The sequence below is a fragment of the Bos javanicus genome, chromosome 8 (genome assembly GCF_032452875.1).
Source record: "Bos javanicus breed banteng chromosome 8, ARS-OSU_banteng_1.0, whole genome shotgun sequence".
In the NCBI taxonomy this organism is placed as follows: domain Eukaryota; kingdom Metazoa; phylum Chordata; class Mammalia; order Artiodactyla; family Bovidae; genus Bos; species Bos javanicus.
In genome coordinates, this window is record NC_083875.1 from 90,213,682 (window position 1) to 90,285,770 (window position 72,089).

The 72,089-nt window shown below is 45.7% G+C and overlaps 1 protein-coding gene across 3 annotated transcripts; it reads right to left on the reverse strand.

Moving 5' to 3' along the window:
* Positions 1-35,951: 35,951 nt before the first annotated feature.
* Positions 35,952-43,742, reverse strand: NXNL2 (nucleoredoxin like 2). 3 transcript variants are annotated; one of them, XM_061426330.1, is made up of 3 exons: positions 43,659-43,742; positions 42,892-43,244; positions 35,952-36,822 (listed from the first exon to the last, which is right to left on the reverse strand). In XM_061426330.1, the coding sequence occupies exons 1-3, from the start codon at positions 43,740-43,742 to the stop codon at positions 36,654-36,656; spliced, it is 606 nt and encodes a 201-aa protein (XP_061282314.1). In that variant the 3' UTR covers positions 35,952-36,653. The 3 variants fall into 3 exon arrangements, with proteins under 3 accessions (XP_061282314.1, XP_061282316.1, XP_061282315.1); XM_061426332.1 differs by lacking the exon at positions 43,659-43,742 and adding an exon at positions 43,349-43,531 and having other exon boundaries at positions 42,892-43,227; XM_061426331.1 differs by lacking the exon at positions 43,659-43,742 and adding an exon at positions 43,349-43,530.
* Between the last annotated feature and the right edge of the window lie 28,347 nt (positions 43,743-72,089).

The window sequence follows — 72,089 nt, forward strand, 5'->3', positions numbered from 1 at the left end:
CGCAGCATCTCAGTTCCTCTCCAAACACCCAAGTGCTGCGTCATGCCCACCATTAAACACGTCAGCCGGGCATGGGGGGACTCCAGGCCTCTGACGGCCCTGCTCCTTGCTTTCCGGAAGCCAGGTTTTTGGAGGGTTGATGGGACAGCTTCACATTATAAGAGCACACACCTCTATTTGTTTGACCTGTTTACTAACTGACACTGGCATTCCCTGCTCTACAGAACTGCTCAGGCTAGCAGCTGAGTCCTGGGAGGGACTATCTTGGGAAACACTGAGCTGCTGACCTTTCCCACGGTTTCAGGGCCTCACTTGTATTTTTACCAACTCCAGATCATGGTCCTGACCCCCCTGGGGTTAGAACTCCTTCCTAAATCAACAAAATCACTTTGAAACATACCCCCAAATGCCAGTACCATCATCGCCATTTCCTGCTTAGTTAAGTCACAGTCAATTTTTAAATAGTATTACGAGACTCTGGGCAGTAACCTTCTCTTCAAGCATCAGCCACATTACGGTGGAGAGTTGCTCCTGCTGGCAGGGGACGCTGGCCCCAAGGTGCATGAATGAGGCACAGAGGGCAGCCAGTGTGAGGAAGCAGTTTCCTCCGGAAAGCCTAAACTTTATTTTACATAAAAGTATATAAATTTTATATGCAACGTGTAATTTTGAAATCACTAAGAATATAGCTGCATCATTTTATAGGTGATTCTTATGAAGACATATTAAGTAAAAAGGAAGAATCCAGAAGCTAAAATCCCATGGGCACAGAAGAGACTTGGTCCACAGATGCTGGTTCACACACAACAGGAACATCATGGCCTCATCCTCTGCCTGCAATCAAGGAAGCTATTTTGCTATTAATGTTAAGACGTATCCTAAGTTCAGAATCATGAAAGAATCAACAAAATCCTCTTGTAGGAACCCATGAAGTTGATATGGAGCCCTCCCTTGGCCCACTGTGTGTACCAGCCCTTGGAGATCTCTGAGAGTTGGCAGTCAGAACTGCCCATGGAGCCCAAAGGTTTAGTAGAGAATTACTTTCTTTATTGAAACCTTTCACATAGCTGGTAATCAGCGTGCCCGGACCTATTGTTCATGGTAGATTTGTTCTATGTGTGTCCTGACTGGGACAGCCTGGGTGAGACAGTGGGGGCACAAACTTGCCAGAAGTGAAGTGGACATGCACTGAATCCATGGTGTGTGTGTGTGTGTGTGTGTGTGTGTGTGTGTGTTCTGGGGCAACACGACCTAAGTCCACAGCAAGAGACCCATGTTCCTAGGGTTGTTACCAAACCAAACTTGCATCTGCCACTGACACAAAGGTTGTGGTTAAGGAAAGTACAGTGTTTATTTCAAGGCACCAAGCAAGGAGAACAGGTAGCAAATGCCAAATAAACAAACCAAAGTACCCAACAGAAACAGAACTGGGAGCCCTTGGAGCCAATGTATTGCTTAAGTTATGGTTGTGACTTAAGCAGACTTATGACTGCTCTGTCTTTGTTCCTGCATTCCTTTGCTTCTCTAATCATCAACTGCTAGGGCTTGCTTTCTTTCTCCACTCATAGATGGCCTAAGAGGTCACAGTATATTCCCATGGTCTTTTTCCTAATCATCAGTAAGCAAAGGGCTCTGGGAGGGTTCTGTCACTGGGAACCTCATTGGACGGTTTAGATAAGACGTTTTCCTAGGTCTGCTTGGTTTCAGGGTGACATCCCCTTGCCTATAGGCTGGTCACCTTCCCACCAGCCACCAGGGCAATAGAAAAGTCCCTTCAGAGTCCCTTCACAAATACCTTCTAACATGAGGGAAATTTCTGGAGTGGTGGAGATGTTCCATAACTCAATGGTGTTTGAGTTATACAGGTATAGGCATAGGCCTTTGTCAAAACTCATAGGATGGTGTAGACTTGTGAAGGAGAAAAAGAGACAACTGTCAAGTAGATGTATATTTGATGAAGTGCTAGTGTAGAATGGATGTCTGCAACTTTCTTTGAAATACTTCAAAATATGTGGTAGATCACCACAATCCCACTCGTAGGTATAGACCTAAAACAAAGGAAAGCAGGGACTTGAACAGACATTTGCCCACCCATCTTCATATCAGCATTATTTATAATAGTCAGAAGGTGGAAGCAACCAAAATGATCGTTAGCAGAGGAATGGATAACCAAATGTGGCATATACTTGCAATGGAATATTACATCACCTTAAAAAGGAAGAAAACCATATCACACGCTAGCAACATGGATGAACTCTGAGGACATCATTCTGAGTGAACTCAGCCAGTCACAAAAAGAATATGAGAGACTCATATGAAGGACCTTGAGTAGTCAAATCATAGACACAGAAAGTAACACAGTGCTTAGTAGGGGGAGAGGGGATGGAGAGTTCGTGTTTAATGGGAACAGAGTTTCTGACTGGGAAAATGAAAAAGTTCTGGAGATGGAGAATGGTAATGGTTGCATGGCAATATGAATGTACTTAATGCCACTAAATTTTACACTTGAAAATGGTTAATGTGGTAAGTTTTATATTATGTATTGTTGTTGCTGTTGTTGTCTTGTTGTTAAGTCATGCCTGACTCTTTTGCGACCCCATGGACTGTAACCTGCCAGGCGCCTCTGTCCATTGGATTTCCCAGGCAAGAACACTGGAGTAGGTTGTCATTTCCTTCTCCAGGGGGTCTTCCTGACACAGGGATCAAACCTGCATTTCTTGCATTGGCAGGCGGATTCTTTACCACTGAGCCACCAGGGAAGCCCCTATTATTATGTGTATTTTGTCACAACCTAAAACTTTAAACATCCAAATAAAGTATAGAGCTTATTTAATTAAAAGTACGAGGTAGCTCAATATAAGATGGATGGCTAGATATGCAAAACAAAAACAAAAGAAGTTCAGTGTTTTTGTAGAATCCAGTGGTAGGTGTGTGTCCTTCAATATCTCCTAGAGTTTGCTCAAACGCTTGCCCATTGAGTCACTGATGCCATCCAACCATCTCATCCTCTGTCAACTCCTTCTCTTTCCCATCAGGGTCTTTTCTAGTGAGTTGGCTCTTCGCATCAGCTGGCCAACGTATTGGAGCTTCAGCTTCAGCATCAGTCCTTCCAATGAATATTCAGGATTGATTTCCTTTAGGATTGACTGATTTGATCTTCTTGCAGGTCAAGGGACTCTCAAGAGTCTTCTCCAACACCACAGTCAAAAGCATCAATTCTTTGGCGCTCAACCTTCTTTGTGGTCCAACTCTCGCAAGTCCTGCACCAGGTCTTATTTGTGGCATGAAGAATCTTTAGTTGCATGTGGGATCTAGTTCCCCAACCAGGGATCGAGCCCAGAGCACAGAGTCTTAGTCACTGGACTACCAAGGAAGTCCCAAAGGGGACAGAGGGGGCTCATTTGACCATCATTCCCAAGGACACTATAGCAGTAATTTGAGGCAGGGCCTTCTTTCCTACACTTCACCAAGACCTATCACTTTATAGAAAGGGCCATAGACTATCATCACACTTAGCACCATTTCCCATCCTTTAACCATAACAAACACTAATAATGGAACCCAGAACTGCATCCAACCATGTCTCAGGGTCATTTTAGCACAGAGCTGTAAGCAATCACTAGTGATCAATCCGGGCTAGCCTCCAAAAATAGAAACTATGACTGTCCACTCTAGCACTCTTGCCTGGAAAATTCCATGGACAGAGGAGCCTGGTAGGCTGCAATCCATGGGGTCGCTAGGAGTTGGACACGACTGAGAGACTTCCCTTTCACTTTTCACTTTCATGCACTGGAGAAGGAAATGGCAACCCACTCCAGTGTTCTTGCCTGGAGGATCCCAGAGATGGCAGAGCCTGGTTGGCTGCCGTTTGTGGGGTCGCACAGAGTCGGACACGACTGAAGCGACTTAGTATATCATGCTATGCTATACTAAGTTCTAAGGTCCAGACACTGGGTTCCAGAAGAGACAGGAAGCCAGTAAAACATGCTCTAAGTGGTAAAGGGGCCAAGCAAGTTTCCACCAATGCTGAAGCAAGGGGCCATCTCTGGGCAGTGGGGTTAGAGACACAGAAGGTAGCTTTTGGAGCAAAGAAAGGAGAAAATGAATGTTTACTTTTCAGGTATACCTAACATTTTGGGAAGCAACCACATCTGGTTGGCAGCTTTTCAGCAAAGAACTTGCCTTCATCCCTAAGCTGTTGCAGAAGTAAAGGAATGAGGTCCTAAAGAAAACATATCTGGGACAGAGCAGACATGACCTAAACAGTGAAGGGCTCTCACTCTCCACAACTCATCATATTTGGTCATGAGCTCAGGGAACCCCAACAAACATGAATCAGGTCAGCTACCACACTGAAAGAGCTTGGTGCCCCAAAGCTATCCAAGCAACGGAGGCTGCAGCAGAAGGCTCTGAAGTCAGATGCTTTTGCTGTGTGACCCACAGAAGTCACTTAACCTCTCTGAGCTTTAGTGTCCTGTCTATGAAATGACGAGTATGTGTCACATGGCTGTTATGAAAGTTACATGAGTGACGATTGGAAATGCCAATTAAGTACCTGGTATACAGTGGTGCTTAATAATGTTGGGTGATGTGTTGGTTGGTTAGTTGCAATGGAAGTAGATTTGTATTAGTAACCACAAGAAGCCTGTCATTATAATCCTCCTCCCCTGTAACCTAAGTGGCAAGTGAGGTACGGAACAGGTCTTTCTTCCTGCATCTCTTTGTGTGAAGCCACTGAGATCTCCCCCACTACTGGCTTCGGCACCACGCTGGGCCCAGGAGGCTCCTCTTCACTCCCAGAATCTGTCCCTCTTCAGAATGGCAAGGTCCCTTTTTGGAGGGGCATGTGATTCAAGTGCCCCAAAGCTATCCAAGCTCCTCTAAAGAAGTCAGCATGGCTGGATAAGGCATGAGGTCTTGCCCAACCAGGTCACACACTTTTATTTCACCCTCAGGTGAGTGTGTAAAGACACCTGAGAATTTCTACTTTAAAAACATCCTACAAATAGATAGCTGCTGGGAAGTTGCTATATAACAGGAAGCCAAGCCTAGTGCTCTCTGATGACCTGGGGTGGGGAGGGGAAGGAGGCTCAAGAGATAAGGGATATAAGTATAATTATGGCTGATTTGTGTTGTTGTATGGCAGAAGGCAATGACACCCCACTCCAGTACTCTTGCCTGGAAAATCCCATGGACGGAGGAGCCTGGTAGGCTGCAGTCCATGGGGTCGCTAAGAGTTGGACACGACTGAATGACTTTACTTTCACTTGTCACTTTCATGCATTGGAGAAGGAAATGGCAACCCACTCCAGTGTTCTTGCCTGGAGAATCCCAGGGACGGGGGAGCCCTGGTGAGCTGCCATCTACGGGGTCGTCGGACACAACTGAAGCGACTTAGCAGCAGTAGTAGCAGCAGCATGGCAGAAACCAACATAGCATTGTAAAGCAATTATCCTCCAAATAAAACTAAATTTTAAAAAAATTTTAAATAAATAAATAAAAGCATCCTGCATTTTCCACTAAAACCAGAACTGTTTCTCATCTTTGAAAGCAGAGGTCACCCTCACCGGCTTGCCCCAGGCTGCAGGTCTTCACAATGCAGATGGTGTCTCCACCTGTCCCCCGTTACCACCTTTCTCCTTTCTCCACTGTCCCCCATTCCCACACGCCCCCTTCTATCCCCTGGAGGTGCCATTAAGGAAGGAACAGCCCAGAAATCTGGGATCCACACAGGAAAATTATCGCAGACACGTTACTCCTGTTGACATGGAGAACTGACCTCTCAGGAGCAGCTCCCACTGTTGGCGACCCGCAAGGAGGCACTTAGTGAGACATCTAGTCTCCTTGTGGCTACAGACACTCAATGTGCCCACCTCCTTGGGTCACCTGCAACGCCTGCTTGGCAGGGACCAAAACAAAGCATGACCCGGGAACACTGGAGACCTGTGCCCCTACGTTCACCCAGGACGTGGAGACCAGGGCTGGTTGCCTGCATCTGTGAGCTTGGAGTCCCTGTTTCCTCCCAAGAAGCCTCAGGGAGAGGTCTGTCTGTCTTGGATACACACAGGAGACACAAGAAATAATGTTTGGGGAAAATCATCTTACAACTTCTTTTAGTGACAGAAGAGACTGTTCTCTGCCTGGGTTTTAAATGTATTTGTGAAGTATATTTCTGAAGGTGGCTTGTGTTTCATGGGTCACAGCATGGATTTTTTAAATTCAAAATTAAAACTAATTTGATGCCATTATACAAACCAAATGTTACTCTCCCTCTGTCTCTCCCTCCAGCACTGGACTGGGACCTGACACCTGCCTGGCAGCCAGGCTCAATCACTGGGCAGGAAGGACCCGCTCAGGAGTGCCTCCTCACACCCCACCCTTCTGCGCCACTCTGATCTCCTTGCTTGGCTCCGGGCTCCCCTCTTCACCACAGATCCACAGAGAGTGTGCACACTCCTCACCCAGATGCACCCGCATGCCCTGGTCCCTCCATGCACTAAGTCACCGTGTGCTGTGACCCAGCAGGCTGCGCCCCACCCTGGTCAGCTTGCTAGCAAAACTGAGAACAGAAACACGAGCTGCTGCAATTCTTCAGGTCTGTTCAGAAATGGACACGTCATTCCAATTGAAAAAGGAAAATCACAAAGAGTGGGTAGCAACATTCTCTTAACAAAAATAGCAGAAAAAAAGCTGCTAAGAAAATAACAAAATACTGTTTTTTATAAAAGGCAAAGATGTGCTGTATGTCATGATAGGCCGGAATCATCTAGGCAGAGCCCTTCGGCACTGTGAAGACTGACCATTCTGAAGATCACGCACTGGCTCCGTATTGAAGCAGTCAGGCGACTGGTTGCATAAAGAGGGTGGAACCAGGAACGTCTATGAATCTGTAAGCTTAGAATTAAGGCTCACATAGAACAGCCTCCATATTACACTGTATGGTGAGGTTCTTATGTCATCTTATGTTGGTAAAGATACTAATGTCTAAAAAATTCTGAAGAAAAATTATTTTCAACTTGGAATTATAAACTCAGCAAAACACCAGTCATAAGTAAAAATAGACTAAAGACATTTTCATTCATATAATGAATCTCAAAATTGATTTTTCTTTCACCTTCCTTAAGGAACTACTAGAGATAATCTCCGGCAAAATTAGGAAGAGAGGGAAGTAAAGAAACAACAGGTCCAACCCCAAGAGTTAGAGGAAGCTCCAGGTTGAAAAATATGCCATGGGCCTAGACAGCAAACAGTTCAGATTTAGTGGGTTATAGAAGTATTTGGAAGGTAAGACTCATGGGGGAAAAGGAGAACAAATGATAAAAAATTGTACCTTTGGGGACAATATAAAAATATGTGAGTAGGAAATTAAACAAGTAGAAAAAATGAAACAATTACAAACTTCAGGAGAAACAAAATTCTCACAAGAAAGGAAATATTCACCTGGAGCCTCAAAGAGCAATACATAGCTATACTAGTAACGTAAATATTGATTATTAATCCACCTCTCCTAGACGATGTCACAGAAGACATGGAAGAAAAATCTCTCATTGGAGAAAGCCCATTGACAACGCCTAAAATTTATCAAATCAAGAAATAACGAGGGACGTCCCTGCTGGTCCAGTGGTTAAGAATCTGCCTTCCAATACAGGGGATGTGGTTCAACCCCTGGTCGGGGAACTAAGAGCCCACAGGCCACTGGGCAACCAAGCCTGCACACTGTAACCTGAGCCTGTGATGTAGAGCCCGTGCACTATAGCGAATGATCTCAGATGCCACAAGGCACTTGTGTGCTGCAACTGAGACCCAAAGCAGCCAAATAAATGAAATGTAAAAGACAAAAAACTAAAAGAAATAATGGTATAAGTACCTTGTCTAGAAGCATGGAGGTGAGGGCCAGAAGCAACAGCTAAATAGAAGTCTAAAAGTGACTGACCTCTGAAGAATGGGGCTGGGGTACAGAGAAGGTGACCAATGGGTCTACTATTTTTATCTTGAGACTATCGGTTCTGTTTAATACTTTCAATCACAAGTATGTTTTACATTAATAAATATTTATTCATTTCAATAAATAAATATTCTTCGGAGAATGCAATGGCACCCCACTCCAGTACTCTTGCCTGGAAAATCCCATGGACGGAGAAGCCTGGTAGGCTGCAGTCCATGGGATTGCTAAGAGTCGGACACGACTGAGCGACTTCACTTTCACTTTTCACTTTCATGCATTGGAGAAGGAAATGGCAACCCACTCCAGTGTTCCTCCCTGGAGAATCCCAGGGACGGGGGAGCCTGGTGGGCTGCCGTCTATGGGGTCACACAGAGTCGGACACGACTGAAGCGACTTAGCAGTAGCAGCAATGATGACCAAGCTGAAATTTGTCTGTGAAAAGGCAGAAAGAGGAAGGGCCGCAATTAGGGATCAAGGCAATAAATTAGCTTTACAGAGGCCAGAGGGCAAGGACTCTGAGGACAAGTGAAGACAAACTCTTGGAGACAGGCACAAAACCCAGGTGGGAGGGAGGAGATGGGGGCTGATAAAGATACCCAGAAAGGTCTGTATCAAACTTGGTAATGATTCAAAATGAAATGTCTTGACTTTACTCCTTTATACTTTTCTAATCAATGTTGGGGAATATTTTTTCCTAGTATTCCTAGACATCTGATAGAGAGGAGAATTTGTAATGCGCTGCTGCTGCTGCAATTATGCACAGAACTGTGATATGTTCAAAGAAACTTCAAGCAACAAAAATCCAAGAAATGAAATTCCTAGCCATGAGAATAACATGACTACTGGAGAAAACTGTGCATGTAACCATTAAGTATTTTCTTGGATTCAAAGGGATGTTAATACAACTTCTCAGGGGGAAAAAAAAAACAACCTACCTAGGATAATTGCACAGAATTGACTAATTTTCCAAGACAATAACAGAGTTTTCTTCTTTGTCTAGGTTTTAAGTGATGTGTCTGCTCCAAAAACTTAAGGAACTAGTTTGTCAGTGAAAGTCTTTGTTGATATGTTAGGTTGTTTCTCTATTTCCGGCGTGCATACATTTGAGAAAGGACAGAGCTATGGAACACACACATGATAGAATGAAAAGTGAAAGGTGCTCAGTTGTGTCCGACTCTTTGCAACCCCAAGGACTATACAATCCATCGAATTCTCCAGAATACTGGAGTGGGTAGCCTTTCCCTTCTCCAGGGAATCTTCCCCTTCTCCAGGGGATCTTCCCAACCCAGGGATCCAACTGGGGTCTCCTGCATTGCAGGCGGATCCTTTACCAGCTGAGCTACCAAGGAAGCCCCATAAAATGAAGAGGGAATTGCTTTCTCATTATTTTGTTAATTTGGTGCTTAATGCCCTATAAGCAGTGATGTTTGTGTCTCACTTATGGGAAACGGCTTGCAAACATGGCTGATAATTTGTCTCCGTGTTCACACCCTAAGGCAGCCTCCTCCCACACTGACTTTGGGTAGAGCCACCAGTGGAAAGATACTGAATGTGATGCAAATGGACTTGACTGAGTTGCATCCTCTTGGCACCCCCGAATTCCCGTGGGAATGAACTCAACTGAGCCTGCTGGGGGATTAGCCGCCACAAGGAACAGAACCACAGTGCCCAGATGCCCGTCTGCCATCTGACCACAGATATGTGGGAGAGTCCAGCAGAGACCACTGAGTTGGCGCCAGAGTCTCTTAGACTTGTAAACAGTAGAAAATAACTGCTTGTTTTCTACCTGTAAATTTTGGGATGCTTCTTGTGCAGCAAAAGCTAACCGTGCAATTCCTCGCTTAAGCTGCTCCTCTAATGAGCAGTTCAATCTTCACCACCACCCCCCCACAAAAAAAACAGTCCGTTTCCTTTTAGAAAGATATAGCTACAGAGTCACAAAGAGCAAAATTCTCACAACTCAAATATTCTTCCAGAATCTAGGTGAGAGGATGACAGAACCAGCAAGTGAGAGCTCAAAGGGAGCTCTCGATTAACAGGAAAAGATGTCAGGGCCTCCCATACGGACATATCCCAAACACCACTGTCCTCCCCAGGTTCACGTTTGCCAACACCAACCACAACCGTTGTCATCTTGATCAGGGTTAGGAATCACCTTTAAATGACACCTTCTCAACTGTAAAGAAGACTCTTGAGAGTCCCTTGGATTGCAAGGAGAACAAACCAGTCCATCCTAAAGGAAATCAAATCAATCCCGAATACTCATTAGAGGTACTCATTGATGCTGAGGCTGAAGCTCCAGTACTTTGGCCAACTGATACGAAGAGCTGATGCATTGGAAAAGACCCTGATGCTGGGAAAGACTGAAAGTAGGAGGAGAAGGTGACGACAGAGAATGAGACGATTGGATGGCATCACCTACTCAATGGACATGAGTTTGAGCACACTCCAGGAGATAGTGAAGGACAGGAAAGCCTGGTGTGCTGCAGTCGATGGGGCCACAGAGAGTCAGACACCACCAAGTGAGGGAACAACAACTGAAGAGAAAGGCTTACGCGTCAGCAGGTGCTCTGTGCAGCGAAGTCCATTCAAAATACACTTTTATCAATTTGGAAACAAGGCATTCACAAATAAATGAGCTAGTAGAAGAGTTACCTCATTTAAAATCACCAACATTCACTATTAAGTTAAAAAGAATGAGTGACGCTATCGATTTGACCAAAAAGTTCCTGTTTTTTCCATAAAATGTACAGAAAACTCCAACAAAAGTTTTGGCCAAACCAGTGTTTGCTTGTATTGTCTTTGACTCCCCCTGACTTTGGAGCTCATCGATCAGGAGCCGAGCAGAAGCCGCATCCTGCCCAGGCCTCCCCCACTTCCTCGCTGCTCCAGTTGCCATCCTCCCCTCCCCACAGCGCTTGAAGACAGAAGGTTTTCCAGAAGGGATGGGCAGTGGCAGGCCTGGAAAACTAAACTGTCAGGTGGTGGAAGTCAGTGCATTTAAAGGCCAGTGTTGGACTTGTACGAATTACAAAGGTGCAGATAACCTCAACGAGGAAAGCCTGGCAGGCCCACCTTAACAGGTGATCCAAGCTGGCACCAGTGGTGTGACACCAACATCATGGGACTCACAACATGATGCACCGGGGAGGAGACTGTCATGTATGATATTCTCACCCAAAATGCATGACCTAAACTGAATTGTGAGAAAACATCGGACAAACCCAAATTGAGGAACATGTGACCAATCCCAGCCATTGATCTTCAAAAGTCTCAAGGTTGTGAAAGACAAAGAAAGGCAGAGGAACATTCCAGAGTAAAAGAGCCAAGGACACATGATGACTAAATATAACATGTGAGACCGGGCTGGGTGCTGGCCCAGAAAAAGACATTCGCAGAGCCATGGGTGATATCTGAATGAGGTTCATGGACTTGTTCACAGTCCTGCATAACGGCAGAGTCCCTGGTTTGACCATTGTCAGGGACTAATCTGTTCTCAGTTGCATCTGACTCCTTGCAGCTCCATTAACTATAGCTCCTCTGTCCATAGAATTTTCCAAGCAAGAACACTGGAGTGGGTTTCCGTTTCCTATGCTAGGGGATCTTCCTGACCCAGGGATTGAACCCATATCTCTTGCATCTCCTGCATTGGCAAGCAGACTCTTTACCACTGAGCCACCTGGGAAGCCCCACATTAACTCACGCAAAGATGCTAACACTAGGGGAACAGATGGAAATTCTCTGCTCTCATTAGGCAACTTTGAGTCCAAAGTCAATTCAAAATAATGTTTTTACAATTTTTTAATAAAATCTCTTCAAATTTTAATAAGAAGAAAGGAGAGAGGAGAAGGGGAGGGGAGGAGTAGCAGAAGGAGGAGGGGAGGAGGAAAAGGAGGAGAGAGAGCCATATTCAGCTGCCTTTCATCCGCTGATGCAAAGGGAAGGAAGACTCACTGACTCCCCAAGTCAGTGCTGAGTGTCCGAGTGCTGAGCTATGAAAAGGCAGCATCAGTGAAGGTGGTGATAGGAGGGGACAGAGACCACCCGTGTGTCCCCCAGCTTTGCCTTCTGACAGGGACAAATGTATCACATTTGCCTACTTGCCCAAATCTCGATGATCCGAACCCCCTTCTCCACATACATAGCAAGAAAGCCAGTCTTTGGTCCCCAGGCCCCCTCATCCCTTCCTCGGTTCCTGGGTGGGGATGTAGTGACTGTCCAGCCAAAGCAGACGGACTTCCCACCCACTGTCTGCTGGGCCCGGCTCTAAGTACACAGGCCCTCTGCCCTGCCCACCATAGTCCCGACAGTCTGGATGAAGCTCACCTCTCTGAAGTTGTCCCCTCAAAGCCCTGGACTCGTTAGGTTCCCTCCCCGGATTCCAGATTATAAAGCTGACCCTCTGATCTGCTCCTGGCTCTGTATGTGCCTCTCTGAGATGCAGGTGGCTGCCCATGCAGGGGCCACCAGGGGGCAGTGTGAACACATCACAGGCCAGCCCTGCCACATCCTCAGGTCACGCCTCCGTGTTTCACACAGGAAGCCAGCACACCCAGGAGAAGAAAAAGCACCGACCTGCTGGCCAGTGGTGGGCCTGCAGTTCAGTTCAGTTCAGTCGTGTCCATCTCTGCAACCCCACGGACTGCAGCACGCCAGGCCTCCCTGTCCATCACCAAGTCCCGGAGCTTACTCAAACTCATGTCCATTGAGTCGGGGATGCCATCCAGCCATCTCATCCTCTGTCGTCCCCTTCTCCTCTGGCCTTCAGTCTTTCCGGACTGCAGGTTATTTCTATTCTCTTCTGTCTTCTTTTGTATTTTCCACATTTTCTACCGTTAATAAATAACTTTCACAACCAAATCAATTTCAGGCTAGGTCAATAGAGGTTTCTTTTTTTATGCATCATCCATACCCACATGTTTCAAATTCACACATTTCCCCTACAAAGACCCTGAGTGGGGCCGTGGGCACTACAGACGTTCCCCCCTCAAGGGGAGCCACACACCTGAAGTGCTGTGCCAGGCTGTCCTGGGCCACCTGGATCCAGGAGCCCCTCCCTTGGTCAAGGTTGCTCTGTCCCCACATGCCCAGTTACCTTGTTGTAGATGAATCCCATTTCTTCTTATAAGTTAAAACACCTGCCCTTTGCATTCTTGAGGATTTTTCTGGGGACTATTCTACCCAACTTTCCTTCAGAGCAATCAGTGCCCAAATTCTCAGTTACTGAGTCTTCCCGATTTCCCACCTTCCACCTCAGCTGTGGCAAGGCTGAAGGCTGAGCCTCATGGGGACTGGTGACCATGCTGGGATGGCCTGAGGCTCTCAGCGGCCTCCTGTGCGGCAGCCAGCCCTGTACTCAGGGTCACCGGTCCCCTCAGGCCCTGTGTTCTCCTCAGAGGCCTCACACCCAGAGGCTTCCCCAACGTCCTTGTGGGGCATCTGTGCCCCTGTCCAGGAAGGCACCAAAAATACCCCCACACCAGCTGGCCTCGTGGGCTCTCAGGGCTGGGAAGGAGCAGGAGGTTGGTCCACCCCTTCTGGCCTGGAGCCCCTGTACCCCATAGTGCCCCCCAAGATCACCTGCATACCCCATCCTCACGCAGGAGATGACAGCTTCACCCCGGACACCAGGTGTGACCTCAGACCCACGTCACTGAGTGTACAACCAGCCCTCTCCTCACACACAGGCAGCAGCTGGGTCCCCCTGCACTTTCAAAGGCAAAACCGTCTCATTTCTCCTCTGAAATAACATGGTACTGATACAGAGACGGTGTTCAGGCTGACTCTTAAACTCTAACTTAGACCTTGAAGCTGCAGTAAGCCATGAAGTGTGAGGAAAAGCCATTAACGGGGAAATAAGCACAAAGGAAAAGAACCTTAGAGTCAGTTCTTCATCCTAATGCCAAGAATTGCTCAGAAATCCATGCAGTGTCTCACTTCTAGAGAGGGGATCCCGGTGACCCTGAGTACTGGGCTGACCGCTGCACAGGAGGCCGCTGTCTAGGACCCCGACAGGCACTCCCCGTTACCGGCGCAGCTGTCTACGTATTTCAACATGTTTCCGCACAACTGTCTCCTCCTCTCCTCCCCTCCCCACTTCCCCATCCTTCCCTCTTTCTGTCCCCCATTTGCCCTCCTTCACACCCCCCTCTGTGACCATCCTTCTCTCATACCTCCCTCTGTCTCTCCTGCCCCAGGCTCCTGGTCCCCAGGCTCCAGCCCGCCTTCCCGCCCTCCTGCCCACCACCCCCCACCCAGTAGCATCTCAGCTGCCTCTGGACGATCCAGTATGGGTCACACAGCCCCTACCTCAGCATCTGCCCATGAGGTCTTGGCCACAAGCCTAAATGCAGACTCATTTCAGGTGGGAAGCTGGAACACTGCCCACTGCCGTATGAGGGGACGGTTGACCCTTCTCTGCTGAAACTCTTTCCATGTGCCCAGGTCAAGAGGAAGCATTTCATGGAGACACTCTGGCAGGGTCATGACAGGATGGGGTCCTGAGGAGGCCCGCAACCCCAGACGCCTGCACCTAGGCAGCCTCAGAAATAGAGCAGAGGCCACCTTGCCTCCCACGGCCCAGGCTCTCCAAGTCGCCTACGGTCCCACAAAGAACAGAACTCTGCTTGTTTCTAATTTCTGGGGGATGCCCTCGCACCACGTAAGGAGCCATGAGTTGAACAGAATCCTCCTAGGGCACCTGGGTGGAGAAGGCAATGGCACCCCACTCCAGTACTCTTGCCTGGAAAATCCCGTGGATGGAGGAGCCTGGAAGGCTGCAGTCCATGGAGTCGCTGAGGGTCAGACACAACTGAGCGACTTCACTTTCACTTTTCACTTTCATGCATTGGAGAAGGAAATGGCAACCCACTCCAGTGTTCTTGCCTGGAGAATCCCAGGGACAGGGGAGCCTGGTGGGCTGCCATCTATGGGGTCGCACAGAGTCGGACACAACTGAAGCGACTTAGCAACAGCAGCAGCAGCAGGGCACCTGGGACTTCTCCACACACTCCAGCCCGCAGCCTCCAAAATGAGAAAGGAGGAGCCAGCGGCCGAAGCAGGTATGAAAGCTGAGACTCCAGGTGCGCCCCAGCCCACCCCTGGGACCCTCTCAGGAGGGCCCAGCAGGCCTGGATAAATCCCTGGCCGGGGGGATCGGGTGCTACCTAGTCCACGAGTGGGAGGGCTCGAGCTTCCCCCCTGCTTCCTTCCTCACTCCCTCACTTGAATCACGAGAATGAAAGGGGAACTTAACAGCAAATCTTTCGGTAATCTTTTTTAAGCTTCAAAATGTGGTTTAAAAAATCAATTAAGGAATTCTACAAGGAAAAAAAATGGTTTCAAGTAAGTCATCTGACATGAGCCAGGTGTGACCCAGAACACCAATAAAATCTCTGTCCTTGGGGTCTGTGCTCAAACTACTCAGCCCCTGTCAGGACCTCCACTCCAGTTTGCAGAACACCTGGGGCGTCTCACTCAACCTTTGCAGGAACTCTTTCAAGTCCAGCAAACACTGCCACCAGGCTGGCAGTTTCCCTCCATTCATATTAGCCAAAAAACTCTTCTTCTCAGGGACTCCACCTTGAATAACCAGTGGTATGGAGCAGCTGCTATGCTGATGTCAGTTCCTGGAGGTAGAAGTTCCCAGTGGAATTTAGAGATGATGAATCCAAATTCTGGGGAGTTGGCTCAGTGGATGTGTAAGGAAATGCAAAATAATATGAAAAGACCAAAAGATACAATCCCTTGGTTATTGTTCTATGTGAGAGCTAAAAATGAAAAGGCTAAGCTTAGCTTATGGCTGGGGAACCACAGCCTCTTGTCTCAGGGCCCTCAGTGGAGGATATGCTGGGGATTCAGACGCAGACCCAACTCAAATTACTGCATCTAGTCTCAGAGCAATATCCAAGGGAAAAAGGTGTGCCGAAATAGCACATGACAAGGAAGACTGATGGCCAAAGGAAGGGGCAAAGATGAGGGGAGAGCCACAGGACTCGTGCCATGGAATGGAAATCCTGAAACAGTTACGAAGAAATGGGGTGAATAAAACAGCTATTGATGGTCTAAATGAAGGTCTTCTGCAGCCCTCTTGGAGGGTGACTGGACCAATGAGAGCCCCTGCTGGTTCCCTAAACAAAGCTGCTTTATATACTCCAGTTTGGAGGAATTTGGAAAGATCCAAGCCAAAAATGGCAACAGGAAAAAATCATATCAGCTGTCATCTGTGGTGAACGTAAAGTTGCTCAGTTGTGTTTGACTCTTTGCGACCCCAAGGACTGTAGCCTGCCAGGCGCCTCTGTCCATGGGATTCTCCAAGCAAGAATACTGGAGTAGGTTGCCATGCCCTTCTCCAGAGAATCTTCCCAACCCAGGGATCAAACTCAGGTCTCCTGCATTGCAGGTGGGTTCTTACTGTTGGAACCACCAGGTTAACCTGTGGTGATGCTCCTGCAATTGAATTAAGAGAAAGAGTGACAAAAAGGCCAGACTCCCTTGCTTCAGTCTCCTGCTGGGTACTTTTTCCAGTCCAGCGTTTCTCATGATGTACTCTGCATATAAGTTAAAGAAGCAGGGTGACAATATACAGCCTTGACGAACTCCTTTTCCTATTTGGAACCAGTCTGTTGTTCCATGTCCAGTTCTAACTGTTGCTTCCTGACCTGCATACAAATTTCTCAAGAGGCAGGTCAGGTGGTCTGGTATTCCCATCTCTTTCAGAATTTTCCACAGTATATTGGGATCCACACAGTCAAAGGCTTTGGCATAGTCAATAAAGCAGAAATAGATGCTTTTCTGGAACTCTCTTGCTTTTTCCATGATCCAGTGGATGTTGGCAATTTGATCTCTGGTTCCTCTGCCTTTTCTAAAACCAGCTTGAACATCAGGAAGTTCACGGTTCACATATTGCCGAAGCCTGGCTTGGAGAATTTTGAGCATTACTTTACTAGCGTGTGAGATGAGTGCAATTGTGTGGTAGTTTGAGCATTCTTTGGCATTGCCTTTCTTTGGGATTAGAATGAAAACTGACCTTTTCCAGTCCTGTGGCCACTGCTGAGTTTTCCAAATTTGCTGGCGTATTGAGTGCAGCACTTTCACAGCATCATCTTTCAGGATTTGAAATAGCTCAACTGGAATTCTATCACCTCCACTAGCTTTGTTCATAGTGATGCTTCCTAAGGCCCACTTGACTTCACATTCCAGGATGTCTGGCTCTAGATCAGCGATCACACCATCGTGATTATCTGGGTCGTGAAGATCTTTTTTGTACAGTTTTTCTGTGTATTCTTGCCATCTCTTCTTAATATCTTGTGCTTCTGTTAGGTCCATACCATTTCTGTCCTTTATCGAGCTCATCTTTGCATGAAATGTTCCTTTGGTATCTCTGATTTTCTTGAAGAGATCCCTAGTCTTTTCCATTCTGTTGTTTTCCTATATTTCTTTGCATTGATCGCTGAAGAAGGTTTTCTTATCTCTTCTTGCTATTCTTTGGAACTCTGCATTCAGATGTTTATATCTTTCCTTTTCTCCTTTGCTTTTCACTTCTCTTCTTTTCACAGCTATTTGTAAGGCCTCCCCAGACAGCCATTTTGCTTTTTTGCATTTTTTTTCCATGGGAATGGTCTGGATCCCTGTCTCCTGTACAATGTCATGAACCTCATTCCATAAGTTCAAATACAAACCTGCTGCTGCTGCTGCTGCTAAGTCGCTTCAGTCGTGTTCGACTCTGTGTGACCCCACAGACGGCAGCCCACCAGGCTCCCCGTCCCTGGGATTCTCCAGGCAAGAACACTGGAGTGGGTTGCCATTTCCTCCTCCAGTCCATGAAAGTGAAAAGTGAAAGTGAAGTCGTTCAGTCGTGTCCGACTCTAGCGACGCCATGGACTGCAGCCTACCAGGCTCCTCCGTCCATGGGATTTTCCAGGCAAGAGTACTGGAGTGGGGTGCCATTGCCTTCTCCTCAAATACAATCAGGACAAGCCAAATGAAGAGATGCATAGCATGAAATCTGGGGGGGGGGTCCCCAACACAGAGCTTCTGTGGAACACTCTTCCTACATGTCAGGCTACACCACGTCCTAGCACATCGCATGTTCACCAACCAGGGGGCAGCAGGAAGCTTTGGTGTCCAGAGTTTTCATTGGAGTTTAATGACATCATCATTGAATGATGAATCATTGGTCAGCCAGGTGGTTGAAACCAATCTCCAGCCACTCCCCTCCCCCTGCCCTGGAGGGTGGGAAGTCTGGCTGATGGGGGCTCTAAGCCCCACCCTCTAATCATGTGGTTGGTGCTTCTGGATTGACCACCCCATTCTGATGGATTCTATGCATCCATCATGAGTCTCCTCAGTACATAAACTTATATGTGGTCCAAGGGCTCATTACCAATAAGACACTCCTATCATTCAGGAATTCCTAAGGGTTTAAAAGCTCCATGCCAGGATCCCAGGACAAAGACTAGATGTATCCTTTATTATACAACAGGTACTTACCCCTAAGGGCTTCCTTGGTGGCTCAGTGGTAAAGAACCCGCCGGCCAATGCAGGTTCGATCCGTGGGTTGGGAAGATCCCCTGGAGAAGGAAATGGCAACCTCTCCAGTATTCTTGCCTGGAAAATCCCGTGGACAGAAGAGACTGGGGTCACAAAAGAGTCAAACACGATTTAGTGACTAAACAACAATTTACCCCTAAACCCAATCAGAGGGTCTGCAGCCACAGAGGCTATCCAAGAAGGCTGCTGCCTCATGCTCAAAACCATTTCTCTGTGACTAGACGATCTGACTGAAGTCTGCAAGAAGATGTGTGTGGGTGGGGTGTGATCCTGAGGGAATCTGGCCTGCAGCTCCAGGCAGCAGTTTATCTGGTGTGATGTCCCCCACGTTCTCAGGGCTTCCCAGGTGGCACTAGTGGTAAAGAATCCACCTGACAATGCAGGAGATATGAGACCTGGGTTGATCCCTGGGTCGGGAAGATCCCCTGGAGAAGGGCACGGCAACCCACTCCAGTTTTCTTACCTGGAGAATCCCCATGGACAGAGGAGCCTGGTGGGCTACAGTCCATAGGGTCGCAAAGAGTCAGACAGAACTGAAGTAACCTAACACGCACATATGCCCTGCGTGCTCAAAGCCCTTGATGAATTTTCCAGGACAGGACTAAATGCACTGACCTGGGAGTTAGCCGCTGAGTTAACTTGACCCTTGCCTGGAAACAGCAACTCTGCCATGGCAACCACCACAACAGGTCCCACTCACCACACTCACATCCAGGTTACCCAGGCAGCCAACAGCCTCAAATGGTGTGAGGACAGAAGAGGGTTTCAACCAGCAAAGAAACGCTAGTTCCAAGTTCTGCCGGCTAGCTCAGCAGCTTCTACGATTTTCCCACCCGCAGGCCTCAGTGCTAGACTATACAAGAGGCCCTTTCCCACACACATCCAACTCTGAGCATTTAAAGGCATCAAGCCAGCACGGGGTTCCTCCAGTTAAACTTGACATTCTTTGAAGAATGAGAGAATCATAATGAATGAGTATTATTCATTTATTAACAAGTGAATAATAGCATTGGTCAAAATAATAGCAAACACTTACATAGTATTTATTCTTTACTGGATGCTGTTCTTCCAAGTCTGTGTGTGTTGTTCATCCATTTAATCCCCAATAGCCTGGAGAATCCCAGGGACGGGGGAGCCTGGTGGGCTGCCATCTATGGGGTCGCACAGAGTTGGACACAACTGAAGCAACTTAAAAGCAGCAGCAGCCTTATAAAAGAGGTGTGATAATACTGCAATTTTACAAGTGAGGAAGGTGAGGCCTGACAAAGTGAACAAAGACACCTAAGAGGTTCTGTCTCAATACAGATTTTAACCCTAGGCATCATACTCCCTGGGGCTTCCCAGATGGCGCTAGTGGTAAAGAACCCTCCTGCCAAGGCAGGAGACAAAAGATACTGGATTTGATCCCTGAGTAGGGAAGATCCCCAGGAGGAGGTCATGTCAACCCACTCCAGTATTCTTGCCTGGAGAATCCCATAGTCAGAGGAGCCTCTCGGGCTACAGTCTATAGGGTGGCAAAGAGTCTGACACGGCTGAAGTGACTTAGCATGCACACGACACTCTCTACTTGCCAAAAGAAAAGCACACTTTGAAAAGTATAAAAGGAGAGCAACTGAGTCACCGGTATGAAAAGCTGGCCCATGTACACTGTCTTGGAGAGTGGCACATTCACAGGCAGCATGCTGCTGGGCAGGGCAAGACGCAGGAGCACAAAATGAGCAGATTTATATGTGAATATCTCTGCAAATAGCCTCAATAAAATATTAACAAATTTAATTCAAAATGCTCATTAAAATAATAATAAACCACAGCCAAGTAGGATTTACCCCTCAGGAATGCAAGGATAATTCAAATTAGGACATCAATTCACACAACTGACAACATTAGTAAGTCAAAGAAGAAAAACCACATAATTATCTGCAGAGAAGCTAAAATGATATTTTAGAAAACTCAGCATCCATTCCTGATTAAATTTTAAAAACACTTAACAATAAGTGAGTATTTTCTTATTATGATTTAAAAGCATATTTTAAACCAAAAATAAGTACCAATCTTTATAATGAAATACCGGAAATATTCTCATTATGTAAATATTGGTTTAAGGTGAGAGAGGAACACAAGAGCTGAAAACAGTGAAGAAGGAAAAGCTGAAACCACCACCATGAAAACTGACACCACCACGTGCTGGGGAAATCCAGACACAACCTCAGTTCAGTTCAGTTTAGTTCAGTCGCTCAGTCATGTCTGACTCTTTGCGATCCCATGGACTGCAGCACACCAGGCCTCCCTGTCCATCACCAACTCCCGGAATCCACCCAACCCATGTCCTTCGAGTCGGTGATGCCATCCAATCATCTCATCCTCTGTTGTCCCCTTCTCCTCCCGCCTTCAATCTTTCCCAGCATCAGGGTCTTTTCCAATGAGTCAACTCTTTGCGTCAGATGGCCAAAGTATTGGAGTTTCAGCTTCAGCATCAACCCTTCCAATGAACACCCAGGAATGATCTCCTTTAGGATGGACTGGTTGGATCTCCTTGCAGTCCAAGGGACTCTCAAGAGTCTTCTCCAACACTGCAGTTCAAAAGCATCAATTCTTCGGCACTCAGCTTTCTTCACAGTCCAACTCTCACATCCGTACATGACCACTGGAAAAACCATAGCCTTGACTAGGTGAACCTTTGTTGGCAAAGTAATATCTCTGCTTTTGAATATGCTATCTAGGTTGGTTATAACTTTCCTTCCAAGGAGTAAGCGTCTTTTAATTTCATGGCTGCAGTCACCATCTGCAGTGATTTTTGAGCCCCAAAAAATAAAGTCTCACACTGTTTCCACTGTTTCCCCATCTATTTCCCATGAAGTGATGGGACCAGATGCCATGATCTTTGTTTCCTGAATGTTGAGCTTTAAGCCAACTTTTTCACTCTCCTCTTTCACTTTCATCAAGAGGCTTTTTAGTTCCTCTTCACTTTCTGCCACAAAGGTGGTGTCATCTGCATATCTGAAATTATTGATATTTCTCCTGGCAATCTTGATTCCAGCTTGTGTTTCTTCCAGTCCAGCGTTTCTCATGATGTAGTCTGCATATAAGTTAAATAAGCAGGGTGACAATATACAGCCTTGAAGAATTCCTTCTCTTATTTGGAACCAGTCTGTTGTTCCATGTCCAGTTCTAACTGTTGCTTCCTGACCTGCATATAGGTTTCTCAAGAGGCAAGTCAGGTGGTCTGGTATTCCCATCTCTTTCAGAATTTTCCACAGTTTATTGTGGCCCATACATTCAAAGGCTTTGGCATAGTCAATAAAGCAGAAATAGAGGTTTTTCTGGAACTCTCTTGCTTTTTCCATGATCCAGTGGATGTTGGCAATTGGATCTCTGGTTCCTCTGCCTTTTCTAAAACCAGCTTGAACATCTGGAAGTTCACAGTTCACATATTGTTGAAGCCTGGCTTGGAGAATTTTGAGCGTTACTTTACTAGCATGTGAGATGGGTGCAATTGTGTGGTAGTTTGAGCATTCTTTGGCATTGCCTTTCTTTGGGATTGGAATGAAAACTGACCTTTTCCAGTCCTGTGGCCACTGCTGAGTTTTCCAAATTTGCTGGCATATTGAGTGCAGCACTTTCACAGCATCATCTTTCAGTATTTGAAATAGCTCAACTGGAATTCCATCACCTTCACTAGCTTTGTTCATAGTGATGCTTCCTAAGGCCCACTTGACTTCACATTCCAGGACGTCTGGCTCTATGAGAGTGATCACACCATCATGATTATCTGGGTCGTGAGGATCTTTTTTGTACAGTTCTTCTGTGTATTCTTGCCACCTCTTCTTAATATCTTGTGCTTCTGTTAGGTCCATACCATTTCTGTCCTTTATCAAGCCCATCTTTGCATGAAATGTTCCCTTGGTATCTCAACTTAGCAACCGTCATAAAAGCCATAAGTCAGCTGGTGACAATTTCACATGCTATGAGGGCTTCTTTTCTATGTATAGATAAAAACCAAGTTGAGGGAGAAAAAAAGGAAGAAAGAATTCTCTTTACAAAAGCAACAGCAACAATTATGTGTGAAAAGAAGCAAAACAGAGGCTGGGCTATGCAGGAAGAACTAAGACACCAGCAAGAGACAGAAAACAAACAAATAAAAGGCCAAGCAGATGTCATCACTGGATTGAAGCTCAATAGTGGAGCGGTGTCAGTTCTCATCAAACATATGAATTAAATGTGGATGTGCTGGTATCCCAGAAAGGGAGGCATTTAATCTTTATTTTTAACATGGACATTTGTTACTTCTGGTCAAGAGTCAGAGACACTCTTTCCTTTAAAAATTAAAGCAGACGTACAATGCTTGTTTGATAGGCCACAAACAGGGTGTTTTAGTTAGCATAATGTTCAAGTTAACTCATGTACAAGCCAGAATGACTTCACCATACCTCAGTATGTGACCGTTTCTTTTATCAGGGTGCATCAGGGTTCAGCGCCACTCACAGGCAGTAGACCACCCACCCTGTATTCTGACCCCAGCCCCCCATGCGGCGAGCCCTCAGTCTGTATTTTAATGTTTGGTCAATAAGCAAAATTTCCTATGTGATCTCTTATTATCTGCCCTCTTATGATTTCTTTGTCTTACTCTTTTTCTTCCTTTTTACTGAAAGCTAACAGAGATGCATGGCTGGATGGAGTCTCACAAAGTGCACACACTGTCACCAGCACCCCAGGGGCACCCTTGAGGCCCGTTTCATTTCCAGCCCCTCTGCCTGGGCAATGGCCGTCCTAATTTCTAACCACTCAGATCCACTTCACCTGTTCATAGCACTGTGTCAAAGAAAACATACGTTTTAGTCTCTCTGTCTGATTCTTTTCACCTCTTACTGACTGTTGAAACGCATCACTATTTTATGGGTGATTGCACATCCTTGCTTTGTAACTATACCTCAAAGGATTATCCATTCTGCTACTGATGGGCCATGAGCCTCTCCCAGCTTGGGACTGTTAACAACAGCGTTGCTATGTACATCCTAGTTTGTGTTTTCTGGTGATGTATGATCTCTTGGGATAGACCTTGGCATCCCTAAGTCACAGGCTGTGCAAAGTTTCAGCTTTAGCAGAATCAGTCAAACCAGAGCAGTGAAACGACTGCATCAGTCCACACTCCCCGAGCAGTGCGCCCTGCTCTTGATGTTTTCCGTCTTAGTAACTTAGTCATCCTGATGGGAATGGCAGGTGTCGAACCTTGAACTTGTGCATTTCATTTTCTATCCTTTGGGCAGAGGTCCATGTGCAGTGTCATCACTGGCCAACATGCGACTCACCTCTTATTTTTTATTTCTCCCGTGTTTACGCCCCCTTTTAACTCCACAACCCTCCTCGATCACGAGGAGTTCACTTTGTGGGTCTTATTGGGCATATATTTGTTTGCATGTGTTTTGGGACATGTGTGGGGTTTTCTCATGTGTGTATGTTCAATGATATAAATGATAATACTGCTTACCCATTTCATAATTCACTCTGTATTTTATTGTCTTCACTCAATGTGATGTTTTTAATAGCCATCCATGCTGCTTGTACTCAGGTCACTGCTAAAAACGTGTTGGAAACTGACCACCTGGTTCTCAGGTCAAGGCCGGAGTCCTGTATGTGATGCTGATTCCAAAGCAAGGTGACCTGCAGCAACATCCCCAGGCACCGCTACTACATCCTCTTTCTGCTCTTCAGTCTTCCAAGATCTTCAGAATCAAGGTATCCTGCCATGTGGAGTGTTATTTACCTATTTGAACCTCTAATCTGAGGCCTCTAGTTGCTGTTGTCCCACCTGGTGCCATCCACCATGTTGCCCCTCCACACCGTCCGGGCAGTCTTCCAAGCCCAGCTGGGCTCTTGTAGTTTGTATCCAATGACTGTGGGGGTTAATGTCTCCAGAGGGGCCTGTGAGCCTCTTGGTCTCCTCTTCTGTAAGACATGCGTTCATGCTTTTATCACGTTCCCCATGTCCTTTCTTGTCACTTGCAGGAGCTTCACAGACAACGTGGGGAGGAATCTCGTGTTGGATTCAACCACTGCAAATGCCTTCTCTAGTAATCACTTGCTCACTAGTTCTGTCACAGAAATACTCACTTTTTATGTAAACCAGTCATATGTGTGTATGCCCAGACATGCCTGACTCTGCGACCCCATGGACAGTAGCCCGTCAGGCTCCTCTGTCCATGGCATTTTCCAGGCAGTAATACTGGAGTGGGTTACCATTTCCTTCTCCAGGGGATCTTCCCGTACCAGTTACTGAACCTGTGCCTCTTGTGTCTCCTTCAATTGGCAGATGGATTCTTTACCACTACACCATCAGGGAAGTCCAAACTCGTCATATGAACTCTATTTATCATCTGTGTTTTGGGGGTTTGGGGCTTCCCTGGTAGCTCAGACAGGAAAGAATCTGCCTGCAATGCAGGAAACCCAAGGGCTCTGCAGTAATCAAGGTTGTCACACCTGAGAACCTTTGCAGTCAACACCCTGATCAACAGCCCCTGGTGAAGGAAGGAGCCTGTGGCAAGTGGAAGATGGATGAGAGTGGGAAGTTCATCTCCACAAGGATGATGGGGCCAGAGGGACAGCAAGGCCAGAGCTGGCAAAGAGAGGCATCAAGCTGGTCCAGGAGAGGCCATTATGCAGAAGGCGACAGGTTTTTTTGTAACATCAGCAGAATTCACACCACTGAGTGAAGATGTATGTTCAGATTTCCAGATGCTGAAAGAAAGGCAGAGCGTGCAATGATTCCTGAGAAGGCCACAGTCCCCTTTCTGCTCATGTTTTCTGTCAGCTCTTTCCTCTTTAAGATCAATGGTCCATATACAGGTGCCCCTACATCTTTTTAAGGGCCTGCAGAAAGGAGAAGGGAATGCGCCATTCTGGGAGGTCTCACTGGCTTTCCTAGGTCACCCCCAAGGTCTCAGACTCCCTAGTCTCTCCCACCTGCAGTATCAGGACGTGGCTTTGCTGGACGTGGGGAGTGGACCTAGCCAGGAGAGCAGCCCAGTGAGGGAGCGAGCCCCGCTCCCTCAGAGGAGGATAAACAATCTTTCCACTTACTCCATTTATTTTGCCATTTCAGGTGGAAGGACTCACACCATCACTGCTGCTCTGAAGCTCGAGTTTAAATGGACTGAGCAAGTTGCGTGAGGTTACACCTGGCGGGAAGTGCAGGGTGTGGAGTGTGGATTCTATCATAAAGTTGGGGCCGGGAGCTCCTGCGGGCACTGAGTGGGAGAAGAGCACATGAGTGGATGCTCATGGGAAAGAGCAAGCCCTTTGCAGTTACAGCAACTGCTGTCACTGTTGCTGGGTGAGGGAGCAAGCAGTGGAGGGCGGCCAGTCATGGAGCACCAGCCTGGTAGGTGGTGAGTCACTAAGTCTCTGGAGGCTCCCCCATGGCAGCCATCTCTCTGGGGTCTCAGTAGAGCGTGGTGTCTTGGATTAGCCACAGTTAGCTTCCAGTCTCCAGAGAGCCACTATTGCTCCTGGTGGTATCCACGAATTTGCCACATTACCTGCCAGCCACAACATCCACCTGCCTGGCCCCAGGAAGAGGCCCTCCAGTTCCGTGTCCTACACCCAAGAGCCCACCTAAGGTGGGCAGTACAGGAGAGCTGATGGTTCTGAAAGGAAAGAGGTCGCTGTGAGGCTCACTGGACCTTCTCCTCTCCTCCCCCACTGTTTCTGGGTCGTCTGTGCTTGTTGGTAAACTCAGAGCATAGTAGCTGAAGCAGATGTCTCTGCTCAGTGCAGAGTGCTTTCAGGAGGTTGAGTGCTGTTATGAGCTGACTTGCATCTCCCCAAAATCTATATATTGAATTACCCTCAGTACTGCAGAACATGACTGTATTTGGAGATAGCATCTTCACAGAGGTGATTACATTAAAATGATGAAGTTAGAGTGGTCCTAATCCAAAATGACTGGTGCCGGGGTCCAGCCCCAGCAAGATCCAGGGGTACCCTCAGGATGACAGCTTAGGCAATTAGGGATAGATAAAAGAGAAGAGAAAGAGGCTTGATCTTCCTTGGTTTACACAGAAAGCCAATAAACCTCCTGTGTTCCAAGGAGTCATCCTGAAAGAAGAACAGAGAGAGAAAAGGAGAGAAAAGGAAAAAAAGAACGACATGGGGACACCAAGCTTCGGTGAGCGAGGCCCATAACTTTATTTTCAAAAGGAACTTTTATACCTTGACTTGTTCATAGAGGGAAATGAAAGATGCAAAGTCATACAGAATCAGCCCAAACATTACATCTGTTTTGTCTTTATCGAAACCAGGATTTTTTCTGCATACCTTTCCCATAAACATTGTTGTGTACATTATCTTCTGGCCTTGGAGGCCTGTGGACATTTTATGACCCTTTTTTGATAAAGGCTGCTCAACCAGAAAACTTATTTTCTCTTAAAGTGTTTTTTCTCTATTTTTCCCAGCCTCAGAAAATACTAAATAAAGTTACATTCTCACAGAGCAAAGGTGCAGTGGGTCACAAAAAAGAAAGAACCAATTAGCTCAAAGGTCTGATGTGGTTAATTCCAAGGCTGCTGCTTGTTTTTCTTACATTCCAACTGTGTTAACCAATGCACTCCCAGGTGCGCAATGGATAAGGCATATGGGAACTCGGCAGCAAGCATTGGCCCAATAATGAAGCCCTTTACCAGTACTATCTATTCCAATAATTTTTCATCCCTTAAAGGACTCTATGCTCATTAGGACTTTTAGAATGTTTTGGCTTCCCGTGCCTTTCAAAGTTGGGGAGTTGTGAACAATCATGTGTGTTAATTGCAAGAGTATGGATAAACCTGTCAGGCAAGCTAGAATGCCAACAGAGGGGTTAAAATAGAAATATTCCTTTCATGCCCAGGAGACTTATTAACTAAAGCCCTAAGTTGATTTTTTCCAGAAAAAGGTGGTCAGGGATAGCCCCCTGTTAATGTCAGAAGAGTTGGTGAAAGGCACAAAATAGTAAGACAGACAGATTCTGGTTTTGGGGTAGATGCTCAAGCAGATCCAGGGGGTCCCTTGAGCCATGATCCACCTTGCTCGTCATGGCTCTTCCACATGACCTTGTCATGGGTGGGATCTCCTGTGGTGGCTCCCGGCAGACTGGTATCCCTATAAGAAGAGATTGAGACACACACGCCCAGAGGGAAGACCACAGAGGACACAGGGAGAAGGCGGCCGTCTACAAACCAAGGAGAGAGGCCTCGGGAGAAACAGCCCTGCCCACACCTTGATCTTGGACTTCCAGCCTCCAAAACTGTGAGGGATAAATGTCCGTTGTTTAAGCCACTCGATGTGTGCCGCTTTGTTACTCAGCCCGAGCTGACTGGTACAGGTACCAAGAGGTTGAATGTGGAGACAGGAAGCCCTGTGAGTATGGAGTGACCTACCCCCTGGGAATAGAAGGCCTGTCTCCTCCCCTTCTAACCTAGGTCCTGGGAAGCCCTGGCAGGGACAAAGAGGCACTATCATTTTTCCATTGAACAAGTCCTCAAATGACCTTTGCTCTCACAGAAGCGAGGAGGGGGCAAATAACCGAAGGGCAGTTCCTGAAATTCGGAAGAGAGAACTTTGCCACCGGAGTTTATTATAAAACGAGAGGGTGAACTGACCTCTCCTATAAATTTTCTTCCCCTGGCTCAAAGGTTCTTGAGTGGAGGGGGACACGGTTCAGTTCCTTGTTCACTGGTTTCCGCCTTACTTGCTTTGGGTGGGTGAGGCTTCAAAATGCATCTATATCCACACAACAAATTGGGGGCTGTTTTGGAATAAGGTGGACACTCTAGCAGAGAAGGCAATGGCACCCCACTCCAGTACTTTTGCCTAGAAAATCCCATGGACAGAGGAGCCTGGTGGGCTGCAGTCCATGGGGTCGATAGAGTCGGACATGACTGAGCGACTTCCCTTTCACTTTTCACTTTCATGCATTGGAGAAGGAAATGGCAACCCACTCCAGTGTTCTTGCCTGGAGAATCCCAGGGATGGGGGAGCCTGGTGGGCTGCCGTCTATGGGGTTGCACAGAGTCGGACATGACTAAAACGACTTAGCAGTAGCAGCAGCAGCACCAGGACACTCTGGGGCTGGGTTTCACCCCTCATCTCAGGTTATTGGTCAGAGAGTCTCCCCGCCTGCACACAGGGAAGGAGGAAAAGCATTTCTAACCCACCAATTCTACAAATTGGGATGAACTATGACAGCAAACATGGTTTGTTTATGTATATATTTGTCTGTATGATCAGGTTTAAGAACATTCTCACAGTGTAAGTGCTCCAGAAATCTTGATGCAAGTGGCTGCAGAGCCAGGAACCTCACCACAGAGGCTCTTGAAGGGAGCTCTGTCTGACACCCACCCGGAAGGGGAGCCACCTAAGCCTGTGGTTTCTTGGGTCTTTTTGAAGCTGGGAGAGGGAGGAGGAAAGAGGAGCCTTGTCAGCTGAGATGTACAAAAACGCAGCCTGTAAAGATATTCGCTGCAATTAAAATTGTTGCCTCTCGGAAGTTCCCTGGTGGTCCAGTGGCTAAGGATTCACACTCCCAATCCAGGGGGTCCAGGTTGTATCCCTCTCCAGGGAACTAGATCCCACATGCCGCAACTAAGAATTCACAAAAGATCCTGCCTGCTGCAACTAAGACCCGGCACGGTCAAATAAATAAATAATTTTTTTTTTTTAACGTGGCCTCCCTTCTCCTGCAATCTCAAAGCCTCACACACTTTTTGCCACAAAATCTGTTTCATGAACCCAGAAAATCCCCAGCCTGTCCCCCTTGTCCTGTCAACCTGGGACTTTATTTCAACCAATTGGTTATGTTAATTCTTCCAGGAAAACCCACTCAATGAGCACCAGCATGATGCTGGCCTGATGAAGGATGCCTGGTGAATCTGTCTTGGAGAAAATGTCACGGAGCAAAGTCTGCCCACAGAGGGAAAGAGAAACACACAGGGCACCGTCCTGGCTGCATCCACTGTCCTTCCGTGGATTCTGTGGTATGTCATCACCTCCAGGGCCCTCCAGTACAGAAATGCTCCTGGATGACTTCCTTCACTGCAGAGAGAGTCTCCTGTCCAACTCGCAGCAGATGGCTGTCATTCACGCTGAGAAGTAATCACACCCCGGGAATGGCCTCAGACCCACTCTCTGAGGTCCTGATTGAAGGGCTATCATGTCAGGTGAGCAGCTGTTCTTGCCAGTTTCACTAACTCCACCCGCCTCTCTCACCTCTGAGCCTAAACCCTGCCTGAGATCCCCACGCTCTGTCACAGACCATTTAATGATACAATTAATGTCTGCCAGCCTAGATGCCTGGCGAGCTCCAGATGCTTGTTGAATGAATGGATGAATGAATGTATTGGTTAATATCCAAAGCCTTGTATCAGTATATGCATCTTACCCCCAAACCGAAGCTGCTTATATGTAACAAATAAAATTATCATGATACCTATGTAAGAGAAAGAGACTAAAGATAATGATTCTTCATCATTAAGAGGAAAGCAAGAAAGTAAAAGAACATAAGAAATAAAAATGATTTATCTTCTGACCAATCACTGAGAATGCTAACCCTCAAATCTTAAGACTTTAACCCAGGGATTTGCATTTACCTGGAATAACAAGAGATGTATTATATACAATGTATGAGGTGTGTTTTGCCACGTCCCTAGCAGCCTTCTCTCTGTTATTCCACAGCCAAAGTTCTCTGTACCCTGTAAACTCACCACTTCCTACAGCCACCAGGAGTCCTCCAGGTCAGCAGAGATTCCAAGTGAGGAAAGGCAGAATCTGGAGAACAAGGAAAGCGATGCAAATGGAACCAGAGATGCCAAGACAGACCGTGCGAAACTGAGAGGGAGAGAGCAGAGCTATGGGGAACCAGAGGTGTGGGAGTGGACAGGAGATTTTGGAGGGAGCTTTGGGGAGCAGAGGCAAGGTGAGTTTTCCATGTGTAGTTTGGGACTTTGGAAAGGATCTCCTTAGTTACTTTTCAATGATGTCAGAAAGAAATGGAATTCCTTTTCTTTTCTTTTTTTTTAATATTTATTTATTTGCCTGCGCCAGGTCAGGTTTCCCTGATAGCTCAGTCAGTAAAGAATCCTCTTGTGATGCAGAAGACCTGGGTTTGATCCCTGGGTTTGGAGAATCCCCAGGAGAAGGGAATGGCAACCCACTCCAGTATTTTTGCCTGGGAAATCCCCATGGACAGAGGAACCTGGCAGGCTACAGTCCGTGGGGTCCCAAACACGACTAAAACCACCACCACACGTGCAGGGTCTTCTTGGCAGCATGCTAGACCTTCGATCTTCATCGCAGCATGTGGGCTCTTTTTAGTTGAGGCGAACTCTTAGTTGCAGCATGTGGAATCTAGTTCCCTGACCAGTGATTGACCCCTGGTCCCCTGCATTGGGAGCATAGAACCTTAGCCACTGGGCCACCAGTGAAGTCCCCTCCTTTTCAATTACTATTGCCTACAAGCAGTTGTTCTTTGAAGGAGAGTCTGTGCCCACAGAATACTGGATTACAGACGGCTTTCATATGGAGTAGAGAGCTTTCATCCAGGATTTTTAGACCTAAAATTCACATCTAGCTGCACCTGGATTAAAATCATCCTTTTAGATCCTAATCCAGGCCACATCATCACTGCTCCCCATCCATGGTGTGAAGCGTCTGGGTCCAACCAGGCACAAGCATTTTCATTCTTGTGCTTCAGTGGCAAAGGCAGAGAGGTGTTGTAGAAGTAATACCGGACATGCAATTACAACTGTGGAGACATTGTCAAAGTTAGAAATTATGTTGAAAGCAGAAAGCTAGATTTACACAGCATTTTGTCAGTTCACTAAATCCAATAAAAATTTCAAAGAGATCGTCCTGGTGGCATTACAAACTTAAAATGGACACTTCTCAACTCTCAGGCAAACAAGCAGTTTGAACACCTGCATATAATTTAACTCCTTGACAGAGTCATTAAAATGACAATGAAGGGATTTTTTAAATGATGGGAAAACAAAGAGGGAAGAAGAGATGTTTGGAAGCTCTAAAAGTGACAGGGGTGGTGGCTGCCTCTACAGGCACACGCACACATAACACACGCGCACATAACACACGCACACATAACACACACACATAGCACACACACATAACACACGCGCACATAACACACGCACACATAACACACGCACACATAACACACACACATAGCACACACACATAACACACGCGCACATAACACACGCACACATAACACACGCACACATAACACACACATAGCACATGCACACATAACACACGCACACATACACACGCACACTTAACACACGCACATTTAACACACACATAACACACGCACACATAACACACGCACACATACACACGCACACTTAACACGCACACATACACATGCACACATACACACGCACACATAACACACACACTTAACACACACATAACACGCACACATAACACACGCACACATACACACGCACACGGAGGATCCTGGCCAGCACTAGGGAAGCAGAAACTTACAGGTTTTAGCCGGGAATCCTGAAGACCTGAGACCTGGCAGCTCCAGAAACCCCTTGAGGGGGACACACAGCACCCATGAGGATTGGCCTGTACATGAAATCAGACCTAGATTCCCTTCCCCGGTGGCTCATATGGTAAAGAATCTGCCTGCACTCTGCCTGCAGGAGACACTGGCTTGATCCCTGGGTTGTGAAGATCCTATGGAGAAGGGAATAGCCACCCACTCTGGTATTTTTGCCTGGAGAATTCCATGGACAGAGGAGCCTGGCAGGCTACAGTTCATGGGGTCACAGAGTCAGACATGACTGAGGGACTAACACAACAACAGATTACCTCTGCACCCTGTTACCCTGGGTGTCCCACCTCACCCAGAGGTGCCTGGTGGTCTTTCACGGTGGGAGAGACACAGTTGAAGGCGGGGTGCTGAAATTTGCTGAACTTCAGGAAATCAGGGGAAAATGTGTTCTCTCTGCCAGCCCCCAGTCCTCTCCTGCCAGTGGGGATGGGAGGGTGTTACCTGGTGAATGTGACCAGCCCAGGAAGAAAGTCTCACTGGCAAAATGGCCCAGGAAGATCACTCTAAAGGGAACTCAAAGTTAGCAAGCCCACTGGGGTTCCATCTGGTCCCCACAAACCCCATCAGTGTCCTGTGAAGAGATAGGAAGATCCTGCTTTCATGGAATTAGAACAAAACACTATGAGAGAAGAAAAGAAAGGAAGGGAGGACAGAAAGACTCAGAAGACAAATGTGATGTGAGTATGGTATGTGTGTTTGTGGTATGTGTGGTGTGAATGTAGTGTGTGTAGTGTGTGTGGTGTTGTCTGTGTGTGGCATGTGTCTGTGTGTAGTATGTGGTATTTGCATGTGATTTGTTTGTGTGTGGTGTGTAGTGTGTGTGTCTGTGGTGTATATGTGGTATGCTTTTTGTGTGTGTGGTGTTTGTGTGCTGTTTATGGTGAGTGTGTGGTGTGTCTGTGTGATGTGTAGTATGTGCATGTGGTGTGGTATAGTATGTGTGATATTGTGCATAACTGGTGTGCATGTGATGTGTGGTGTGCATCTGTGTGTGCAGTGTGTGGTGTTTGTGTGTGGTATGTATCCATGTATGTGTATGCATACATGTATACACATACATGTGTATGGTATGTGTCTGTGTATGGTGTATAGTGTGTGATGTGTGGTATGTATCCATGTATGATATATAGTGTGTGATGTATATGTGGTATATATGTGGTGTGGTGTTTGTGTGTTGTGTGTGTGTCCACATGTTCTCCCAGTGGCTGCCCCACACAAGCACACAATAAGCAACATCTTTCTCAAGTGAAATTGCTGCGGAGACCTCCTGGGATTTGCACATGATTCTGTACAAAACTGAGTGGCTGGACCTCCCTAGCCTGCAGCTAATACTTCCTGCTTATTGGGCAGCCCAGGTGTGAGAAAAGATGGTACAATTATAGGCTCAGTGTAAATGATTTCACAAAATTTAGTAGACAGACACCTCGTAGAGCAGTACTTCTGTAAAATCAGCACACACAGAGAGACCCAGGAATTTCGATGGAATGCAGGGCTAGGGTGGGGCCACTACTGTGGTCTGAATATTCGTGTGCCCCTAAAATTCACATGTGGAAACCCTAACCTCCAATGTGCTACTTCGGTGCAGATGTGGGGTGGCCTCTGCCGGGACCTCTCCCTCCCTCCAGGTGCTGAATGCTTTCCACACACACAACCCCATGCAGCTCCCAAGCTGAAAGCAATGTGATGCTCCAGCCTCAGGGGTAACCACGGTGCTTGGGCTCCATCATGGCAACTAATGAGCATGTTTACCAGGAGGAACTTACCTACACTTTTTAAGAAGTCTGGTTGTGGTTAACACACACACACACACACACACAAAACATGCATGCATATGTGTGCATCCACCCACCAGGATGTTACACCTACAAGAAATGCCCACACCCCCTCCCAAAATGTGTGATTTGAATTACTGTAATCCGATCTTACATTATTTCATCACAAAAAAGCAGTGGCAACCACTGTTGTTGCTGTTCAGTCACTCAGTCATGTCCGAATCTTTGCGACCAGACGGACTACAGCATGCCAGGTTTCCCTGTCCTTCACCATCTCCCAGAGTTTGCTCAAACTCATGTTCACTGAGTAAGTGATGCCATCCAACCATCTCATCCTCTGTTGCCCCCATTTCCTCTTGCCTTCAATCTTTTCCAGCATCACAGTCTTTTCCAATGAGTCTTCTCTTCACATCAGATGACCAAAGTATTGGAGCTTCAGCTTCAGCATCAGTCCTTCCAATGAATATTCAGGGATGACTTCCTTTAAGATTGACTGGTTTGATCTCTTTGCTGTCCAAGGGATTCGCAAGAGTCTTCTCCAGCATCACAGTTCAAAAGCATTAATTCTTCAGTGCTCAGCCTTCTTTATGGTCCAACTCTCACATCCATACATGACTACTGGAAAAATCATAGCTTTGACTAGACGGACCTTTGTCAGCAAAGTGATGTCTCTGCTTCTCAGCCTTTTGGATAAGATCAAGTGATAACCATGTGATATGATAAAGAGTGTAGCTAACACCATGGTACTGGGGAAAATACCAAAATTAAGTGAAATATGCCATCTTTTGTTTTGAGAGGAAAACTGTACTTTTAAGCTTTATTTCTGGGGCAAATAATGACCAGGTTAGCTTCATCAAATATATCTTTAGTCAATCCATGGGGAACCTGACTGATGGTGGGGAGAGCACATCAAGGTGACTGTGCTGTGGAGTTCCCTGGCCCTGATATAATTAACCAATGACACGGCCTCACCCTCTTGGATTCAACTCTCACATTCTGGGTTACCTGAGCAGCCCAGCAGCCTTCTTCACTTCACCCAGCATTGCTCTACAGAGGGCCTCCTTAGGGAATGTGGGGGTTCCTGGGTCCTACAAGGGACAGCTTTGCTCCAGATCCCTGGCGAGGGACCCAGTGAGCCAAGTGGGTTGGCAGATGGGAACTGGGCTAGAGGTGGGTGCCTGGTATTTCACGACTCCAATCACGTGGATCAGATCATGGCTGGCCACCTCCAGCAGGCAGGCACTGCACACATCCCTCCTGTTATCAGCAAAGATACACACAACTGTATATAAAATAGATAACCAACAAGGACCTACTGAATAGCACAGGGAATTCTACTCAATATCTTGTAATAACCTTATAATAATAATACAATAATCTTATAAAATATAATAAATAAAAATATAATAATCTTATAATAAGGGAAAATGTTAAAAAAGAATATATGTATATTTGTATACATGTCCAACTCTGTGCGACCCCATGGACTGCAGCCTACCAGGCTCCTCCGTCCATGGAATTTTCCAGGCAAGAACACTGGAGTGGGTTGCCATTTCCTTCTCCAATGCATGAAAGTGAAAAGTGAAAGTGAAGTCACTCAGTCTTGTCTTACTCTTAGTGACCCCATGGACTGCAGCCTACCAGGCTCCTCCGTCCATGGAATTTTCCAGGCAAGAGTACTAGAGTGGGGTGCCATTGCCTTCTCCAATGTATAAATGAATCACTTTGTTGTACACCTGAAACTAACACAACATTGTAAATCAACTACATTTCAATAGAAATTCTAAAAAATGAAAGATTGTGTGTGAACTTTTGTCTACCTGGATTAATCAGCATCTTTTAGAAGATGGGGAGATTTGATCTTGAAGATATGAGTATGCAGCCTTTAAATTTTCTTTTCTAAGATATGATGCTACTAAAAGTGTAAGAAAACAAACAGAAGAAAAATTCCCAAGAAGACCTACAATTAAAAACTATCCCTTTTGAAAAACAAAACAAAGTGTTTGAGAATGGTATTTCTCGAGTGCTTCACTTTCCTCATAAAGGCACTTGGTTTGAAAGAAGGATATCAGAGGGCTCCAGGTGCAGATAGGTGTGTTTATTAAAGCGAAAAGACTGTACAAACTTTAGTAACAAATATAGTCATGAGAGCATATCATTAAAATAAAGACATCTCTTTTGAACCTCCCCTCCCATTCCCTTCCCCATTCTACCCCTCTAGGTTGATATAGAGCCCCTGTTTGAGTTTCCTGAGCCATATAGCAAATTCCCATCGTCTATCTATTTTACATATGGTAATGCAAGTTTCCAGGGGAAGGAGGTTCAAAAGGGAAGGGATGTATGTATACCTATGGCTGATTCATGTTGAGGTTTGACAGAAAACAAGAAAATTCTGTAAAGCAATTATCCTTCAGTTAAAAAAAAATAAAAGGAAAATAAAGACATCTCCAGAAAAAAATGTATCAATAAATATGCCATTTTACCTGAAGAGCTTGTATAATAAATTCATGTTTTGCATAGATTTCCAATAGCTCATTGTGAACACACTTAAGCTCATGTGGAGAAAGCTATGCTAAGAATAATAAAAATAACTACCAACAAAGCTAGAGGGAGGGCATTCCCTGAGCAACATTTTCTTTCCATCACAGATGAGTGCTTCTGCTCTGAAAGAAACCACCAACACAGAGAAACAGGATGCTCTTCTTCTCTGCTGGGTTGAGGCTGCAGCAACAGGAGTGACTGCACACCTGTCCGGGCCCCCTGGAGACCCGCCCTCTGCTCAACCGGAGAAATTCTGGAAGATGTCCGCTGCCTCCACCCAGTTCTGGAAGCAGGCCAGCCCCCGCTCCCGGATCTGCTTCCGCCCTTTGTCGGTGATGACCTCCCCGCTGGGCTTCAGGATCACAAGCCTGGGGATGGCCGTGATGTGGTACCTGGTCCTCAGCTCGCTGTGGGAGAGAAGAGGGCAGCGGAGGGTCAGCGTGGGACAGGCCAGGCCGCTGCACGTCTGCAGGGACCCGCGCCTCCCCAGAGCCAGCTGAGCCCGCAAAGCCTTAGCACCCAGCCCGCCCGGTGAGCCCTCCCACTGGGGTGAGGATTCCTGTGGGCTCTTCTTGCTGCTGGCTGGTTCTCAGCCAATGCTGTCCCAGAGGAGCATCTGGTGATGAAACCGTTCTGCATCTGTGCTACTCAACGTCATAGCCATGGTTACCCGCGATGACTGAGCACTTGAAATCTGGCTGGTGAGCCTGAGGAATTGAATTTTTGGTTTTAGTTCATGTTATTTGTTTGTTTATGTATTCTCTGGCTGTGCCAAGCGGCTTGCAGGATCTTAGTTCCCTAACCAGGAATTGAACTCAGCCATGGAAGTTAGAGCACCAAGTCATAACCACTAGAAAGTGAAAAGAAAGTGAAGTCGCTCAGTAGTGTCTGACTCTTTGAGACCCTATGGACTGTAGCCTACCAGGCTCCTCTGTCCATGGGATTTTCCAGGCAAGAATACTGGAGTGGGTTGCCATTTCCTTCTTCAGGGGATCTTCCCAACTCAGGGATCAAACCCGGGTCTCCTGCACTGCAGGCAGATGCTTTACCCACTAAGACAGGAGGGAAGTTGACCACTAGGGAAGTTGACCACTAGACCACCAGGGAATTCCCTATTTCAGTCTATTTTAAATTTAAGTAGTCACATGTAGCTAGTGGCTGCCGAATGACAGAGTGCAATTTTAAACCCACAAGTAACCCAATAAATTTGGATCCTTCCTACATCTCAAGAGGTTTAAATACATCAGGTACCTATAATGGTAAAACTTAAAATTCCATAAGTTTTAGACAAATGCAAAGGCTTACTAGACTTTCTACCCTGTAAATTCAAGGACATGCTGATTAACATTATGGGTGAAACATTTTACCTTCACATGTAATAACCCCTTGTATGACCATTTTACAAAATTATTTGTATTCATTTAGGGAAAGGAGTGTCTGCCTTCTCAGTTTTGCAGATCTCCCCATAACCTTCACAGGGATTATCGCCCTCAGGACAGGACAGCTGGGTGCAAATCCGGTCCTGTTACCAGCTTGCCAGGGCCTCAGGTTAGCAGTAATCTGATTTCCCTTATCTGGCGCCCTCAGGGTTGTGAACCTGAGAGGAAGAAGAAATGCATTTGAGACCCTCCTGTTACCAAACCTCCCCTGTGACACCTCCATCAGGTTCTTCCTGCTGCTTTCTGGTATCCTGCTCCAAGACAAATCTTAATTCAAACTGGAAAAAAAAAAAAAAAAACAGTATGTACACCCAACAGAGAAAATATGCCTTGCTTTCACACATCTATGAAATGGTGACAACACCAGCCATGTTGTTGGTCATAAAGGGATCTTAATAAGTTTCAAGTAATCAGTGCAGATTGCTTAATCAGACCATAACATAATAGAACTGGAAAGCAACAAGCAATAATTTTTGGAATGAGTTAAAAACTAAATAACCATATGTTATCTATGAAATTGTAAAGCAGACTTACAAAATAATTAGAACAGGGCAATATGGAATATACTATGGGTCCCAAGCTATAGGTACAATTAGACACAGAGAGTTATCTTACATATTCTTGTCTAAAACTAAAAGGCCTCTATATAGATGAGTTCTGCGTTTAATTCAAGAAACCAGAAAAACAGTGATGAAGCAATTATAGAGAAAGTAGAAAGAAGGCAAAAGAAGACAGAGGACAGAAATCACTGGAGTAGGAAATGAATCCACATGGGGTGAGCAACAAAACAAAACCCGGCTCTTAGACTAAGAAACAGAGAAAAGCTCTATCGAGACTGAGAAGGAAAAAGGGACAACACAGGGACATCAGGAGTCAGGCAGGCCTTGGAGGAGTGAGGAGGAGGTCTGAAGACATTTCATTGCTCCAGCTTCTCTTCAGAGAATCACCCAGTGTGGACCCTACATCCCCACCCCGGCAGCCTCTGCCTGGTGACAGGTGTTACCCTGGAACCATGAAGTCATCTCTGTCTCCTCTGGGAGCTGTGTCCAGAGAGAGTAGACCAAGCCTCAGAAAGGAAAGCCTTGTTGCTGGGCAGAATGAAGTGATAACTCAGCATTTTAACCATTTCAGGGAAATGTGAGAGTCCATTCCCTCCTCACCCTGCATTCAGTTGAAGCACTGGCTCCCTCCCTTCATCTAAAGCAGTGCATCCTTATCCCTGGCACAACTGCTTCTGGGTTGTCATGGCAACTTCTGGCTCCAGTCTCTTTCCATCTCAGCCACTGGTAGCCAGGCTGTTACCGAGCAAATCTCTCTACTTGCTTCAAGTATCCATCAAACAAGTGCCCTGCAGGTGCCAAGCCCTGAACAATGTCTAGTTCAACCTCTGGGACTACAGAGACCACCGCCCCCACCAGACACACACTCCGACAACAGGAGTGGCGCTGGCTCAAGCTATGGAGGGCATAGGCCTCAGGAGCCAGACATTCGCCCTGTGTCCCCGGGGGCACAAAGGGAGAGCTCCTAGGAAGAGAAGTGGGAGGCTCCAGGGTTGGAGGATGCCGCATGTGTAAGACCTTTGGAGGTGGGAAAGTGTGTGGAGTATTCTGGCATATTAGTTGTCAAGTCTGACCAGAACACAGATGTAAACGAGACAACAAGAAATAAAATGAGTGAGGGTCAAATACTGGAGGGGGATGTGTGAGACATGGACTGAGTGGGTCTTGCATGCCTGGCAGCATGCAACAGAAATTCCTGCTGGCAAAGTCAGGGATTTTTCTTTATTCCTTACTTGGCTCATAAAAAGAGGGAGGGAAGGCAGGACAGAATCTGTCTTCAACGCTGCCCCCTTGCTCAGACCTCTCGCCCAGCTGCACACACAGGCATCAAGGCAGGACCTGAGAGCCCACCCTGGGCCCCCACTGCCCCTCGCTATAGGCACGTCACTAGATATTTGCCTCTCTAGGCAGAAGGGTGGCACTTGGGGTTGGGTCTTGTGTGCATTCTTCTCTGGACAGCCAAGATCTGACCGAGCTTGAGGTGAGCGGTTCTAGAAAGTTTCTTCTTGCAGTTGCATCTCCATTGTCACCGCCTCCAGCCATGCCCAGGGTAAACTTAGTGGGGTGGAGTGCCTCTGTGGTGATCTACCACTTCCTGAGCCTAAGGCAAACCTTCCCAAGCAGTGCTAGTGGTAAAGAACTGATCTGCAAATGTAGGAGACGTAAAAGATGTGGTTTCAATCCCTGGATTGGGAAGATCCCCTGGAGAAGGGAATGGCTACCCACTCCAGTATTCTTGCCTGGGAGAATCCCCTGGACAGAGGAGTCTGGCAGGCTATAGGGTTGCAAAGAGTCACACACGAACTGAAGCGACTTAGTATGCATGGACGCATGAGCCTCAGGCAGGTCATCAGAAAACCAGAGGACAGCAGATGACACGTGTGGACCACTGAAAAAAGACAGCCCGGGTCCCTCACCTTCTCACAGCACCAAGAAGAATGCCATGCTCTGCACAAATTGAGAACTTCTCAAAAGGCCTCCTGGAGGCTTCCTACATACTTTAGTTCTCCTTGGTGGCTGTTACTTCCATTTTTGCTCACGATCTGATTTCAAAGTGCAGGCTGGGATAAGCAAAATTTAGGGCTTAGCTCCAAGAATTTCCCACAGAATACCACATTTCCTAATTTATAAATTGCAATGACAGGATTAACAAAGTTCAATCTGGGAAGGGGAGGCCCCGGGAACTAACTTCTCCCCAAACTGCTGCCTCCCACCCTGCCCCCCCCAACCCTTATCAGATTCCCCCTAGGTGAGGCTGGCAGCCGGAGATGGCCAGGGCCTAGTGCAGCCCCATGCTGGGCCCTAAACAGCTCAGCACCTGCAGTGGACCAAATGGGCCTTGACCAGTTAATCCAGGAAGCAGAGAGCACACTGTAAGCCCCCCAACCCCACCCTTATCCCCACCCCCAGCAAGACTGTCCTGAGGCTCAGTGTCCCCTGGGAGAGGAAGCTGGAGCAGAAAGGACTGGCTCCAGAGCCAGGGGCACCCATCTCTGCACTTCAATAGCACATCAGTGAAATGGGCAACACAGAAAGTGCTGCTACACAACCAGCTGGCATAGCTCTGAATGCGTGCATCAGTGCAGTTCTCATCCATCACGTGCCATGTCATTATACTCAGCAACTGAATACCTTGCCTACAGTCACCCCACAAATAGATCCCACAACTGAATTCTGCCGGGGGTCTGAGCTCTTTGCTTGATTACTAACACTGTCACTTTCAAAAATAAGTGTATTCTTTCAAAAGCGGTGTGTAACTTGAACGCTAAGCAAATCAAAACTCCTTTTACAACTACCACTAGATGTGAAGCTATAGGAACTTTCAACCAAGTAAATCATGGTCATTTGGATGTATCATGGATGACTTTTCCTAGTCCTGCCTTGAGTGAGGCCTTGGGAAGCAGGTAACCTCCCTTGAAGGGCCTGGGCCTCACCTTTTGCTTGGCATCAGCAAAAGCATGTGCTTGGGAAAAATTACTCCTCCAGGGAACTTTCCAAAGTTAGCTCTCATTTTTAAGTGTCCAGAAGGAAAACCATTTCAGAATAATTAATTTGGGAGAACGTCACAATTGAATACTAATTCCCAGAAAAATGTACCACGTGGTGCTATTAAAAAAAAAAAAATCCAGAAATTCGCCTCCATATCTGTTAAGGGGATGGTGGGGTAATGTACTTGGTGAAGAACAATTAACCTCAGTCTGGACTCTTACACCACAGGTGACCCCAACATTCCAGACAATCGGTGCCTGTGCCCCACTTCCCTCTTCCAATCCTCCACTAAGTCCTCCCATGTCCTCTCTCTTCCCTAACACACCACCCCCCCACCTTGTCCCTCCTCCCCTCCATAGATCCCATGACCACAGCCAACAGAACACCAGGGCTGGGACTCCCCTAGAGGTACAGTGGTTAAGATTCTGAGCTTCTAGTGCAGGGCCTGTGGGCTCAATCCATGGTTGGGAAACTAAGATTCCACATGGTACACAGAATGGCAAAAAAAAAATGAAAATGAAAAAAAAAGTTGAGCGCTAGGGTCAATTTCTAGTTTGTTCACAAATTCCGAAATCCATGTCACATATTTTTCTAAAAGCAAGGGTGGGGCAAGATCCCTTCAGGGAGCATGGATTTTTGTCACCTCTGACATCTGTCTCAAGAGTCCAGGAAGCTGCTTCTTCTTACAGGTATAGGAGCAGGAGACACCTTTATGAAATTTCGGTCACTGTCAATAAAACTGAAATTGCAACCTGGCTTACAGTAGTTTCCTCCAGGACTTGAGTCCTGACCCTTCTCCCAGCACCTGGTACCCAGGCCCAGGCTACTGGGACAGGGTAGTCCACCCCTCGTCTCCAGTTCTGACCTGAGCATCCATTCTGGATCTCCCTCTCCTACTCTCCAGATAAGCGTCAGTGTCTTCCCTGTGCAGTGCCTGTGTGCTCAATGCTGTGTCCGAATCTTTGAGGACCCTACGGCCTGTAGCCCGCCGGGCTCCTCTGTCCATGGGATTCTCCAGGCAAGAATACTGGAGTGGGTTGCCATTTCCTCCTCCGGGGGATCTTCCCAACCCACGGATGGAATCTGCGGCAATTGTGTCCCCTGCATTGGCAGGCAGATTCTTTACAGCTGAGGCACCTGGGAAGCCCTCCCTGCACAGCCGGGTGCAGCACCTCAGGGCTATGATTACTCGAGTGGGCTCCCTGCCGCAAAATGATCATCACCAGAACTTATACATTCAGATTCCCAGAGCCTCAGATCTACTGAGCCAAAGACGAAGGTGGACCAAGGTCCGCGCCCACCGAGTTCCCCGTCAGCCAACGCTAGAGCCTCCCTGGGAAGCCAAAGCAAAGAGGCTCAAACACGAAGGGGTGGGGATGGAGGCTATCAAAGAGGCCCTGAGAGTTGGGAGAAGCCCGGAGAAGAGGAATTGGGGTGGGGGTTGGTGTGGGAGCTCCCAGCACCTCCCACACACACTGCCTCCACTCACTGCCGGTAGGGGTCGTGGAAGGGCAGCGCCAGCCAGGCACCGTGCAGTTCCTGCATGAATTCCAGCATTTCCTGCGCGCTGCCGTCGGCGGACACGAAGACCACCTCGAAGGGCGCCGGCGGCCGCGCCTCGTCCACGAGCTCCTCGTAGAAGTCGCAGAGCAGCGGCGTGAAGTCGCGGCTGGGCGCGCACCGGCCCGCGGCGAAGTATAGCGCCACCACCTTGTTCTGCAGCGCCGCCTCGGCCTCCACCCACGCGCCGTCGCAGGTCACCAGGCGCCGCCCGCCCAGCACGTCCACCATGTCCGGGCGCGGGGACACCTGCGGGGGAGGACACCTGCGGCAGAAGGACACCTGAGGGGAGAGGCGGGGCGGTGAGCGCGGGGCCCGGATCCTAGCGGAGGAGCGGACCTGGGTGAATGAACTCAGGTGGCTGATCCCTGCGGGGGAACGGTCACCTGCGGGCGGGCAGCGATGTCTGGCTCCCTTCGCACCACCGGGTGCCCGAACCTCGGCACCAGCCTGAGCCTCGGCCTCCGGCGGGAGCAGGGACGTCCGCGCTGGGGTAAGGGGAAACACTCACAAACACCCGCGACCCCAGGTGTAGCGGCCGTAGCACCAACAACCGCAGCACCAGCCTCCAGGGAACCGAGCCGCCCCGCCCCTGCCCCGCCCCTGCCCCGCCCCCTTCTACCTCTGCACCGCCCCCTCCTGCCTCGGCGCCCAGCCCCACTCCTTCCTCCGCGACCCTTTGCACGTCCCGCCTACCTGCGCAGCTCTGTGTCCTGCGCAGCTCGCTGCTCGCCGCCTCCGCGCTCCTGGGCGACGCACTCTTCTCCGCCACCCTCGCATGCCCTCCCCCTCCGCGCCCTCCCCTGGGCCCCTCCCGCCGCGCCCTCGCCCTAAGTCCCCGGGGCGCTCGCCCCACTCGGCGCTCAATCCCTTCCCACCTGTCCCAGGGGTCCCACCAGCGAGGAAAGGTAAGAGCGGTTCGATCTGTAGGGGGCAGGGATCCAGCGCTGGGGAGACCTGGGCCCTGTTCTTTCTCGAGGTTTGTCCCGAAGTACTGCGCCCTGGCAGAGAGGGTCCCTGCAAGAAATTAGGGGCGGTTCTTAAAGAATGTTTTATTCGGAGAACCAGAGTATTACTGTGCCCGCACTGGGATTCAGTAGCGAGCAAAACAGCTTCAACTTCCTGCCCGGGATGGGTGAGGCATTCGCGCGGGACTCATTTTAAAAGATTTAGAGCCAAAAAAAAAAAAAAGTTCAGTGGTCAATTTAAATAGTATTCTGGAAAAAAAAAAGTAGTATTCTGATGTTAATGCAAAAAAAGTTTATGATGAGCAAAACATCAAACATGTAAGGACAGGATCCCACCACCCTGCCGTTGGACGCCGACCGAGCTCCTCTCGCCCTGAGTCCCGTCTCGCGCCCAGCCTCGCGGTGCTTATGTTCCCGTGGGGACAAGAGGAAAAAAAAAAAAAAAAGGTGAATAAGGAAAATACAGAGCCCTTGCGATGGCACGAGGAGGGAAAGGAAGCGCGGATGGTGAAAGGGTTCGCCCGCAGATGAACTTCCTCCAGCCACCCGCTGTCCCCTCGGCTTCCCAGGGAAATGGGACGAAAATGCGCGGACAGTTTTCACTACTAGCCCCACCTCCTCGGTTGGTTGTGTACCTGCGCTTGGCAGAGCCAGGGCTAAGGGAAATTCTCTCCGAGGGTTGATGCTGTTCCATGAAGCGTGCTGCCAAAGCTCTGATTCACTGTCCTCTTGGAAGAAGGGGGGATTTGTAGGCGAAATGGAAGGGAGGAAAAGATTGAGAGGAACTACAAGCACTATAAATCTTGCATGTACAGGTCCCTGACATTTCTTAAAACTCAGAACTAAGATGAATGTAGCGAAACTAAATATCGTGAGGACTGTATTTTTCATGTTTGGCTTTTATTCGTTTATCACCATAGTGGGGAAAGTAGGGAACATTCCTTTTAGTGATGATGCCACCTGCCCACCGACAAATTCCCGATTTGGGGTATAAGTATTATGTGCCCTCCGAGTGCTTGGGGGAGGAGTAGATGTCCCTTCCTGGGAGCACAGCCCACTCAGTTACCTTGGTGAAAGGGGCACAGCCCTCCAGGGAAGAGAAATCCTGGGGAGAAGAGCAAGCCAGCACCTCTCCGCACCTAGGGACCCTCCTCTTGTGACTGCTTTGAGTGAGTGCGTGCGTGTGTGTGTGTGTGTGTGTGTGTGTGTGTGTGTGTGTGTGTAAGCCGGGGACCCCGCCCTCAAGAACCCCCTCAAGAGAAACATAGGCGCAGCTCAGCTCTCCTCCAGCTCTGCATCTACTGGGTATTCTCAACCAGTCTGTGAAGGAACTTTCCCAAGGCCCTTCCTGAGCCATGATCCTGTGTCATTTGCTTCTGACCCATCGCACTGGCTGATCCTTAAGGTGGGAGAGGGCTGCAGATGCTATGAGAGGAAGCCCAGAACCCTTTCCTTGCCTCTTCTGGAACCAAGTCTCCTACCCCTTTTCCTCCACTGAGCACAAGAACAGCCATAAATGGAGTCCTGGAAACAGGATAGGGTGACTAACCCCAGCTGAGACATGCAGCATCCATCCGTTCGTACCTGACTTCCTTCCAGGGCATCAAAGGGTGGCTGGATTGCTGGCCTCTGCTAACCAGCTTTATGTGTCCTGGATAATCTCAGCGGAACTGAACAACATTCTTACTCCTGATGCTTGAGAGCAGCTCCATGAGGGCCTCCTCACACCTGCCTCCCTCCCCTGCCCCCTCTCCCAGACCCCTGCCATTACTCTAAAAATAATTTACTGTTCACATACTCTACCTTATTACCCATTTCCCACCTGAATTTAAGGGCAACATTTTCTGCATTGTCTCTGTCTGATAACTTCAGTTCTGTTAAAGGGTTTCCTCGATCAAACTTCAGACAGGCTCCTCTGAACCCTCTTCTCCACTAGGCCTTGTCTTCATGATAAGTCTAGAGTAAGACAGTCAAATAGCTAGTTTAAAAATCCCACTAGGAAATTATAAATAGACGGGGAACTTTAGGGGGCTTTGAGAGACCATTGTAAGTGAATGATCATCAAGAAAGCAATCAGAAAATTGTGAAACAAAGCAGGCTTGCTTAATAACAAAACTGTGTGTCAAGTCAGTGACACCTGCGTCCTGCTGGTTGAGGTCAGTAAGTTAATGATCCCTAGCACATGTTCCTCTGTATATGAACTAAAAACAAAAATAGGGCTTCCCTTGTGGTCCAGTGGTTAAGAATCTGCCTGCCAATGCAGAGGACACAGGTTCGATCCCAGGGTTGGGAAGATCCCACACGCCTCAGGGCAGCTATGCCTGTGTACAACAACTACTGAGCCCATGCTCTAACACCCAAGAGCCACAACTGTTAAGCCCATGCACCTCAGCTATAGAAATTCAAGTGCCCTAGAGCCTGTGCTCCACAACAAGAGAGAGTAACCCCTGCTCTCCTCAACTAGAGAAAGCCCTCTTGCAACAATGAAGACCCAGAACAGCCAATAATTAAATAAAATTATTTATGTGTGTGTATATAAATATAAATATAAATATATATATATATATATATATATATATAGGAAAGGTAACATTCCAAAGTAGAAGACCCTCATTATACAGAAGCTTGAGATGATTAACCATATTTTAGCATATGTTACCACCCTTCTGCTGATTTGAATAGCACCTTGACAATCCCAGTCTGATTACGTAGCAATCAAAAAACTGTACCACCCAGGGTGGAGGAGTAGCTGATGATGGAAGCTTGATGTCTAGTCTAGAATGAGGAAGAGGAGACTTCCCTGGTGGTCCAGTGATTAAGAATCTGCCTTGCAATGCCGGGGGCACAGGTTCAATCCTTGGTTGGGGAACTGAAATGCCACATGCCACAGGCAACTAAGCCCATGCACCACAACTGGAGAGAGCCCACGTGCCTCAACAAAAGATCCTGCATGATGCAACATGATGCAAACACTGCAATCAAGACCTGTGGCAGCCAAATAAATAGACGAATACTTTTTAAAAAGAATGAGAGGGCTTTCCTCGTGGCTCAGTGGTAAAGAATCCACCTGCCGGTGCAGGAGACATGGGTTCAATCCCTGGTCTAGGATGATCCCACCTGCCCTGGAGCAATTTAACCCTGCATCACAACTTCTAAGCCAGTGTTCTAGAGCCTGGGATCCATCCTGTTTAGCCCATGTGTCACAAATACTGAAGCCCACACACCCTAGAGCCCGTGTTCTGCAACAAGAGAAGCCACTGTAATGAGAAGACCACGGACTGTAACTAGAGAGTAGCCCCTGCTTGCCACAACTAGAGAAAAGCCCCCACAGCAGCAAAGACCCACCATAGTCAAAAATTAATTAACTGATTGATTTTTAAAAAGAATGAAGAAGAGATGGTCTTCTCCCCCATCCCACTTTTCCTTTGATTGTAAAAATGTAGCCTACTAAGTTCTCAGAGCAGAGCCCTTTTACCTGCCCACGTGTATCCTTCACAAGCATCTTATACAAATAAATCACTTCTTTTTAAAAAATTTATTTATAATATTTTTAATTGAAGGATAATTGCTTTACAGAATTTTGTTGTTTTCTGTCAAATCTCAACATGAATCAGCCATAGGTATACACGCTGCTGCTGCTGCTGCTAAGTCACTTCAGTCGTGTCCGACTCTGTGCGACCCCATAGATGGCAGCCCACCAGGCTCCCCCATCCCTGGGATTCTTCAGGCAAGAACACTGGAGTGGGTTGCCATTTCCTTCTCCAATGCATGAAAGTGAAAAGTGAAAGTTAAGTCGCTCAGTCATATCAGACTCTTAGCGACCCCATGGGCTGCAGCCCACCAGGCTCCTCTGTCCATGGGATTTTCCAGGCAAGAGTACTGCAGTGGGGTGCCATTGCCTTCTCCAATAGGTATACATATATCCCCTCAAATAAATCACTTCTTATCTATCACTTTGCCTCTCCCTGAATTCTTTCCACACTGAAACAGAAAGAACATGAGAGCCACTGAGCTCTGAGATGTGTTCTGTGGTTTCATTCAGGGCCCATCATTGGCCTGCCTCAGCCAGTCCTCGCCAAGAATCCTGCTGTCATCCCTCACCCCTGAACTGACCACTCTGGCCTGCCTTCAGCAAGAATCCTAGGTAGATTTAGTAAGAGTAGCTCACCCTTGATGTCCCTCTCAGTAGTCTTCCATTTGATAACTCTTGGTGATGGACAGGAAGGCCTGGCGTGCTGCGGTTCATGGAGTTGCAAAGAGTTGGACACAACAGAGCAACTGGACTGACTGACTGACTCCCCTTTCTTAGCCATAAATTCCCACTTTTTCCTGCCTTAGGAATTGAGCTCAACTCTTTCCCCTTACTGCAGTAGTATGAATAAAATCTTATCTGCCTTTAACTAGGGTCTGGCTCTATTTCTTTTGAACAGTCATCAAAGACTGTGACACCTCAGTTTGCTTATAACCATGACATAGACTGACAGGCAGAATGTTTCCAGAGCTAACTACTGGCTGGCTGGGTATGTGGGGTCTTCAAAGGCTCTCCAAGGAGAAACGCTCCAGTAAAATTATGGCTCTGCATTTCTGTGTTCAGCATGCACGCTCTCTCCACTTCTGAATGAGGCTATTTCTCACTAGTGAAATTCCTTTATCTAAGCAGGAATGTTTGAAGTTCCCATCAGTGCACTTCTGCTCTGTCCTCTTTTGTTGACACACTGAATTTCTTCTGCGTGACACAAGAGGAACGTGTGAAGAATATGGTACCCTCAGCTGCTTGACATAAAGTTGACTTTTTCTTTTCATTGCCAAAACGTACAAATGATGGTTCATTTCTGTGTACTACTCCTTACGAATATATAAATAGAACCATGAGAACTTTGTTCTGCTCTGAGCAGCATAGCAAACAAATTAGATATCCTAGTGTGCAAATATTACATTCTGAATTTCCCGGTTTTAAATATTCATGCTTACTTATTTTCCTGTATTTAAATATTTGTTCCTAAGGATTGGTATCATGAGGTTTTTGTGACTCATTTTTCAAAACAGTGGTTGGCCCATTGCAGGGAAAGGACGTTGAAGTGACAAACAGAAGCCTGGGTTTATCAATGATGAGCTGTGGGGCCGGGGGCAAGTCATCCTCAATGGATACCAGCTTCTCAGAGATGATAATGTTTAGCACTTCACACAGGCCTCATGATGGACAAGGAAGTGCTCCTTGGTCCCATTAGTTCTTCCCAGTGATGCTTTTAGATAATTCTAGAAGCAGTTGGATTGCTCCACCAGATGGCTTAGAACAGAAAATGCAGAACAGGTGCAGAAGATGGCAGTGTGTCTCACTTAGCTTGGGCTACCATAACAAAGGACACGCCCTGGGCAGATCAAACAACAGAAGGTTACTTTCTTACAGTTTTGGAGTTGGATGTCCAAGTTCAAGGTTCTGGTGAGAGCTTCCTTCTTGGCTTTTCAGCCATCTTTTCACTATGTCCACATATGGCAGAGAGAGAGAGGTGAGTGAGGAGAGAGGAGGAAGAGATATCTTCCTCCCCTTATAAAGCCATAGTCTATTGGATTAAGGCTCCTTAATCCAGTGACTTCTTGTGATATTGTTATTAATAACACAAAAAAATCTTTATGTGGTCTTTGTTCCCCAATCCTGGTGCAGAGCTCCTAAAACCCTTGGGATTTCCTAAGTGATGAGAGGAATAAAGGTATCTTTTTTTATGTTAATGAGGTTTTTGAAATGCTCCAGAGGACCGGGCCTGGTTACCAAAGGAGTTAACCAGGTGCTTAGAAGGTTTGAGCTTTCAATCCCAACCATCCTGTCCCTTGGGGAAGAAAAAGGGAATGGAGGTTGGATCAATCACCAACAGCCAAAAGTTTAATCATTCTCTCAGCAAGTTGGGAGTGTGACCAACTATATGGTATTACTCTCAGTTCCACTGTTGTTGCCACCAGGGTGAAGAATCAGATATTGGATGTTTCAGCTAATTGAATCATCAGGACAGAGGGTCATTGTAGTCACTGTTACCAACAGTTGCATCAGCATCATACACATTGGATGTCAATCATTAAGTTCGTTAGGTTGTCCAATCCTGACAGATGTCATTTGAAGTGTGAGTGGCTACCAAAAGGTATTGAAAACCTTGAGAGAATACAACAAACTAGACAGGTTAATATGATGAGGATGAGGAGGAAAATAGCCAAGGATTGTAAAACTCCCCTGAGCAGAGATTCCCAGAAGCCAAGATTTGTTTTTAAGCCAAAATTTCACCAATAAAATAACTTAGGTTCTAATCAAATACAGGTTTTACTTGTCTAAGTCAATCTATATTATCTTTATTTACATAGATATAGCATGACGTATTAGCAAACACACATCATTATTATTTAGGAATGGATGAACATGGAAATGTTTTCTTTCAAGAGGTGATGTTAGGTGAGCATCCACCTAAATTTGACCTCTATATTATGTGGGCAAATAGGTATGAAAACAGAAGAAAAACAAAGGTTAAGAGTTCAAGCAAATTATAAATTCAGTTTCCAAGCTTGGAGAACAGCTAGTTGAGAAAATTTCTAGATTTGAGTTTGAGGCATCTTTAGATGATGGAATGAGGCTGGCAGTTTCAATCTGATGGATTTTCCTTGTTTGCAGTTTGACGGTCTTTAATCATGTCCTCACGTGTACCATACAGCAACAGAAATGGAGGTTGTCCACATATGATCTGTTGTAGTGAGTGCTCTGAGGTCTGTAAGTGGTGATGAAATAAAATTCATATTCCGTGACAAGATGAGAAAAAAAATAAACATAAAATTCTTCTTTCCTCTTTTGGGCTCCTCCCTCCCTTTTAGTGTGTAGTGTGCATTCACATTAACCTGACCTCGTTAGGCGATAACCTCCCTTCTTAACCTTGTAAGGGACCATGATGACCCATTACACATGGATGTGGTTACATGAACTATCAATAATACTTCATTTAACGTATAGCCCTTAATCTCAAGCTTTCCTAGTGACTCAGCAGTAAAAGCTAATGCAGAAGGAGACTCGGGGTTCGAAAGATCCACTGGAGAAGGAAATAGCAACCCACTCCAGTATTTTTGCATGGAAATATTCCATGGACAGAGGAGTCTGGAGGGCTACAGTCCATGGGGTTGCAAAGAGTTGGACACAACTTAGCAACTAAACAACAACAACCTCTGTCTCAAAAGCTTAAATAACTTCACTCTGATCTCTAACAGGCAGAACAGTTCTTGGAGCTTTCTGGATGGTTGTTCCCATGTTATAACTCTCAATTTGACTCAAAATTTTTCTTAGATCAACTGATCAATTTTTCATGATATGTATGGTGTGGTCAGCAGAATATCAGAGATATCCAACAGGGGACACCTGGAACCTACCTGAAACCTACCTGAAACCAGCATAGGACCCATTGAACCCCACTACCTTTTTATCACTGCTCAGGTATTCTGATGAGTTCTCCTGATATTGCATCCCGTTATTTGAGTGATGGTCCTGAAAATTTTATTCCAGCTGTTTTCTTGAAGTTGTAATGGGCACCAGTGCATTTCCTAGGCAGGGGCCTAAAGGCATCTGGGCAAGACATCCAGGGAAACATGGATGGCTGGGGTTTTGTTAAGTTTGTTTTAAACTAGTTGATATATGGCCTGAGTAAAACTTCTGCTGATGAAATGAGACTGAATTATTCAGCTCCAAAGAACAAGAGAGACTGACCTCTACCACCATCAAGTAAATACTGCTCATGGTGAGGTGAGGAGGTTCAAGGGCTGAGACAGAGGCTGATAACCTAGCGCCGATGGCAGTTTTAGACTGCAACAGGGAGAAACTGAGAAATATCAGAGTTGAATTGACCCAAGGGTAACCCCTTGGGGATCTAGACTCAGAAGCAGCACACATTTGATCTACCACACTGGCCTCAGAAAGTTGTTCAGATCATATTTCATATCTGAATTAGCCTACCAAATTAGTAATGGGAAATTGTACTCAAAAGCCAAACAGGTCCCATGCAGACAGTCACCTATGGGAATACCAGCTGGGTTTATATATGCTTACAAGTACTTGATTAGAAATTAAAGGAAATCAGACCCTGAAATGGCAAAAATTGGGTTCTTCTGGCTCTCCAGAAATTTTTCACATAAAATTCTTGTTTAGTTCTTGTTTAGTTGCCAAGTTGTGTCTGACTCTTTGCCACCCCATGGACTGTAGCTCTCCAGGCTCCTCTGTCCATGGAATATCTCCAGGCAAAAATACTGGAGTGGGTTGCAGACTTCTGGATCTCTGTCTGCAGGGTCTACTGGAAATAACAGCAGTAAGTTTTTCTCTTTTCTAAAATTAGATTAGCAGAGGGAAATATTTGTAGGCAAGAGCTAGCTCCTTGGATCCTCAGAATTCAAAAGTCTTCAAATTGTTAACGTTTTAGAGACCTCTTATTTCAAACCACTGTATCTATTTTAATTGGTATACAGAAGCCCCAAAAGGCTTCAGAATTCCAAAATAGCCTAATGGAAAGATTTGCAGATGGTTAACTAAAGGTTAATGATATAAAAGGGACAAAAACTTTAACTCCTACTCCTTTTAATACTCCTTTATTTGAATACTTATTCTAATAATCCCCTCTCTCAATTGCCTTTCCACTCTAAAGACACTATTAAATGGTTGCTTTTAGAAATGGGACTGAAACCCTGTAACTCAGATTGCGACTTGAACCAACAAACCAGTTAGAGTACTTGTCATGTTGTCAGGGTCCTTTCATGAATCTCTTTGAAGATGAAGCATTTTCATCTGTAGTTGATTGTAAGTGCATTCAGAGAAGAATAAAGAATGAAAAATACCTGTCTGAGAGTGACAAAAGGCTTAAAAATAGCCATGGTTAAAATAGACCAAAATAATAATAATCATAATGCAATTGAGAAGCAAACGTTTATTTTGTGATGTTGGGCTTCCCTGGTAGCTCAGCTGGTAAAGAATCTGCCTGTAATGCAGGAGACCCCGGTTTGATTCCTAGGTCGGGAAGATCCCCTGGAGAAGGGATAGGCTACCCACTCCGGTATTCTGACCTGGAGAACTCCATAGACTGTGTAGTCCATAACTGAGCAACTTTCACTTTCAATACTATAACATAATAACTGAAGTTATGACTGATAACATTACAGCAGGAGATATTGGATTTTTAGGAATTTCACATAATTTCTGAATTACTTATGTTAATATATAACCATGTAAATAAAATCTAAGAAAGTTAAACAGTTTTTATTTTGATTATGTTTCCCCTGTAACTTAACATTTAAAATAAGCCTAAAAACCTAATAAATTAAGCCTAATAAATTATAGGGAGGGAGAGCAATTCTCTTGAGATCTTCCAGGGACCCTCTGGAAAAATCCCAAAGTTACTCTGAGATCAAAAAGACTTTCATAATTGATTTTGGGAACTGTGTCAAAAATGTCAAAATGTTTAAGACACTTGATCAAATAAGATCACAGTTCACTGTAAAACAACACTTCATTATTCATTCAACCAAAGTGACAATGAAAAGATTTCAAAGGCAAATACAGAAAGTTATATACAGCTGACCCTTGAACAACATGAAGGCAGGAGCACAACCCTCTGTGCAGTCAAAAATCCACATGTAGCTCTATAGTTGGCCCTCCAAATCTGAGATTCGGTATCCTTGGATCCAACCAACCTTGGATATTGTAGTATCATAATACCTATTTATTAAAAAATATGAGTATAAGTGAACCTGTGCAGTTCAAACCCATGTTGTTCAAAGGTCAGCTGTAGTTGTAAAAAACCCTAGCTCTTTTAATAGAGAAGACTCAGTTTTCTTAAGTAATCAGACTCAATAAAGACAACATGAAGCACAGGAAATTATTTTCATAAACAACAGAATCTTTGTTTTCTAGGCAGACTACTTAAAAAGTAAAGAAAAACCTTTCAAAATCAGCAAGAGCAGACTAAGAGTCTAACCAAACTTTGTCCTTTTAGCAGATGAAAGAGCATTGTTTTAGTTTTACATAAGTACCCTATTTATTAAAGCTCATTTTTTAAAAACCCTTGTATCTATTCATTTTTGGCCAGCTGTGACCTCACAACATAAAATATATTTTCCATAAACCTCCTGTAGTTTTCTATATCCATTTAGGTTTTGTCTTATTTTTTCTCTTCTTATTCTTGAACAACCAGTCATTTTATTTTAGACAACATCCCTCTCTTTTAACAAAAACACATTCTATATTACTTGCATACTCTTCATATAAAAATATATCCCATTTTCTTCACATATGTTATATACAAAGTTGTTTTCCTTTATTCTTATTGTTACCAGTAGTTCTATTTTTACATATTGATTATAAATTTTAACTATTACAATCTTTACTTCCCAGTGAAAACTAGGAAGCAGGCCCTAGTGAACGATCACCTATTAACATCATGTAGTAGATTAGCAGGAGAAGGCAATGGCACCCCACTCCAGTACTCTTGCCTGGAAAATCCCATGGATGGAGGAGTCCATGGGGTTGCTAGAGTCGGACACGACTGAGCGACTTCACTTTCACTTTTCACTTTCATGCATTGGAGGAGGAAATGGCAACCCACTCCAGTGTTCTTGCCTGGAGAATCCCAGGGATGGGGGAGCCTGGTGGGCTGCCGTCTATGGTGTCGCAGAGTCGGACACGACAGAAGTGACTTAGCAGCAGCAGCAGCAGTAGATTAGCAAATGTATAAATACAATGGCTCCTCTGTACCTTCTAGGGATTGACTCCAGACCCCAATGGATACTAAAATTGCAGATGCTCAAGTCCTTTACATAAAATGATGTATATCATTGTTGTTGCTGTATAGTCGCTAAGTCGTGTCCAACTCAAAGACCCCATGGACTATAGCCCCCCAGGCTGCTCCATCCATGTGATTTTTCCAGGCAAGAATACTGGAGTGGGTTGCCATTTCCCTCTCCAAAATGATGTATATTTGCAAAAGCTACACACATTCTCCTATACACTTTAAATCGTCTCTAAACTACCTATGATACTTAATGCAGTATAAATGCTATGTATATAGTTGCCAACATGTGGCATACTTTCTGAAATTTTTTTCTGAATATTTTCGATCCACAGTTAGTTGAATCCATGCTTGCAGAACCCAAGGATGCACAGGGCCAACTGTACATAATTATAAAAATCTATACTTGGTAGAGACATTTTTTCATAGCATCCTTTTGTTAATGTGTCAAATGATATATTGATTACAGACCCAGATATCCACTGTCTCTCCATAAAAATTAAAAGCTAAAAGTAGACAAACTGCTGTTTAGTGATCAAAATCTCAGTATACTACTTTATCCGATATGACCTAAATATTCAAAATATATCCATTATATAGTTAAACTTAGTGTAAATTTTATCTTATTTAAATTACTCTTAACAATCATGCCTAGGTTAGACATCAAACAGCTAACCATTATCTTAAGTTATTTTTCTTATTGACAATTTTGTAATGTAGAGATCAGTCAGTTCAGTTGCTCAGTCGTGTCCGACTCTTTGTGACCCCATGAATCGCAGCACGCCAGGCCTCCCTGTCCATCGCCAACTCCCGGAGTTCACCCAGACTCACGTCCATCGAGTCAGTGATGCCATCCACCCATCTCATCCTCTGTCGTCCCCTTCCCCTCCTGCCCCCCAATCCCTCCCAGCATCAGAGTCTTTTCCAATGAGTCAACTCTTCACATGAGGTGGCCAAAGTACTGGAGTTTCAGCTTTAGCATCATTCCTTCCAAAGAAATCCCAGGGCTGATCTCCTTCAGAATGGACTGGTTGGATCTCCTTGCAGTCCAAGGGACTCTCAAGAGTCTTCTCCAACACCACAGTTCAAAGGATTCAATTCTTCGGCACTCAGCCTTCTTCACAGTCCAACTCTCGCAGATGACACCACCCTTATGGCAGAAAGTGAAGAGGAACTAAAAAGCTTCTTGATGAAAGTGAAAGTGGAGAGTGAAAAAGTTGGCTTAAAGCTCAACATTCAGAAAACAAAGATCATGGCATCTGGTCCCATCACTTCATGGGAAATAGATGGGGTAACAGTGGAAACAGTGTCAGACTTTATATTTTTGGCTCCAAAATCACTGCAGATGGTGACCGCAGCCATGAAATTAAAAGACGCTTACTCCTTGGAAGGAAAGTTATGACCAACCTAGATAGCATATTCAAAAGCAGAGACATTACTTTGCCAATGTAGAGATAGGATGACCTAATTTGAATAGTAAACCTAGGTAGGAAAAATTGCATGTTTGTGTTACATTTAATGCTGGCAATTCTGAAGACATTCCTGTTTTATTAAACCAACACACTTAAACTACATTTTATTTACCCAAGATTACCCCAGATCATGTGAACTTAAAAAATATTTGTGTTAGATTCTATATTTCTGTATTTTGCAAATACTTTTTATAATCACTTATTCTTCTTTTAGCCAATTAAATAGAACACTTTAAAAAATAATGCATACATAATATAAATACTTGAAGAGATACACATAATAATATAGACCGACACAAACAGAGACCTTATAGCTTTCACTTAAAAATTTTAGCCATGTCTCAGGTACAATAATACAAAACCCAAAAGAATAGCTGGATACTAACTGTGTTTCTGGCTGCTGGACTAAGTTTACCTGCTCAGGTGACCAGTTTTTTGCTAAAGTTTTTTTTGTTTTTTTTTTTGAATGCTGTAAGGGTTCTTTTAGAAAAGATATTTTTGGAATCATTTTGTCTTTGTTTCTGCATACCAATCAAAGACTGCTTTCCACTGTCTCTGAAAGATGTGAGGTCCTTTTTTCAAGGATGCCCCTTCAGGTTGACTTGTCTAAATTGAAGTTTCCCCAAAGTGGCCATTAACAGTTCCAAATTATCCAAAAGTTCACCCATTTCCCAGAAAGGCCAAGTTCCTGGTCCATAATGGGTATACACATGGGAAACAGGATTGCTTTTTCTTTTGGCCATACCACTCAGCCTGTAGGATCTTGGTTCTCCAACCAGGGATCAAATCCAAATGCCCTGCTTTGAAAGCACAGAGTCTTAACCACTGGACTGACAGGGAAGTCTCCAGAAACAGGTGTTCTGGAGGACAGTGAAGAAAGAGTTTTAGACCAGGTAGAACCCATCTTTGCCTTTGAATTCCCTAAAACAATCTCTGAGGAGAGTAATCCTGTTGCTTTTAAGTCATTAAGTCATGTCTGACTCTTTTGCAACCCCCTGGACTGTAGCACGCCAGGCCCCTCTGTCCATGGGATTCTCCAGGCAAGAATAATGGAGTAGGTTGCCATGCCCTCCTCCAGGGAGGGGATCTTCCCGACCCAGGGATTGAATCCTACTGCATTGGCAGGTGGATTCTTTACCACTGAGCCACCAGGGAAGTCCCAGTAATCCTGCTGCTGCTACTGCTAAGTCACTTCAGTCGTGTCCAACTCTGTGCGACCCCATGACGGCAGCCCATCAGGCTCCACCGTCCCTGGGATTCTCCAGGCAAGAACACTGGAGTGGGTTGCCATTTCCTTCTCCAATGCATGAAAGTGGAAAGTGAAAGTGAAGTCGCTCAGTCATGTCCGACTCTTAGTGACCCCATGGACTTCAGCCTTCCAGGCCCCTCTGTCCATGGGATTTTCCAGGCAAGAGTACTGGAGTGGGGTGCCATTGCTGCCTAAAACACAGAGAAGCACAGATTTCTCCCCTTCAGATAGAAGGGGGACTTATCAAGAAGCTTCGACAAACAAAATACAGGTATGTAAAATAAAGTCAGAGAGATCAAAATGCAAAGAGAGTAGAGCTGGGATCCAAGAGGAACCCTTGCCCTCTGAAGCCAGTAGTGGAATCCGTGCTTGCCTCTTTCTGGCTTCCAGGAGTTTGCAGCAATTGCTGGTGTCCCTTGGCTTGTAGATTCATCTCTCCAGCCCTCCACCTTCACAGGGCCTTTTTGTGACACTGGTCACACTGGATCATGGGCCCAGTCTCCTGCAGTAGACCATCATTTTAACTTTAATCACATCTGCAATGCCCCAATTTCCAAATAAGGTCACATTCTGAAGTTCTGGGGATCAGGACATCGATATATATTCCTTGTGGGATATGATTCAGGACATAACATGAGTCTAGAGGAAGGACAGTTATTTCAAGGAGGAGGATTGGGAGACTTTGTAGAGACAGGAGCCCAAGAAAGAGGTGGTGGGAGTTGAACTCAAGCAGACTGGGGAGAGGAAATGGCAAGCATCTCGATTTGGCTTGGGTGGACATTTGTCAGGAGGGTGGATGGAGAGGATGGTGGAAGGCTGATTGTGCCAGCTCAGGCAGGGCCCTGGATGCCTGGTATATGTGATGATGATGGCATTTAATCCATGATATGTGCCAGGCACTGTGTTATGTGCATCCCCTATTTCGTGTTATCTTATTCAGTCCTCCAAAAAGTCTCATAAGGTATCGCAGAAACAAAGCAATATATGTAGTTCCTCTCTTTAAAAAAGAAAATGTAAAATCAGAAATGTGGACTTTTGTTTTATTAAAATGAGAAATGGTGAAGCCCAGAAATACTTTCCTTGTTCAGGCACTGAGGCTTCCCCTCACTAACCCCATCCTCCACTCTCTCTGCTGCCATTCCCCCCACCCACCCAAGAAGTATGAAAACCCAAATGCTTCCTTTCTGAGCCTCCTGCAGGCCTGACCAGTGGGAAGTAAGGCTTTTCCTGGAATCTTCTTTCAGTGGTACAAAAGGAATAAGCAGAACCCCCTGTCTGGAGCTTACCTATCTCCAGAAGGCTGGCAAGATGGCTTATAAGAAAAATAAACCACTAATTAATATTGTTGTATGTTATATATGATGGGACTTCCCTGGTGGCTCAGACCAAAAAGAATCTGCCTGCAAGGCAAGAAACATGGGTTCAGTCCCTGGATTGGGGAGATCCCCTGGAAAAGGGAATGGCTACCCACTCCAGTATTCTTGCCTGGAGAATTCCACAGACAGAGGAGTCTGGCAGGCTACAGTCCATGGGATCACAAAGAGTCAGACACAACTGAGCAATTAACATGTTATATATGAAAGTCATTAGGAGAGTAAATTCTAAGAGTTCTCATAACAATGAAAAATTTTTCTTTCTTTAATTTTGTATCTATATGAGATGAAGCATGCTCACTAAACTTATTGTGATGATCATTCCAATCATTACACTGTACACCTTAAATTTATACAGTGCTGTAACATATCTCAATAAAACTGGAAGAAGAAATAAAAATCAAAAAGAGAAAAAGTAAAGTGAAAGAAAGAAAAAAGAAAAAACCTATCTCAGGGGTTTTCAAAGTATGTTCTGCAGAATACTGTGTGACCCAAGAGCCTTTCAGATGGCTTACAGGGTAGAAACTGTTTTCATAATAACACTAAAATGGTATTCACGTTCATTGCACTGACATTTGCCCAAATGCTACAAAAGAAACAATGGGTAAAACTGCTGGCACAACCTGAATCAAGCCAGCAGCACCAGACTGGACTGTAGATCATATTCCTCCCTCACACGCATTCACACACTTAAAAAACAAAGGCCAGTTTCGCTCATGATGATGCTATGAGTTATTAATTTATTAACTCTCAATCTCTGAGTACAAGTGTTTTGTATTCTGTATGACAAAATGGAAAGTTCACAAAAAGGACTTTTGTTGCATCCCAAAACACTATGGTTTTCTTGAGGAAAAACACTTGTGCAGTTGTTTGAATAGCAAGCCAAACTAGCCACTTTTTCATGGAACATCATTTCTTCCTGAAAGAACAATTAGCAGACAAACTGAATATTTAGACTTGGGTATTTGGCAGATGTTTTCTCAGAAATGAATAAATGGAGCCTGTCGATTCAAGAAAAACGATTGACATTTTTTGTTGCCTGTGATACCATTCAATCTTTCAAGCAAAAATTGAAATTTTGAAAAGCTTATACCAAGAACCATGAGCTCAAGAGCCTTTCAATCATTAAAACACTTGAGAGGTGGGTAGTGATATTAACAATTGTGATTTGTTTCATGTTCTGTAATAATTAGATCAACATTTGGAAGTTCCATGTACCTTAGTGAACCAATATTTTCCAAATGGCCAATGCATTTTTGTACAAAACCATGCACAGATTGAAAAATCTGTTCAAAGTGCAAGATACTCTAACTGATTTTATTTTAATGGAGGACAAAAAGTCCATTGATATGATTTCAGATTGCATATTGCAGCTAACCTTTAAGAAGCTACCACTAGTCAAGTGTTGATGTCATATCAAAGAAGGATTCACAACTATCTGAAAGGCTTTTCAAATTCTCTTCTCTTTTAAAACTACAGATCTAAGTGAGGTTGGATTTTCTTCATATACTTCAATCAAAACAACCTATCAGGCTTCCCTTGTGGCTCAGTGGTAAAGAATCTGCCTGCCAATGCAGGAGACCTGGGTTCGATCCCTAATCTGGGAAGATCCCATATGCCATAGTATGCAGCAAAGCAATTAAGTCCATGGGCCACAACTACTGAGCCTGTGCCCTAGAACCCTCAAGCACCAACTGCTGAACCACATGCCTGCACGCCTAGAGCCCATGCTCCACAACAAGAGAAACTGCAGCAATGAGAAGCCTGCACAGAGCAACTAGAGAAAGCCTGCGTGCAGCAACGAAGACTCAATGCAGCCAAAAATAAATAAAATGAAAAATAAAACCCATCACAGAAGATTGGATGCAGAAGTAGATATTATAATCCAGCTATCTTTTATTAAGCCAGCCATTAAAGAGATTTGCAAAAAGGCACACAGTGACACTCTTCTTCAAACAAAATAATTACTGGTAAAACATCATTTTTTAAAAAATATGTGAATTAACATGTAATGGGTTTATTAGTGTTATTTTAGATGGTGCTAGTGCTAAAGAACCCACCTGCCAATGCAGGAGACTCAGGTTCGATCCCTGGGTCAGGAATCTCCCCAGGAGGAGGGCATGGCAACCCACTCCAATATTCTTGTCTGGAGATTTCAAGAGACAGAAGAGCCTGGCTGGCTACAGTCCACAGGGTCGCAAGGAGCCGGACATGACTGAAGCAACTTAGCATGCAGCATGCACATAAAAATTTTATTATTTTTAAGTTCTAATACAGTAAATAGTAATACATTCACCATACATGAATAAAAGGTCATTGGCTCCTCAATCATTCATGAGACTACAAAGGATCCTGAGAACAGAAGTCTGAGAAGTCTGGGGTCTTCAAGGTCAGTGCTAGTGTCTGTTTCATGCTACAGAAGAATTCATTTTTGTAAGTAATGCTGGAAATCCCTTCTCTTGTGCTGATCAGAGGAGCTAAAGAATAGAGACTATTGATGATCCAGGGCTAATCATGATGAAGCAAGCCAATCCACTAATTAAACCGAAGAAACAGAGTGAGTTTAACTGCACTCTCTTTTCCACAGACACATTTTGCTGCTGTGATGCCTCTCCTTTCACTGCAAAGAGATCCATCTGTCTCTGCTGCTCCCCCCTGTTCATAAACCTTTCATGTCTGTGTGATTGTCTAGGAAAAGTGAACCGGATTTTACAGAATTATGTGAAGTTACAAAATACGCCTACGGTAGATGATGTTGATTGCTTTAAAACCACTTCTTATCGCGTCACATTAAATTTACAATGGAGCTGGACTTGCTGGGCTTCCCACCCCATTCCCAGGCCCCATGAGCCTGACCTCAGCATCCACCTGCCGGCAGCACCTCTTGCTCTCCTCTGCTCCTGGGCGGGCCTTCACATCCAGTCCAGGCCATGCTGCCCATTGAGGGCACTTTCCTCATTTCCAGTGTGTTTGGTGATTGTTGGTCTTTTTATTTCAAGATAACTAATCTAAATAGGATTTGGAGATAGTTCAATGCACAGGGAAAAACAGAAAGAAAAGCTGCAACTCCCCAGGAGCATGGGCGCCTCAATGGCCAAGCAGAACTCAGGGGCCCTACACTGATTGACAGCACAGATGGGGATCCAGCCTTGGGGAACCCCAAAAGTCAGGGCCCTTTCCCTGGGGACTCAGGCTCAGATCAGCCCATGTGCCCAGACAGGCTTCCCCACCCTCATTTTCTCTTTCCAGTTTCATGTTGTCTTTTTTTAACTTGTCTATTTCTATTGGTTGATTTAATTTCCTTCTGGAGCAAGGAGGGAGGAAGATGACTGGGCTGTGAGACTGCTGGTGACTTAACACATTACTGACCTGAGACATGACAATATGTTTTGACAGAATGATACAATTAACATCACTGTGTGAAGCTGTTGGAGCTTAACATTGATTATTATACAACTTATGATTGTCATTATCATTCACGTTTTGCTCTGTTGGGTTTTGTTCCAACTTTGTGCATATTATAAACATAAGTTAATTACCATAAAATTTTCAAACATGATGCATTGCAAAATTTTGAGTGAAGAAGAATGTTTCAGTGAATTTTATCCAGATACTTTCTCTGATTCTCTGAGAGACATATATACCAGTGTCTCAGAAGATAATAGTTCTTCAGAACTTAGTTCTGATTCAGATGATGGGAATATTAGACCAACAAAAAGACAAAAAGCTTCAGTGATTGATTCTTATATGGAAAGTGAAAATGAAACTCCTGGTGCTGGAGAAGACTTTACTGGTGTATCAGGTGTAACAACTGAATGCAAGACCCCGCAGAGTGTTAGTGAAGTAACAGAATTAATTTTCGGCCAGGCAAAATAAAAATCGCTGGCCACAGGCATTACTTTCTGCAAAAATCCCCCAGTTAATAATGAGTTAATAAAGAGCTGTCCAGTTTGGGCAGAGATGGAAGGAGGTGTTTCCAGCTCTCACGTTTAGCATTCTAAGAATCCCCATCTCTCCAGTCTCTCACATCTGTCCTGAGGGTTCTTTCAGCCACATTGGGAGAGCAGTTGGCCTGACTTTGGCAGGAAGTTTGATAAGCTGGGTGGGAGTAAACAGGAAGCATGAACACAGCTATAATATCTGATCTTACTTCATCCTCACATCCATCTATAGAGGAGGCTCCACATCAGACCAAACTTGGTGGCCTCAAGGAGCTAGCATTTGGATAATGAGAAAACCATACAACTCCCAGGCCTGCTCACATTTTTATCAACACCAAGCACAAAGCAATCATATCCAGAAGCCAATGGTATCCCCACCAAGGGAAACTGTCTTCAATTCTTAACTAAAAGGCCAAAGACAAAGGCAAGTATTCTTTATGTAGAATTTTCCCATCCCAACTTCTGACATGTAGAGGCAACCACATCTGGCATCTCTCCATAGACGCTTAGCTTCTGGTGTTCTTTTTGGCTCCTCCATGGATTTTTCTTATCTCATCTGTGTACTTCTTTAAGTTTTTACTGTAAAGAAAAAAAGGGATTTGTAAAATCACATAAAACAAAGATGCAGCTTAAGATAAACATCCCCATGTAGGCCATGACACAGCCTTGCTGCAGACCAGGAATATCCTGCAGGCCTCTTTCCCTTCCCAGGAAGGGGACAGAAGTGTCCTGGGGTGCTGCTGGCTCAGGGTCTGCTTGCAAGGGCAGGAGACTTTCTTCCTATCTTTCCAGGCCCTCCAGGGGCCCAACGTGCTCATTCTTCTTCCCCTAGGCCACATGGAGATGGGAGGATGCCACCCACTGTTAGAACAAATGTGATCTGGGGGCTCAGTGCACTCAATAGCCCCATTCTGACACATGCAGAGGGCAGTTCTCGGGGTCCGCTGAGGAGAAGGAGTCTGACGGCTCTTGGAGGCAGTCTCAAACCAGCCATAGAATACTGGGCATTGGTAGGGCAATGGATACAAAACTAAAAATACATTTTCCAACTTGCTGCCTTTAACTTGTGCAGGAATGAGAATTACTAACCTAGTGCAGTAACCAGACTCTGACAATGGTTGCCTGTCGGCAGAGCAGCCTGGCTTGCTACAGTCCATGGGATTGCAGATTAGGACACAACTGAAGCGACTAAGCATGCATGCACAAACTCAGCAGTTGTAAACTACTCTCCTTAAAAAAAAAAAAAAAAAGAATGACATGCATCTGCCTTTCAGTTTGCTGGCATGGTAAGCCTTGCAGTTGCTACAAGTGTTGGCTTAAGGCAGTGCCCTGGTTCAACAGTGAACTCTACAAATGTGACGTCCCCCTGCAGGGAGTACTGGCCTCTCTGGGGATATTTCTCCAGCTGAGCCACCTTTCCAAACTACTAGTCATGTCTGACTCTTTAGGACCCCATGGACTGCAGCACACCAGGCTTCCCTGCCCTTCACTATCTCCCAGAGTTTGCTCAAAGTCATGTCCATTGAGTCAGTGATGCCATCCAACCATCTCATCCGCTGTCACCGCTTTCTCTGCCTGCCCTCAATCTTTCCCAGCATCAGGGTCTTTTCAAATGAGTCAGTTCTTCACAACAGGTGGCCAAAGTATTGGAGTTTCAGTTTCAGCATCAGTCCATTCAATGAATATTCAAGGTTAATTTCCTTTCAGATTGACTGGTTTGATCTCCTTCCAGTCCAAAGGACTCTCAAGAGTCTTCTCTAACATCACAATTAGAAAGCATCAATGCTTCGGTGCTCAGCCTTCTTTATAGTCCAACTTTCACATCTACATGTGACTACTGGAAAAACAATATCTTTGACTAGATGGATCTTTGTCAGCAAAGTGATGTCTCTGCTTTTTAATACACTGTCTAGGTTTGTCATAGTTTTCCTTCCAAGAAGCAAACATCTTTTATTAATAATTTCTGCAATAATGGCTACGGTTTCTGTCTGCAGTGATTTTGGAGCCCAAGAAAATAAAGTCTGTCACTGTTTCCATTTTCCCTGTTCTATTTGCCATGAAGTGATGAAAACAGTGTCAGACTTTATTTTTGGGGCTCCAAAATCACTGCAGATGGTGACTGCAGCCAGGAAATTAAAAGACACTTACTCCTTGGAAGGAAAGTTATGACCAACCTAGATAGCATATTCAAAAGCAGAGACATTACTTTGCCAACAAAGGTCCATCTAGTCAAGGCTATGGTTTTTCCTGTGGTCATGTATGGATGTGAGAGTTGGACTGTGAAGAAGGCTGAGTGCCAAAGAATTGATGCTTTTGAACTGTGGTGTTGGAGAAGACTCTTGAGAGTCCCTTGGACTGCAAGGAGATCCAACCAGTCCATTCTGAAGGAGATCAGCCCTGGGATTTCTTTGGAGGGAAAGATGCTGAAGCTGAAAGTCCAGTACTTTGGCCACCTCATGTGAAGAGTTGACTCATTGGAAAAGACTCTGAGGCTGGGAGGGATTGGGGGCAGGAGGAGAAGGGGGCGACAGAGGATGAGATGGCTGGATGGCATCACTGACTCGATGGACGTGAGTCTGAGTGAACTCTGGGAGTTGGCGATGGACAGGGAGGCCTGGCGTGCTGCGATTCATGGGGTCGCAAAGAGTTGGACACGACTGAGCGACTGAACTGAACTGAACTGATGGAACCAGATGCCATGATCTTACTTTTTTTAATGTTGAGTTTCAGGCCAGCTTTTTTACTCTTCTCTTTCACCTTCATCAAGAGGATGTTTAGTTCCTCTTGCTTTCTGCCATTACAGTGGTTTCATCTGCATATCTGGACTTGTTGATATTTTTCCCAGCAATCTTGATTCCAGCTTGTGATTCATCCAGCCTGGCATTTCGCATGATGTACTGTGTAGAAGTTAAATAAGCAGGGTGACAGTATATAACCTTGATGTATACCTTCCCCAATTTTGAAACAGTCTGTTGTTCCATGTAGGGTTCTAACTGTTGCTTCTTGACTTGCATACAGGTTTCTCAGGAGACCGATATACTTCCTGATTTACAGAGAACTTCCAGATGTACAAAGTGGATTTAGAAAAGGCAGCGGAACCAGAGATAAAATTTGCCAGTATTTGTTGGATCATAGAGAAAGCAAGGGAATTCTGGAAAAACATCTATTTCTGCTTCATTGACTATGCAAAAGCCTTTGACTGTGTGGATCACAACAAACTTTGGAAAATTCTTCAAGAGATGGGAATAACAGACCACCTTACCTGCCTCCTGAGAAATCTGTATGCAGGACAATAAGCAACAGTTAGAACTGGACGTGGAGCAAAGGACTGGTTCAAATTTTGGGAAAGGAGTACAACAAGGCTGTATATTGTCATCCTGCTTATTTAACTTCTAGGCAGAATACATCATGTGAAATGCTGGGTTGGATAAATCAAAGCTGGAATCAAGGTTGTGGGGAGAAACATCAACAACCTCAGATATGCAGATGATAGCATTCTAGTGGCAGAAAGCAAGAGGGACTAAAGAGCCTCTTGATGGAGGTAAAAGAGGAGAGTGAAAAAGCTGGCTTAAAACTCAATATTCAAAAAACTAAGATCATGGTGTCTGGTCCCATCACTTCATAGCAAATAGAAGAAAAAATGCAAACAGTGACAGATTTTATTTTCTTAGACTCCAAAATCACTGTGGACAGTGACTGAAGCCATAAAGTTAAAAGACATTGTTCCTTGGAAGAAAAGCTATGACAAACCTAGACAGTGTATTAAGAAGCAGAGACATATTTTGCTGACAAAGTTCCAGATAGCCAAAGGTATGATTTTTTCCAGTGTAACAGCTGGAACAAAAAGAAGGCTGAGTGCCAAAGAATTGATGCTTTCGAACTGTGGTACTGGAGAAGACTCTTGAGAGTCCCTTGGACAGCAAGGAGATCAAACCAGTCCATCCTAAAGGAAATCAACCGTGAATATTCATTGAATGAACTGATGCTAAAGCTGAAGCTCCAATACTTCGGCCACCTGATGTGAAGAGCCAAATCATTGGAAAAGACCCTGATGCTGGGAAGGATCGAGGGCAGGAAGAGAAGGGGACAGAGGATGAGATGGTTGGATGGCATCACTGACTCAATGGACATGAGTTGGAGCAAATTCAGGAAGATGGTGAAGGACAGGGAAGCCTGGCATGCTGCCGTTCATGGGGTCGCAAAGAGTCAGACACTACTGAGTGACTGAACAACTGGTGGCTCAGTAGTAAAGAATTCATCTCCTAATGCAGGAGAACCGGGTTTGATCCCTGAGTTGGGAAGATCTCCTGAAGAAGGATATGGCAACCCACTCTAGTATTCTTGCCTGGGAAATCCCATGGATAGTGGAGCCTGGTGGGCTACAGTCCATGGGGTTGCAAAAGAGTTCAACACAACTTAGTGACTAAACAACTGACTTTTTAAAGTGATCTTCAATAGTTTCATATATTTGCCTTTCCTATTGTGATTTTCCCTTTTCTATGGATTCTTGCTCCTTCTCTATTTAGAAAACACCTTTCAATATTTCTTTTAGAATAGGTTTAGTACTGTTGCATTCTTCTGGCTTTTGCTTTTCTGAGAAATTCTTTCTCTCTATTCAAAATGTTTATCTTCCTGGGTAAGGTATCCTTGGTTGTGGGTTTTACTCTTTCAGGACTTTGAATATATCATGCCACTCCATTCTGGCCTGCAAAATTTCTGCAGAGAAATCAGCTGATAGCCTTTTGAAGGTTCTCTTGCTACCTTTGTTCAGTCATTAAGTCGTGTCCAACTCTTTGCAACCCCATGAACTGTAGCACATCAGGTTTCCTTGCCCCTCACTATCTCTTGGAGTTTGCTCAAACTTGTGTTCACTGAGTTGGTGAAGCCATCCAACTATCTCATCCTCTGTCCCTGCTTCTGCTGCCTTTAGAATCCTCTCTTTAATTATATCAACTCTTTATTTTAATATTTATGTCTGAGTGTGGGTCTGTTTGGATTCATCTTATTTGGGACCCTCTGTACTTCCTGCACCTGAATATCTATTTCCTTCTTGAAGTTTGGGAATTTTTCAACCATCATTTCTTCAAATACATTTTTGATCCCCTTCTCTCTCTTTTCTCCTTCTGGTACCTTTATTTTTCATGCTTTATATTATCCCACAAATCTCGTATGTTGCTTTCATTTGTTTTCATTTGCCTTTCTGTGTGCTGTTCTGATTGGGTGATTTCCATTATTCTATTTTCCAGATCACTTACTTGTTCTTCTGTGTTACTTAGTTTGGTATTAACTGCTTCTAGATTGGTTTTTATCTCAGCAATTGAGTTGTCTAATTTTGATTCATTCCTTTTTACAGTTTCTAGTTTCTTGTTAGAGTGATCTGCATTTCTATTTAAAATCTTTATTTCCTTTAGCCTTTTTATTACCTCTTTTTTGAGCTCAGTGTCTTATAGACTGGTGAGGTCTGTTTCATTATTTGTTCTTTCATGGGATTTTTCTTGTTCTTTTAATTGAGAGTGATTCCTCTGATTTTTCATTTTACTTCACTTTCTCTGCCTGTATAACTTTAGGAGAAAATTACCTCTTATGGTCCTTGAAGGGGTGTTTTTCTGTGGGAGCTCCTCTGTGTAGACTGTGAGAGTCCAGTATTTTTGATACGGGTGTCTTTTGTCAGTGTGTGCTGGCTGTTCCCCACGTGATGTGCTGTGCTCAGCTGCTCAGTCATGTTCGACTTTTTGCGACCTCAAGGACTATAGTCCACCAGGCTCCTGTCCATGGGGTTTTTCAGGCAAGTGTACTGGAGTGGGTTGCCATTTCCTCCTCCAGGGGCTCTTGCCAACTCAAGGACTGAACCTGTGTCTCCTGCGTCACCTACCCTGCACACGGATTATTTACCTCTGAGCCATCTGGGAAGCCCTATCCACTCGACAGTGGGTATAATTAATGTTGTGAGATCCAGAGCCAGCACTGGTTATTGGGCAGGGGCTCCTCTCTGTTCCATAGCCATCACAGCCCTGTCAGGGGCAGGGTCTGCTCCCCTGTTGTTGGAGTAGAAGCCCTGATGGATGGATTAAATAACATTCTGTTGCCTTTGACTGCATGCTCTGTCCCAAAGGAGGTGAGTGCTGAAGCAACTGAGGTCCCTGTGGTCACAGTGAACCCACTCACCACCTGTGCTGTAGTCCACGGTCACGTGGAAGCAGCCCAAGGTCACATCCCTTCCTCCGTTGTGTTTATCCTACACCTCATCCTGGGCTGGTGCTGGGGGCCAGGGCACTGTGGCTACAGGGACGAAGGTAGTTGGGTAGTTGTGCTGCTGCATGGGACCTGGCCGCCTCTATAGTAGGTCTCTCCCAGGACCTGATCATCCCAGATCCAGCTCCAAACTGTGGTAAGGGGTGGGCAGAAGCAGAGCACTCCTCCCAGGAAAGGAACTGCTGCATATTCCTCCCCAGGGGCTGTCCACGTAAGACGTGTGTTTCTGAGGCACCACCCAGATATGCACGCCAGCACCCCTGCTTCTGCTGGACCTGTGCCCCACTGTTAATGCACTGACAATGGGCTCCAGTGGAGGACCACACTTGTCATTCTCACGCTAACGAGGGGCTCCAAGGTTCAACCATATCACACCCCAGACCCCCAGGCCATCTCTGTGCAGCTAGACTGAGTCTTCTCCCAGGGCCCATCCACCCCAGATTCAGTGCCTAGGTGCTGCTGGTACTAGAAGCCCCATCTGGTATGCATTTCGGGCTGGGAAGTGCAGCAAGGTAGCAGTCCATCTCTCTCTGCCCTGATTGTTGGTAAGCTGGCATGCATCCTGCGAGCAGGGTCCTGACCACTCCAACCCCTCTGTCTGGCCTCCCAGCAGGCAAGGGAGATCCCCCGGAAAGTACCCGTCTGTGTGGACTTTCTCGCTTATGTCCTGCTCCTCTTGCCCGGGTCCTACTGTCCCTTAATAGACTTAGGTCCTCGGGACTGGACGAGGAGTAGACATGATACCTGGGACAGCAGCACCCGTCTTGCTGTCAGACTGATGCAGTTTTATGGGTAAAACTGATGATGGAGAAGACAGAGGCGACCCTGATGTACTATGCCTCATCATACCGCCCCTTCTGAGAGCCTTCAGTTATGGGAGATGATCCATTCCTGTCTGAGCCAACGTGTTCTATCACTGTTGTGGAAAATACCCTAGGTGGTACTTTGTCTAAAATTTCTATCTTGTATAAGGTATCATGCCAGATACTTTTCCTACTGAATGTGATGGAATCTCAGGGAGACAACGCAGTTCAGAATCACGATTTGACAGGTGCATCTAGTCAGACCTGCAGTGCCTTTGCCTGTTCCTGGGGTCACTCTGGTGGAGGTCACACTCACCCCTTGTGACAGCCCCTTAAAGAGTTCCTAAAGGGGGTAATGAGCCCATTTTAAAGGTGGAGATCTGAAGCCTGACCACCACACCCTGCGTGACAAGGCATGAAGGCAGAGATGAGTCGCCTGTTAGGACATAAAGAGCTGAAATGATTTCTTGCTTAGAGATGGTTAGTTTCCAATGAGAGATCTAGAGTTCCTCATGTACAGTAATGGAAACCATTAGCTCAAGGTACCTGTGTCAACTGTCTCCAGACTCCCCATGTACAGCATCCTTCAAGCCTCTAAAAGCACATGGTGAATGGCTAGCACTCTGACTGTCCTTTCCCCGTAACCCCTGCCACTGCTCACTTGCACACACACTCTCTCAAATCTTTCTCTCTCTCTCTCTCTCTCTCTCTCTCACACACACACATACATGGGACCTCGACCTACTGTCCTGGCACCCAAACTTGTTTTGCCAGAACAGAATATATATTATGTTGTTGCTTTGCTTACAGAGGATCCCCTAAAACACAGGGCTCTATGTACCACCCCATTGCCTTCTCTGCTGCAGAGATCTGGTCCACAGGCAATGACTCTGTCAGAGAGGACTATTGTTTTCAGAAGCCAATGGGCAGTCCCATAGACCTCAATTGTAACTACAAATGGAAATCCCTTAACACCCTTGAATGAACTAACAAAATGCATGGAGGGCTCTCTGATAGATCACAAATATGTGGCATGAGGAAGTTCATGCTCATGGTCAGTTGCTTAGCCCTGTCTGACTCTTTGTGACCCTATGAGCCCTAGACTGGCAGCCTCCTCTGTCCATGGACTTTTCCAGGCAACAACAGTGGAGTGGGTTGCCATTTCCTCCTCCAGGGGATCTTCCCAATCCAGGGATTGAACCTGAGTCTCCTGTATCTCCTGCACTGGCAGGCAGATTCTTTACCACTGAGCCACCAGGTAAGACCCCATGAGAAAGTTAGAAAATCTTTATTGATAAGAGCTGATCTTACAAAGAAGTCTGTAAGAGAATTAAAACAGAGAAATACAAAGTGTGAGAGCATGTTAGAGGATACAGGGCACAAGCAGGTGTAGCTCTCACTGGCCCCCTCTGGCCTGAGTACACTAACATTGACAATTAAAATATTGCCTGAGATGGTTGTTGAGACCAAACTTCATCCTGCCCATCTCTCCTCCTTTCCCACCCTCACTGCCCACCCTCTAGTTTCTCTAATATAACAAGCCATGTGCTTCCTCACCCCAGGGCCTTTGCACATGCTGTTTCTTCTGCCTCTCTTCAGTTCACTAGTCCTCCTCCCACTTCAGGCCTCTGTTTAAACGCCCTGTCCCAGCAAGTCCACCTTCAAACTCTGGACCATGTCAGTTCAGTTCAGTTGCTCAGTCGTGTCCGACTTTGCAACCCCATGAACCACAGCACATCAGTCCTCCCTGTCCATCACCAACTCCTGGAGTTTACCCAAACTCATGTCTGTTGAGTCAGTGATGCCATCCAACCATCTCATCCTCTGTCGCCCCCTTCTCCTCCTGCCCATAATCCCTCCAAGCATCAGGGTCTTTTCCAATGAGTCAACTCTTCGCATGAGGTGGCCAAAGTATTGGAGTTTCAGCTTCAGCATCCGTGCTTCCAATGAACACCCAGGACTGATCTCCTTTAGGATGGACTGGTTGGATCTCCTTGCAGTCCAAGGGACTCTCAAGAGTCTTCTCCAACACCACAGTTCAAAAGCATCAATTCTTTGGCACTCAGCTTTCTTCACAGTCCAACTCTCACATCCATACGTGACCACTGGAAAAACCATAGCCTTGACTAGACAAACAAGGTTGGCAAGGTAATGTCTCTGCTTTTTAATATGCTATCTAGTTGGTCATAACTTTCCTTCCAAGGAGTAAGCGTCTTTTAATTTCATGGCTGCAATCACCATCTGCAGTGATTTTGGGGCCCCCCAAAATAAAGTCT

Bases quoted from the DNA above. Each gene is read 5' to 3' on its own strand.
- NXNL2 (XM_061426330.1), bottom strand. From the start codon at position 43,742: ATGCGAGGGTGGCGGAGAAGAGTGCGTCGCCCAGGAGCGCGGAGGCGG. The intron at 43,245-43,658 runs GTAGGCGGGACG...CTCTCCCCTCAG, and splicing joins CAGGACACAGAGCTGCGCAG to GTGTCCTTCTGCCGCAGGTG. The intron at 36,823-42,891 runs GTGAGTGGAGGC...TCTCTCCCACAG, and splicing joins TTCCACGACCCCTACCGGCA to CGAGCTGAGGACCAGGTACC.